Source organism: Carassius carassius, chromosome 28, assembly GCF_963082965.1.
Source record: "Carassius carassius chromosome 28, fCarCar2.1, whole genome shotgun sequence".
Taxonomy (NCBI): domain Eukaryota; kingdom Metazoa; phylum Chordata; class Actinopteri; order Cypriniformes; family Cyprinidae; genus Carassius; species Carassius carassius.
The window spans coordinates 19,791,677-19,854,440 of record NC_081782.1 but is presented as its reverse complement, the minus strand read 5'-3'; the positions used below and the strand labels follow the sequence as shown (position 1 = coordinate 19,854,440).

At 36.7% G+C, this 62,764-nt stretch overlaps 2 protein-coding genes and 2 long non-coding RNA genes across 6 annotated transcripts; 2 read left to right on the top strand and 2 right to left on the bottom strand.

The window, feature by feature from the left end:
- Positions 1 to 8,127: 8,127 nt before the first annotated feature.
- On the bottom strand, positions 8,128 to 30,524 carry scn2b (sodium channel, voltage-gated, type II, beta). Of its 2 annotated transcripts, XR_009424412.1 has the most exons (6): positions 30,275 to 30,524; positions 12,134 to 12,300; positions 11,802 to 12,009; positions 9,967 to 10,162; positions 9,795 to 9,862; positions 8,128 to 8,838 (listed from the first exon to the last, which is right to left on the bottom strand). XR_009424412.1 is itself a non-coding variant. In XM_059514759.1 (5 exons), the coding sequence occupies exons 1-5, from the start codon at positions 30,354 to 30,356 to the stop codon at positions 8,808 to 8,810; spliced, it is 684 nt and encodes a 227-aa protein (XP_059370742.1). In that variant the 5' UTR covers positions 30,357 to 30,524; the 3' UTR covers positions 8,128 to 8,807. The 2 variants fall into 2 exon arrangements, 1 of the variants encoding a protein (XP_059370742.1); XM_059514759.1 differs by lacking the exon at positions 9,795 to 9,862.
- LOC132108460 (uncharacterized) lies at positions 25,305 to 28,941 on the top strand. Of its 2 annotated transcripts, XR_009424449.1 has the most exons (4): positions 25,305 to 25,387; positions 25,695 to 25,781; positions 26,573 to 26,732; positions 28,882 to 28,941. It is a non-coding gene; the product is annotated as an uncharacterized LOC132108460 (long non-coding RNA). The 2 variants fall into 2 exon arrangements; XR_009424448.1 differs by lacking the exon at positions 28,882 to 28,941 and having other exon boundaries at positions 26,573 to 26,808.
- A 2,947-nt stretch (positions 30,525 to 33,471) lies between the features above and the next one.
- Positions 33,472 to 40,347, bottom strand: LOC132108459 (uncharacterized). The gene is made up of 6 exons (XM_059515167.1): positions 40,042 to 40,347; positions 39,821 to 39,960; positions 39,473 to 39,683; positions 38,304 to 38,469; positions 37,731 to 37,805; positions 33,472 to 33,568 (listed from the first exon to the last, which is right to left on the bottom strand). The coding sequence occupies exons 1-5, from the start codon at positions 40,127 to 40,129 to the stop codon at positions 37,772 to 37,774; spliced, it is 639 nt and encodes a 212-aa protein (XP_059371150.1). The 5' UTR covers positions 40,130 to 40,347; the 3' UTR covers positions 33,472 to 33,568; positions 37,731 to 37,771.
- LOC132108458 (uncharacterized) lies at positions 33,872 to 37,309 on the top strand. Its single transcript, XR_009424447.1, has 3 exons — positions 33,872 to 34,635; positions 36,274 to 36,850; positions 37,121 to 37,309. It is a non-coding gene; the product is annotated as an uncharacterized LOC132108458 (long non-coding RNA).
- Positions 40,348 to 62,764: the final 22,417 nt, after the last annotated feature.

Sequence of the window (62,764 nt, the reverse complement as noted above, 5' to 3'; positions counted from 1 at the left end):
ATAGATGTAACACAGCAATCCTTCATGGTACATTTTTATATAACAAGAAGCAATACTTGATTTATTAAATACTTATTGGAGTACAATTTGATGTGGAAGTGTAACATAACCTATGTCAGTCAAAATAAATAAATACATAAAATAAGCCAGTCAGAAGGGGATGAGTGAGTTAAAGTGTGAGTAAACAGAAGCCAGTGTGGGTGTCGGCTTTGCCCAGCAGAGGGTGAGGCTTCCTGGGCTCAAAATCACTGTGGCTCCAGGCTTTGGGCCTCTGCTGCATGGATGCAGTGTTACAGCATGCACACTAAATTATCATACATGGTGAAGTAAAATAAGTGCTGAAATACTTTGTTTCCATGCTATGTAGACAAATACTGTATATCTTGTATGAGGTTGTCAGAAGAATCACTTGTAAATGAGCCAACATCTCTATGATATTGTCTTGCTTCAATTTAAATATACAGAATGTTTCAATTAAACATATAATGCTACTTTTTGACATCATTCAAGATTACAATAAACAAACAAATATATATATATATATATATATATATATATATATATATATATATATATATATATATATATATATATATACATATATATATATAAAATAAACTTGTTTTGGTTCTTTTTTTCCCCCCAATTACTTGAAATCAAAGTTTCTTATTTCCTCTGTATACATACAAATATAATATGATGTTATACATACTTGATTATCTGTTAATCTTTTCATTATAAAATGCACATTCATTAATCCTGTATCTTTTATTGGCTTGTTACTCAATTTAAAACCATTTTAGCCTCTTTCAGGACAGGTTATATGATTATGTGGGAAATTTGATTATGAGGTTAATAAATTCAGTCAATTAATTTCACAGTTTATAGGTTCAATAAGATACTCATGTAAAATAAATTCAAATATATTCCCAAATATATTCCCAATAACACACCACAACATACTGTACATATCAAACACAATTGATAATATTAACAATCTGATTTCTGTATATATATTTTTTTCTTTTGTCTATAAATAGATCATGTTTAACTAATCATTGCACCTGAAAAAATATGTTTATGTGTGAAAGCAATGTTTTGGCATTTTCCATAAATAGGCTACAAAATAGCTGATACTTATTTGATCTTTTGTCTATTCATAATTGGGAAACATCTCTAGGTTACGTATGTAACCCTAGTTCCTCGAGGGAACGAGACTCTGCGTCAAAAATCGCTTTGGGGAATGCGCTTAGCGTAAGCGACTCTGAATATCGTGTGTAATCAGTCCAATGGAAGAGCGTGACGTCACAGGCGGGGTGACGTAAGCGACCAAGAAGCTATAAAAGCACGTGCCGCGCAGCTGGCGTCAGCTTCGAGTACCAGCAAGCGCCGGTAGGGGTGCCGGTGGTATGGCTCCGAGATGCAGCGTCTCGTTCCCTCTAGGAACTAGGGTTACATATGTAACCTTCAGACGTTCCTCTTCAGGAACTCGAGCTGCGTCAAACAACGCTTTGGGGAACGAGTACCAATGCCAGGTGCAAACTCAAGATAAGTGGGGGCCACAGAGAGGGCCTGAAGATCTCCTACTCTCCGCAGAGAGGTGATAGCCAACAGAAAAGCGGTTATAAGCGTAAGATGTCTATCTGAAATATCTTGAATGGGTTCAAACGGGGGTTTGCACATTGCTTCTAACACCACAACCAAGTCCCACGGGGGAATACGGGACCGTACTGGAGGTCTCAGCCTCAGCGCACCGCAGAGGAAACGTGTAACTAGTGGGTGTCTTCCCAAAAACTGTCCATCAAGAAAGGCGTGGTAGGCTGCAATGGCCCCCACGTAAACATTCAGCGTGGAGTGGGTCAACCCTGCAGAGAGCCTGGCCTGTAGAAACTCCAGAACTGTACCAACTGGGCAGTTTGCTGGGTCTAGTTGGCCGGTCTCTTCACCATGAGGTGAAGAGTTTCCACCTCAGGGCGTACAGTTTCCTCGTTGAGGGAGCTCTGGATTGGAGGAGGGTTTCAACAACCTCGGTTGAGAGACCAGCTGCTAATAGTTGTGCCCCCTCAGGGGACACACCCACAGCTTCCACAACTCCGGGCGAGGTTGAATTATCGTGCCCTGCGCCTGTGAGAGTAGGTCTGTCCTGATCGGTATCTCCCATGGAGAGCTGTCGAGGAGCGAGACCAGGTCTGCGAACCATACTCGGCCCGGCCAGAACGGGACTACTAATAACAGATGGACCCCGTCCCGGCGTACTCTCGACAGAACTCCCGGGAGCAGAGCAATAGGGGGAAAGGCATACAGACGAAGCCTCGGCCAGGTCTGTACCATATCGTCCAGTCCCAGAGGAGCTGGATGAACTAGAGAGAACCAAAGGGGACATTGTGATGTCTTATGAGTCGCAAAAAGGTATATTTGAGCCCTGCCAAACACTCTCCATATCTGCTTCACCACCTCTGGGTGAAGCCTCCATTCCCCGGGCCTCGGCCCCTGCCTCGACAGTATGTCTGCTCCCATATTTAGTTTCCCAGGAATATATACTGCTCTTAATGAGAGGAGTTTGCTCTGGGACCACACAAGGATCTGGTGCGCCAGCTTGTACAAGGAGCGCGAACGCAGACATCCCTGGTGGTTGATGTAAGAGACCACCGATATGTTGTCGGTGCGCACCAACACATGGTGACCCCTTAGGTCTGGGAGGAAGTGCTTCAATGCACGATAAACTGCTAGCATTTCTAGACAATTGATATGCCATGTTAGATGACGACCGCTCCACAGACCACGGGCAGGGTGGCCACTCATGACTGCACCCCAACCGGTGAGAGATGCGTCCATCACTAGTATTACACGGCGACAAGGAGCTCCCAGCACCGGGCCCTGATTCAAGAACCAAGGTTTCTTCCACATGTCTAAGGCACAGAGTCAGCGCCGCGTGACCTTGATAGTGCGAAGTGGATTGCCCCTTGGGGAAAATCCCTTGGTCTTGAGCCACCACTGTTGGGGTCTCATGTACAGCAGGCCAAGAGGCATCATGTTGGACGCAGCTGCCATCTGACCCAACGATCTCTGAAATTGTTTGACAGTAAGTGACTGGCCTTCTCTGACTCTCTCGACTGAGATGAGGATCGACTCGATACAAGCAGGGGACAATCGTGAGGACCATACTATGCCTAGATAGGTGGTTCTCTGAACCGGAGAAAGTACACTCTTCTTGGCTTTCAGTCTCAAACCCAGCTCCCCCATATGTGCGAGAATGACGTCTCGATGCCGAGCCGCAACCTGCTCTGACTGAGCTAAAATCAAGCAATCGTCAAAATAGTTGAGAATGCGGATGCCCTGCATGCGCAGGGGGACCAGAGCCGCGTCTACACATTTTGTGAACGTGCGGGGTGAGAGTGCAAGGCCGAAGGGAAGTACTCGATATTGGTAAGCTTCGCCCCCGAAAGCGAACCTCAGAAAACTTCCTGTGTTGTGGAAGGATGGATATGTGGAAGTATGCATCTTTGAGATCTATTGTGACAAACCAGTCCTCGGACCTAATCTGAGCTACAACATGCTTGATTGTGAGCATTTTGAACTTCAATCTCATAACTGAACAATTTAAGACCCTCAAGTCTATAATCGGATGCAACCCCCCATCCTTCTTTGGAACTACGAAATACCGGCAGTAAAAATAGGACTCCCTGTCTTGAGGAGGGACCACCTCGATGGCCTCCTTCTCTAATAGGGTTTTCACTTCCTGTTCCATAACCAGACCCTGCCTGGGGCCGACTATCATCGGAATGACCCCGTTGAATATTGGCGGCACAGAGCAGAACTGAATACGGTAGCCTTTTTCTACTTTGTGCAGGACCAATTGAGATACATTTGGCAGTAGTTTCCACGCTGCTAAATAATCTACTAAGGGAATCAGTCTCTCGAGACTGACTTCTAGTGTTAGAGGCCCCCGCAGGGGCGGCGAGCGTGTCAGCCCCGCTACGTGCACGGGCGGAAGATGCTGAGACCGATGCTCGCTGGGGACCGCTGCGCCCTGGAACTCAACTCAACTCAACTCGACTTTATTTATAAAGCACTTTCAACACCACAAGTGGAACCAAAGTGCTCTACAGAAAGTATAAAAGAGAAACATAAAAACAAATACAGACATATGACATACACACTTACAAAGCATTGTCAAAAGCTAAAGAAAACAAATAAGTTTTAAGCGCACTCTGAAAAACACCCAATGATGGACAAGTTTTAACTGACAGAGGAAGGTCATTCCAAAGCCTAGGAGCTGCAACAGAAAACATCCAATCGCCTTTACATTTTAAACGAGTTCGTGGAACTACAAGAAGCAACTGATCATTCGAGTGCAGAGATCTGCTGGATTGACAGCGGCTGATTAAATCAGTAACATACTCGGGGGCTAGACCATGCAGAGATTTAAAAACGTACAACAACGCTTTGTATTGAATTCCGTAACGTTTGGGTAACCAATGTAGTTTAATTAAAACCGGAGTAATGTGTTCTCTTTTCTTAGTACCCGTTAAAAGTCTGGCAGCTGAGTTCTGAACGAGCTGCAAATGAGAGAGAGAAGCCTGACTCACACCGAGATACAATACATTACAATAATCCAAACGTGAAGACACAAAAGCATGAACAACTTTCTCCATATCATTAAAAGTAAGAATAGATTTCAATTTAGATATTGATCTAAGATGGAAGAAACTATTCTTAACAACATCATTAATTTGCTGCTCAAATTTAAGCTCAGAGTCAAAAATGACTCCAAGGTTCCTCACGCTAGACAGTTTTTTCCCAGGAAACAACCCCAAGCAGTCATCATCCACACACCCCTTATTTCCAAATAAAATGAGCTCAGTCTTATCCTCATTTAATTGGAGAAAGTTATTTGCAAGCCAGCACTTAACTTCTGCCAAACATGCATGAAGAGACTCAATGGCACTTTTATGCCCATGTTTCAGTGGTACATACATTTGAGAATCATCTGCATAAAAATGATACTGAATCCCACATTTTTCAAAAATAGAACCTAGAGGGAGCATATAAAGGGAAAATAAAATTGGTCCCAGTATTGAGCCCTGTGGAACCCCACACACAAGGGGGGCAATGGAAGAAAAAGAATCCCCTAAGCTGACTGAAAGAGTCCTATCCCTCAAATAGGAAGAGAACTATTTCAGGGCTAAGCCCTGAATACCAACCTGATCCCTAAGACGATCAATGATGATGTTATGATAAACTGTATCAAATGCCGCTGTAAGATCTATCAACAACAAGACAATGCTGTTTCCAGAATCAACACCTCGTAGGATATCATTAGACACCCTCAAAAGAGCCGATTCTGTACTATGACCAACTCTAAAACCTGACTGGAATCCATCGCAGATGTTATTCCTAATTAAAAAGCCATTAAGCTGTGCGTGCACAATTTTTTCTATTATCTTTGAAATAAAAGGCAATTTTGAAATTGGACGAAAACTACTAATGTCAAATGGGTCTAAGCTGGGTTTTTTGAAAAGGGGCTGAATAACTGTGTGCTTAAAACTAACCGGAACAACACCAGATGATAAGCTAATATTTATAATAGACAGAATACTTGGGCCAATTGAATCAAGTAACTGCTTAAACAAAGAAGGGAGCACATCACCAGGAGACCTGGTGGACTTCATTTAGCAGTTATATCCTCAAGCTCCTGCAAAGAAACAGGCATGAAACTGGTCAGTTGGTTCTGAGGGGCAACATAAACAATAAAATCATTGCCAACAGATGAAAATAGAGATTTAATTCCATCAACCTTACCAATAAAAAAGTTCAAAAACTCTTCACACATGTCAGCAGAAGGAGTGAATGCAGGAGTAGCAGTAGGATGAAGAACAGCATTTACAGTAGAGAAAAGTACTCTAGAATTATTACAGTTTCTAGAGATGATGAAAGAGAAATAATTTGATCTAGCCAATTTAACAGCTCTTTGACACTCATTCAAATGGTTCTTCAAAATCTCATAAGAGACTTGTAATTTATCTTTAACCCATTTGCGCTCAGCCCTCCTACATGATGGAACACTGGCAGGGTTGGTAGATCCGCCCCCAGAGGGCGCTGAGGCGAGACGGGCACCGTGTACCGTGTGTATCGCTCTACCTCAGCAGAGGCTGCCTTCTGAAACCCTGGGCTTCTGGCGTCAGGGCTTCTTGGCCGAGGACTTCTTGGCTTCTATGTCTGCCCTAAGATCTTGTTTAGGCTTAGAAGACCTTGGCCGGGAGCGTCGCTGGGACTCTTGTTCCCGACGCGGAGGAGCACGAGAGGCGACGCTCTGTTTCTGGGCCTCGCGATACGAGGAGCTAGGGTGCGGCTGGGGCATCTCCCGCCCAGATGTCCCGAGAGAGCGACGAGGGAGGAACTTATGGCATGCTGCCGCTTGTTTGCGGGCCTCCTGAAACCTGACGACGACAGAATTGACTGCATCGCCGAACTGGCCAGTTGGCTGGATCGAGGCGTCCATGAGGCAGACCCTGTCCCGCTCTTTCATATCAGACAGGGTCAACCATAAGTGGCTCTACGCGCCCACCATAGCTGCCATGGACCGCCCAATTGTCGGGCGGTCTCCTTGGTGGCGCGGAGGGAGAGATCAGCGGTCCTTCTTAGCTCTGAAATATCATGGGACTTGATCTCCTCTCCCTCATCTAGCGCTTTAAGCAGGTCAGCTTGGTACACCTGTAACACCGCCATTTTGTGCAGACACGCACCAGCCTGACCTGCAGCCGCATACCCTTTGCCCACCAAAGCCGATGTTGTTCTGAGTGGCTTTGAGGGCAATGCCGGGGCCTTCAGAGACGATGCCGCGCCGGGGGACAGATAGCTCGCGAGGCGTCTGTTCCACCCGGGGCATTGCTCTATAGCCGTGCTCTCCCATCCCCACCACGTTGCCGTAGTAGACGACCTGGCGATCTCATCATGCAGGTCGGGAAAGAATGGAAGGCCCCGGCTGGGAGGTGGCTGACTTGCGCGCAGGAAGCGTTCATCGAGCTTGCTTCGCTGCGGTTCGGACGTTTTTTCGGTGGGCCACTCAATACTTAATTTGGCCACCGCGCGAGTAACCACCTCCAAGAGTTCCTCATATTGCGGCGAATGGGGTGGCGAATCCCTGTCGACAGACTACACATCGACCTCCTCGGAGGAAGAGAGGCGGAGCATCGATCCCTCTCCCTGGGTGTAAGGAACTGCAGAGCGTGCTTCCGACTCCAGAGTTTGGGCGCCGGATCTGGCGGAAGTGGAAGGAGATAGGGACTGGCCCTCTCCATTCCCTCCACCAAATCCACTTGCGAAACCCGCGAGTGCAGCCGCCGTTCTGCCTCGGCAGAAGCGGGACCAGCACTGCGGAGAATGCTGGCGAAGGCCCCCTCCTCGAAGAGGGCCCTCCGGGAACGAAGCAGCCGCACCGACATTCGCTCACAGTGCGGACAGTCGGCCCCCTCGAGAGCTGACTCAGCGTGCTTCGCTCCCAGGCAAACCACGCATAAGCTGTGTGTATCCCCACCCGTTATATATCACGGGCAGGGAGGAACACACAACCTATAACGTGATTTGGAATCGCCTTCACTATGTTTTGTTTTCGCCTTGCTCTTCGGCATGACTTGGAGCTCTAACTGGACAGACAACAGTAAATTAGACTCACAAGACAAACAAGTGACATTAACACACAGAGCGCTTGCTGAAAGACGCGAAGCTGGCGCCAGCTGCACGGCATGTGCTTTTATACCTTCCTGGTCGCTTACGTGTGACATCATGCTCTTCCATTGGATTGATTACACACGATATTCAGAGTCGCTCACGCTAAGCGCGTTCCCCAAAGCGTTGTTTGACGCAGCTCGAGTTCCTGAAGAGGAAATAGAGTTTATTTACCTCCAAACTAGTTTTATTTGTTTGTTTATTTATTTACTTATTTTGTAATGGGGGAAATACGTTTTAATAAGGTTAACAAATAAATTAAGAATTCACTTATTTTTAATTTTCATCTATTGCAATAATGATGCTCTTCTGTGATATCTGACCAATTCCTCTTGTCACGAAACAGCAAAACATACCCTATTTGTGGAATGTGCCAGATGCTTGTGCAAATTGATGATATTTATTTATTTTTTTTTGTGCAAATTGTCTGTATCATGCATAAGAAAATTGTCATGCAACGATTGTACATGTTTTGGAGGTGTGCTATGTGCTGTACACTAGCGAATTCTAGATTTTGTTACTGATGTATAGTCATGGTCCTGCCTAATAGTCTGCTGTAAAAACAGCATACACTTCTAGACCAAATAGGAGCAAACAGGGCACAATGAGAAGGCACACACAAACACACACGTTATGTTTCTACATCCACTTTAGAGGTTGTTGAAGGCAGTGATTTCTCAAGAAACTCTTAAAATGTATAAACACCATAAGGGTAAAAACACTTTGGCAGTTGTAAGGACCTTGTTTAATTTAAAATTCATCTCTTAAGAAAATTCTCAGCAGAAATACTGGATGGTTGATATCAATAGTGTTGGTGGCAGTAGTTGAAGAATAAAAAAAATCCATTACTTGACTTTGAAAAAAGGGTGGTCTAAACGAAGAGTTTTGCAGGAAGTTATCACCTTAACCTGTTGTATTGAGTGGAAGAGGCAGCTTGAAACCCTTTGTGATTTCTCACTGGTAACTGGACACCATGGCACCGTGGTGGAGATCTTCCTTTATGACATGTTTGACTGCTACACGAGAAAATCCGAGGAATGTTGAACGAGACCGTTATAGGATGAAGAGTCAAACAAGTGTTATATATCTTCAGGCAGGAGGCTTAAATTTCTGAAAGGTAAAAAGAAAGGCAATGAAAAAAAAAAGTGAGCATGTTCAATCAGCATGTGGAACACTAACATTTTTGCATGATTTCCATTTGTGGTTATGTTGTAGGAAAATACCATTACATATGGCTAATATTATTCAATTTGATGTTTGTTTTTTTCAATTATATATATATATTGAAATTATTATTTTCATACATAAAATTATTTTCATTCATTAATTTCTGAGTCAGTTGTCTAATTGTTTGTGTGGTTCCAAACACTGATTCAATGATTCACTTGCCTCATTACATATAAATATGCTTAAAATGCCTGTCAATATACATACTTAAAGTTTTGATTTTATATATATAGGAAGACATTCCTTGCTTAGGTACAGTATATTAACAGTATATGTATGTACAGTATATATAGAGTTGTACATAACAGATTAAGTATATTTTAGAAGATATGTTTTCAGTTTTTCTACTCCAAATTCCACATTTAATTAAATGTGTTACTTGCCTTTTTTATAACTGAAATTCACAAGCATCTGGAATGCAAATTCTTTTTTTTTATCTACAATAAGTATATAAAGGTTATTTATAGGTACCACTTTGGTATTTGTGAAAAAAAAAAAAAAAAGGTAAGAAAGTAAGAAAAAAATAATATAATTAATGGTTATATATGTTAAAAGAACTCGTTGCAAGTGCAGGTCATGTGCAATTTTGTAGAGAAAAATCAAAACAAACAAACAAAAAAATTCCAAAGATAAAACATACCACCGGCACAAAGACATTACAGAACCCAACCAGATGAAGCAAGACTACAAACAGATTGATAGTAACCAGGTAATTAGGGTCCAGAACTCAGAGAACATAAAGAACAGGCTAATGAAACGAAGATGGAGAACTTGAAAGGGCTACTGTCAACCACAGTCACATGACCCAGCAAAACACACTTGCTAGCAATTATTTTTACCAGAATGTGTAGGATGGAACTCCACCATCCGTTAGGCCTCCAGAGCTAAGATGGCGGGTTAGGGCTGTCTGTTTCAGGATTCAAAGTAAGCAGTTTGTTTATAGAGAAGAGCTCTTTATTACAAGAAAAAAAAAGAAAAAAAAAAAGAATAGAAAACAAAAGAAATTCTTACTTTGTAGCTTCTTCTCTGCCTCCTTCTCCATCTGCTTTGCCCTCTTCCTCCATCTTCTGCTCATCTGAGATCAGCTCCTGGTTCTTATGTCTGCGAATACACTTCACCACTACCATGGACAGAATAAGCAAAGCTAGAATTCCCCCCACAGATGCCCCGATGGCAACAGCAATGGTCGAATCTCTTGGTGGCGGCACTGGGCAGAGGAAGACAAAAATTGAGGAAAACAAAATAAATCAGAGTAGCATATTATTAAATAGCAAAAAAATTAAATAATATGTATATATATATATATATATATATACACCATATATATATATGGTGAGTGTGATTTACAACATGTTCCTAGATCAACATCCTTGTTGATCTTGGAACAACATTCTAATCAACCAATCAGAATTGAGATATAACTTTTCAGGAAATATCTGTTTTAGGCCTAAAACTAGGATTAGGTGCTTCTACACCCTTGTTAATCACATATAATCTCCCTCTGATTTTAGGAATAAATTATGGGTAGGGTTACATTTAGGGGTAGGGACTGGGTTAAGTCTGAATTTTTGGACAATAATCTTGATCCAGGATCATCAAAAGATGTTGATCCAGAACATGTCTTACTTGTTTATATATATATATACATATACATATATTAGTGGTGGGCCGTTATTGGCGTTAACGACTTTTATCGGGCGATAAAAAAAATATCGCTGTTAATCTATTCTCAAAGTTGGGTTGAGAGCTGGGTCTATACTAGGCAAGCTATTTTCCGAGTTCACGCTTACATATAATTAGCTGAGGTATGGTATGCATATTTGACATGCTGTCCGGAGGAAGGGCTCCGAGCTCGGGAACTTTCTGTTAACATGCTTGGATGCAGCACTCTATGAACAGCCAGCTTGTTTGGCAATGAATGTTTGTGGCTCCTTGTGAAGGGTGTCAATGATTGTCTTCAGGACAACTGTGAGATGTCTTCCCCATGACTGTTTAGCCTAGTGAACCAAACTATAAGACCATTTTGAAGGCTCAGGAGACCTTCGCATGTGTTTTGAATTGATTAGTTTATTGGCATGTCACCATATTCTAATTTCTTGGTGGGTTTTTGTTAAATGTGAGCCAAATCATAACAATTAAAATAACCAAAGACTTAAACTACTTCCGTCTGTATACATTGAAATTATTTAATACCCGAGTTTACAATTTGAGTACAATTACATGAAATAAATGAACCTTTTCAAGATATTCTAATTTATTGCAAAGCAACTGTATGATGTGAAAAGGGAGAAGAACGAGTTCAAACTCGGATCACTTGCGTCAAAAATAATGCATAACTTGCTTTATCACCTTTACCTTTGTCGCTTGCCAGCCGTCTTTTGTAATATTGTCTAGCGCAAACAAATGTTAGTGGGCGGAGTTAATGTAAAAAGCATCTATTTGAATTTAATGTAAATAGACACTCTATTTAAGATATTTTACTTGTCTTGAAAAAGGCGTCTGCAAACAACTGGCTAAAGGGACTACATATGTTTAGCTTTTTACTTCTGGTGATTGTATTTATGCTTCAAAATCTATAAAATTTGTATTCATATGTAAAGATTATCATTACGAAAAGAAAAACATGTTAGAATCATAAACATTTGTAGTTTGCAGAGCTTATTCTTTATAATAATCCAAAGCCCACTAGAAAATGGGCTTTTTGTTGAGCGAACAACTCACATCTTCAGTGTAGCCCTCTATTCCAATTCTGGACTTAACAACACCTGCAATAAGGAAACACCATTCATCAAGGCCTCTCCTAAAATAACCCGGGTAGAGCTTCTTGGCCCATACTGAAGCCTTACATTCAGTCCGGACGTAGACCTGAATGGTGCCGTGGCCAAGGATGCGGTCTGGAGGGTTGCGCACATAGCAGTTGTAGATGCCCTCGTCTGTCAACTGCACATCTGAGATAGTGATGCTCAGGTCGTTCTTATCCAGGTTTCCAGAAAATGTGACTCGATCTCCAAATCGGCTCGATTTTGGTGTTATCTTGTTCTTATAGGTCATGAACTTGGAAAATGAGACATTTTGGATGAAGGGAGATTGAGAAAGGTAAAGGAAAAAGGGAATTGTATAATTTTAAAGAACTGGTAACACAATGGTATTAACATGTTTAGTCTTTGTTTTATCTCACCATATCTTCTGTGCTGTTGCTTGTCTCCTGATAGGTCCAGTTCATGGCAAACTTGCTGGGATCCAGCTTGTAGCATGAAGTGAATGCACAGGGGATTCTGACAACAGTCCCATTGAGAGCGATTATCTGTGGTGGCACCAGCACATCCATGGAATTCACTGGACAGGCTATAAGAGATGCAAATATACACATGTCTATGACATCTGTTTGGTGAGATACTTCTGTAAAGTGCATGTTTTATATGCAGTGTGCATGAAATTTTTTTCAGGTAAATTAAAATGTAATTTTCAAAGGATAAACATTTTTTTCTTTTTACTTTCAAAGTGGAATGGCTAGTTTTGACTGTAAATTTGGATTGGATGAGACTTGTTCAAGTTGGTAATATTTTATTTATGAAAGAAGTCTTGTATGCTCAACAAAAACAGCATTTAGTTACAGCTGCATACAGTTAAATATTGGGAATATTGGGAAATATTATTACAAGTTAAAACAATTATTTACTTTTTGGATATTTTGTTTTTTAAATATAATTTATTGCAGTAATTGCAAATCTGATTTTTTTTACATCAAAAATTATTTTAATAAGCAAATTTAGTATTATTATTATTATTATTATTGTTACTATTATCAGTTTTGAAAATAGTTAGGAGGCTTTTTTTATTTGTAAACTCTGATACATTATTAGTAGTAGTAGTATTATTTGTGAAATAGAAAAATCATAGAAAATCGCAGAACAGTATTTAAGTCACTTTTGATCAATTTAATGCATCCTTGCTGAATAAAGTATTAATTTCCTACACACACACACACACACACACACACACACACACACACACACACACACACATATATATATATATATATATATATATATATATATATATATATATATATACATACAGTACAGACCAAAAGTTTGTACACACCTTCTCATTCAAAGAGTTTTCTTTATTTTCATGACTATGAAAATTGTAGTTTCACACTGAAGGCATCAAAACTATGAATTAACACATGTGGAATTATATATGGAATTATATACATAACAAAAAATTGTGAAACAACTGAAAATATGTCATATTCTAGGTTCTTCAAAGTAGCCACCTTTTGCTTTGATTACTGCTTTGCACACTCTTGGCATTCTCTTGATGAGCTTCAAGAGGTAGTCACCTGAAATGGTCTTCCAACAGTCTTGAAGGAGTTCCCCGAGAGATGCTTAGCACTTGTTGGCCCTTTTGCCTTCAGTCTGCGGTCCGGCTCACCCCTAAACCATCTCGATTGGGTTCAGGTCCGGTGACTGTGGAGGCCAGGTCATCTGGCGCAGCACCCCATCACTCTCCTTCTTGGTCAAATAGCCCTTGATGCCTTCAGTGTGAATCTACAATTTTCATAGTCATGAAAATAAAGAAAACTCTTTGAATGAGAAGGTGTGTCCAAACTTTTGGTCTGTACTGTATATATTACAGCCCAAGAATCTGAGACCACATTGAGAATCTCTGAAAAGGCATTCTGAAATGTATGCTTTCACTTAAACATAAACATTTGCTATCAAAGTCTCAGACTTTTAAATCCCAATAAATGTTAAATATTTCAATATATATTACAGTTTAATGTCATTCTAATCTAAGCAATATTTTAACAATGTTGTCAAGTTCAATGTAAATAAATTACTTCTTAATCTGTATCTTTATTAAGCATACACTTTAAGTTGCATTTCTATTACTAATTGGCAAAACATATTTTATCCTATAGTCTAAAGGTTTATTTCCTCCACCTCTGCACCTTTTCATCCCTCTGCAGTCCGGAGTTTTGTGTTTCTGGACAAGTTCCCACTGCTGCAGCAGTTATGCTTTATCGGCCCGGCTCTCTGCAGCAGTAGCAGCAACTTCGTCACACCCTCCCATCCCATCCCATTCCATCCCCACCCCCCTCAAAGTGCTGCAGTTTAGTCCGTCCCCCTCCCTTTAGAAAAATCAGGTGTCCTCATGGATAGAGAGCAAGAACTACAGCAGCTGTGTTCAGAGAAAACACACATATACACACAATCCTTACACATATGTGAAATGCTTCAGTAACTATTGTGATTTATAGTGCGCTAAACCCAGAGTGCTAACAAGGCAACATTGAGCTATATAGATATACATCAATATATTATATACATAACAGTTGTTGTGTGTGTGTGTGTGTGTGTGTGTGTGCTACAAATGATGCAGTACTGCATCATATCACTGTATCCTACATAGGCTCTCAGTGTGGGCTGAAATACACACACACACATGTTCACACACACACACACACACACACACACACACACACACACACACATGCAGAGTCAGCACTTGGCCAGGCGTGTTACTCAATAGAGGCACTACGTCAATGTCTTCTCCACCCACCCTTTTACCTTCATGTATATTTAGTCTGTTTCTCTCTGCGGTCTTTAAAGACGCTTTAAAACTCCTTCACATACACCATGCTCATTTAATCAGTGCATCCATGCATTTCTTTCAATAGAATCAGGAAATATAACCCATATTGTTGTAGTTTGAAAGCTAGACAGTGAATCTTGACTCTTGTTTGTGAATGTTTGGGTTTATATAAGGGGTCTGACTAACACTGACATCTCTAGCCCACTCTTGGGGTAATGATTTGATGATTATATACCAATATTCACCATTTCAGAGATCTGTAGGCATAACATACTGCAGTGAAGCTCTCTCTCACACAACAGTCCTTGACAACCCCCCCCCCCATCCCTACACCCTCCCTGCGCTGTCTGTGTCTTCTTTTTCTGCTCTCAAGGTTATGCGAAAAGGAGAAATGTGGACAAGGTACATTGTGGCGGTGGGTATGCATGCAAAAACTAATAATACTGACAAACACACAAAGACTGACATACAGTACATACAATTCTGGGTAGATTACTTATAAATGGTAATCTATTCCTGATTCAAAAAAACATAATAAAAAATTCAGTAATCTATGAGATTACACACATTTAATCTGATTACTTTTAGATTTATTTTGATCTAACGTGTTTATCGCATCGATTTCATTTCAATTCAAGTTTATATGTATATTGCTTAAAATAATGCATATAGTTTCAAATCAGCTTTAAAGAAAATATCTCTTTCAATTGTCAATATTTGTTTCAAAGTCATCTGACCAAACCGGAAAACAAGTCTCTTCGCATCTGCTTGTAGGTGAAAATGTTAACATCAGTGTAAACTGATAGCGATATCTATGGACATCGTTGCTGTTTTATTCCATTTTAATATCTTAACATGTGAGAAGAAAAAAAAAACATTTGCACATGTGACGCTGGGCCACAAAACCAGTCATAAGGGTCTTTTTTTTATTGAGATGTATAATTTAATTCTATGAATGAATAAGCTTTCCATTGATGTATGGTTTGTTATGATTGGACAATATTTGGCTGAGATACAAGTATTTGCAAATCTGGAATCTGAGGGTGCAAAAAAATATCTAAATATTGAGAAAACTACCTTTAAATTTGTCCAAATGAAGTTCATAGCAATGCATATTGCTAATCAAAAATTACATTTTGATATATTTATGGTAGGAAATTTACAAAAGGTTTTAATATCCTAATGATTTTGGCATAAAAGAAAAATCAGTCATTTTTTTTACCCATATAATGCATTCTTGATTTGCATCAAATATGGGTCAAAATGACTGATTGAACATGTTAAGCAACAATTAAAATGTGTGCTTATAATGATTAAAGAGCCTGATCTACCCAATGGTATGAACACAAGCGAATATGGCGTAAAAAAAACACGATCGCAAGCACGCTGTTTTAGCTTATTTTTCAATCTCTAATCTTTCATTGCAGGTCATGTTTTTTTCACGGGATTCATACCCAAGTATTCCACATTTGAAATCCAATTCCGTGCCGGCTGAGCTAATGAGCTGTAATCATAAATGTGTATGAAAACGATTAAAAAATCTTGTTGTTTTAACGCTTATAGTGTTCATTGCTGTTGGAAACTGCAGTAATGTGTACTTATTGGTACGTATTTCTTGTTTTGCGTATGAAAGTAATTTCACATGATGTTCCACAGAAGAAAGAACATCCTATCCACTTTATTTTAACGTAAGAGTGTGTGCGAATGTTTGTAACTTGAACGTGTGAGGCTTCTGCTTTGAGTTATTCAACATTCAAAAAATTAGGCTACATGGTGAGTCATGCTGCTAGATATTGCAAACTAGTATTTATTATCATATTATGTTAATTTATCATCATAACCATGACATTGCTGGTTTGTAGTGAAGCTAGTTTTACCATTTACTGCACTTTGTTAATCAGGTTTTTTTAGCGGCTAATGATTTGGAAGTGTCACACATTCAGAGGAAATAGCTAACTGCTGCTTTGCAAGATAAGGTTCAGAGTAACGTGATGGTGAATAAAAGCTGACAGAATTTTCATTTGAGGGTGAATACATTTTTATCCTTTAATAGATTTACTCCAGTAGTGGTTTATATTTTTTATCCTTTTTCTTTTTTGGGCATGTGTTTTTAAAATGTTTTTGCAAGAAGTCTCTTATGCTTACTATGGATGAATTATTGGATTAAAAAAACAATATTAATAATAAATACTGTAATAAACTGTAGTGTAGTGTACCTTTACACTGAAGAAGAAGAGGAGGCGGTTTTAAAAGTGACACTGAGTTCAATAGCTTTTGGGGCTTGTGGAATAATTCAGTATTTTCCAGGATGCTGACTGAAATGTATTATTAAGTTCAATCTCCTGGAGACTAGGATGCCTCACAAATATTTTTAAAATCCATAGTATTTATCTACATAACTGAATGTGTTATTGATATACAAATAATTTTTACCCAGGGAAGTTACTAAGTTCTCCTTGGGATAAAACCTTGTATTAAAATTCATAATATATTTGAACACATTTCTGAATGCTACTGCAATAGCAAAAAAAATATAATAATAATAATAATAATAATAAAAAAAATTATATATCTTTTTAATATATCAATTAATTAATGTGAAGACATTAACTGTGCATTTTTATGGAGATTCGAAATCTATGTTTAGAATATGTCTAATAGCTCTTAGATTCCTACATATGGCCATATCATCTAAGTGTATTAAATAATTTAAGATTAGAAGTATGAGGATTTTTGAAGGTAGACAGTTAAGTGAAACTGGGTTTTAATTGCAGGTCATGTTCCTCTTCTGTCACTGAAACACTGGGTTGTACGCCCTCTAGAGGCTTTTTGAAAAAAAAAAAAGAATATTCATTGTTTGCACTTGAACTTGAATCAAACTTCCAAATTCAGCTGTGTGAAACTCTTCTGATGTGTACATCTCCTTCTCCTTTATTATTAAGCCTAAAATGAACAGTAGTTTGCTAAGAAAATATTAATGAATTATAATTTGTAAACTATACCACATGGATTATGCACAAGAAAGTAGGTCATCCGCCTTCGGTTGAAATACATAATCCTCATGCAACCTTTAACAGAAATGGTCTTATGAGGCCACAGCTGTAGCAATAAACATATCTGCAAAATAACCAGAACATTCATATTGGTTATGACGTTTCATTAATTATTTTAACTAAACTTCGCCGCATTGGAATTATTAGGTTTTATCTGCATTCTGAGCAGTTTTGAGATATTGAGTTTAAAAATGTTAGCATTCCAGAGACTTATGTGGATAGAACCTCAAAATGTACACAGATTGCAAAAGAACCATCACATGTGAATAACTCAAGTTTGACAAAAATGTCAGATATAGCCTTATACTTCCAAGCCAACGACTTGTTGAACGTTTGTTCGTTCAGACATTTATATGCATACATATATACATATCAAGTAAGAAGTACATGCAACTTCTGTTCAGTATTCATTCACTTCATCAGGCCAATTTTCCTCAACCAAAATTATTGTATATTATAAAGTATTAATAATATTATAAATATATCATTTATAATATTGTTATTATTAGTAGTAATAGTGGAATTAGCAGCAGTATTTAATATTATTATTACTATTATTATTATTATTATTTTATTGTATTTTTTTATATCTTTTATCAATATCTTTATTGAACTGTCAATGGGAGGTGGGAGCATGGAGTTCATTAACTTACATTTTATTTACAATATTTCCAAATATTTTTTTGTTTCACCAACGAACATAGCTCGAAACGAGGCAGAATATATTTGTCTGAGAACAGCAGCAGTGTTTTGTTTTGAAAGAGTCAGCGTTTTGAAGGAATCGTTTGAGAGAAAGATTCTGACTCGCTCATAAAAACATTCATTTGTTGCCACTTACTGGTGTAACGATGTAACTTCAAGAAAGCGTCACTGAAAAAAAAATAAATAAATAAATAAACGGAGTGATACAATTTAAACCCTATATTGACTATATATCGACAATACTACACGGACCTACATGTACAATGTTAAACAGATCATTAAACCCGCAACGCTGCTCAATGTTTATCAAAGCTGCTCGTCTGAAACACCCAGAAATGCTGAATTCTTTATGACAATGGATATGAAAATAAGACATACCCACGTAGGAGGGGACGTTCTCGCGACCTTGTGCAACGTTCCCTAAAAGTTATCTAAAGGTAACGAAAGTTCCGAACCTTTACAGAACATTAGGGACGTTCTTGGAACGTCCTATTTTGGTTATGAAAGTGCTGCAGTTCAAGGTTCCTTAAATGACTTTAGGGGGACGTTCTATTTGAGGGCATTTTATGGTCACATAGCAAACGTTACAGAGAGGACATTTGAGACGTTAACAGAACGTTCTCGCATGGTCCTCTGTTGGTCATATAATAACGTTCCCAAAGTGACTTTAGGGGAACGTTCCATACTGGTTGTTATATGGTCATGAAACAACGTTACAAAGAGGACATTCGGGACGTGAACAGAACGTTCCCATACGGTTCTCTGTTGGTCATATAATAACGTTCCCGTTATTACTTTAGGGGGACGTTCGATATTGGTTATTATATGGTCACACAACAACGTTACAAAGAGGACATTCGGGATGTTAACAGAACGTTCTCGCATGGTCCTCTGTTGGTCATATAATAACGTTCCCAATGTGGTTGTTATATGGTCACACAACAACGTTAAAAATATGACAAATTAATGAACGCAAAGATGTATTAAATCTACATCTAATTAATGAAAATATTAAATAATAATACAATAAGTATTAAACTTATTTGTTAAATAATAACACTAACATGCTAGCCAATTTATTAGGTCCTCTCTGCTAATTTTGTGGGTAGGATTTGATATTTGTTACTTCAAAATAAAAACTATGGCTTTTACTCTACAGATCTAAAATCCTTGATGTGTCCATAAATCCCTTATTAACAAATAGACATACAAAACAATACAATGTCATAGATCAAGGCAACGTGAAAATAAGCGATGCATAAGTGATGCAGTTCAATTTTTCACCACATTTACATTGGAAAATTGTGGAGTTTTGTGGAGCTCTGACACTGTTTCATAGCACCCGCTTCGAAGTCGTGCGTTAATTTTGAATTTATTAAGCGCACTTTACAACTTACGACACATTTACCATTTATTATTTTCTATATAAATGTCGATATAGCCTACTGTACATTTCTATACAAATATTAAAAATGAATATTTTGGTGAGGCACTGCCACACCCGCGGCTGACTGTATTCAGAAGGGAGAGCTGCAGCCCAATTCAACTGTGAGCCACTGCTGCTGGTGCATCGTCCTTTCTTTATGTGCGGAGTGGGGAGCGCGCGCACTGCAGGGCATGGAAGCGGCCATGCAGTCGCTTGCATTTTTTTCCTGTCAACAGTGTAAACTACTTAAAATACTCAATTTTTGGTCATAAGAATAATACATTATTTAAAGCTTTTATTTGTGTAAACTCACAATATCAAGAAAACTTTAGCAAAATAAACCACCACAAAAAGGACTGTTTTAAATCTGCTATGAATATGAAGTTTGCAGATTGTTGTAGGCTATTGTACTGTATCTTCTATAAAGATGAATATTACATTTCGTTAATTTAAAAAGCACGTTAATGTTGTATAAATAAATAAACTTTTGTTCTGTTAGATGTGTTTTGGCTAGTTTTTGTCAGGCGCGGATATATGGGTGGGCCTGGGTGGGCAGATTGACTGGTGGCCCACCCAATCAGATTAATAAAAACAATTAATTTTTTTAATTTTAATAATAACAAATTAATAAATAATTTAATTTTAATAGTTTCATGAGGACATTTAAGTAAAGTAGCTACGAAAAATAGCTACAAAATAAAAATATTATGTCGGCATATCACGTGTCAGTCCAGTGATGCTATCATGCAACACAGCTGGTTCTCTTGTGAATTTGTTTTCTGCACGGGCCGGCCACACGCTCTCCGTGCGCGCACTGACTTAAAAGTGGCGTAACACCACTGTTACACTGTTACACTGTGAAACACACATACTCCGTGTGCAGTGCGTGACTGATCCACGACTGTAGGCTACCACAAACACATACTCACTATTTGTATTTCAAATCCAGAAGTTATCAGAAACTTTTATTAAAAAAGTAAAAAAAAAGGGTTGTCAGCATTGCGATTCTCTTTGTACATATACACTCTTTAATAGACGTTTTAACACAATTTAAACAACGTATTCAGCGCTACTTATATAGATTTATATATTAAGTTGCTCAAACAAGTGGTAAAATATTTAACCATGTAGTACTTCGCAAAATCGCAAACATTTCAAATCTTAAAATTGACAAAAACAGCCGACTAACATGCCTTTTCTTTTGCATTTAAGTTTTAATACAATAAATATTGCATGTCACAAAGAAATTGTTTTTTCACATCCACCATGAATGAGACGAGAGTTGTTCATTATGTCACCTTGTTGAAGTAAATTTTATTTTTCCTTGCTTTACCCCAGTCCTAAAGTAAAAAAAAAGATGACTGTGTAAAAGAGTATAAATAAATTAAATGCATTTATGGTGAGATTACTACATTTTATTTAATTAAACGCATTTATGGTGAGATTATTATATTTTCATGTCAATCTGTGTTCATTTTGACCACGAACCATGCACCGTCAGCCTGTCACTTTAATTCAGCGCGTGCAGCACATCAGAAATAGACTCGGTGCGGAAACGATCTCTGCACTGCACCGCACATGGAACGGATCGCCGGACCGCATCCGCGCGCAGTGTGAAAGCTCTATAATACAGAGCCCGGGAATCATGTGTATAAGATTAAAAAACCCGAGGCCCCTCTGTATATTCACCAGGCCCACCTATTAATGACGTTCTGTATCCGCCACTGGTTTTTGTATGTTGTATAATTATAATAGGCCTATATGTATCTAGGTAATGAAAAAAAATAAAATAATAATAAATAAATAAATATATAAATATATATATATACATACAAAAGGAAAGCAGCTGCTTGAACCTCATTCTGGGAGAAGACTTATTTATTTATTTTTTACCATGAAGAAAAAAATCAATCGGATGAGTCAGGTTCTGCACATCTGAGAAGAAGAAACAGGTAAGACGTTTTTAATCTTATACATTACAATAATGAACGATTTTTCATGAGAAATGTTCGCCTATCTATAATACGAATAAAACACGACAATTTTACAACCGGGAAATATGACCTATTGGGTTTATTTGCACTTAAACATTTTTAAATAAATTGTAAAAATAATACTAAATTACAATTATTATAATATGAATTATTTATTAGTAAATAATACTAAATTATATGTATATATATTAATTTATACTCATTTAATTTATATATTTGAATTCTAATGTATTATTTCTTGATAACAGGCGCTGCTAAGTATAACACACCGTTGCCATGAAAAACAAAGTGTTGCTATGGACGCAGGTATCTAGACGGAAATGGCTATTTTCTTTATTATTTTCTTTATTATTTTCTTTATTATTATTTTTCACATTATCCATTACATAATATAACGTAATTATTAGTATTATAACGCAATATATCATTATATAAATATACATTTTTTTTTTATTAAAAAAAAAAACGTTTAACACCTATATAGGTCACAAATTCTAAATCTGGCAGCGGGTATATAAGCTGGGGTCTGTGACCATCGCGCTCACACCTCTCACTCACTCAGTGGACATCCCAACTGGACATCCCAACTGTCAGTTTCTCTGAGGTAATTCTTCTAATTAACCATTCTATTTAAATTAAAAACACAAAACAAAATGACATATAATGTACGTTACATGATATAAATAATAATAATATGGAATTATAAGGACAGTAACGTTAGCTTTTGAGCGAAATTTTCTCATGGTAAAACGGCCGTTTCCACAAGAAATTGAATAAATTGTCATAAAATTGACGGACTTTCTTTTCCAGTAATAAATGTACCACATTTACTCAGACAAACTGTTTTTCCGTCTTTTTCTTTAACTTTATACCACTGGTCCGCACTGTCATCGCCGTTATTTGTCGTTAAATACCGTTATGTTTACGTGACGTCATTTGCTCTAAAGAAGTAGCTTATCCTTTTCAGATAAGCTCATTAATTTTTTAGGGTCTGTCATGTTAACATTAGCTACTTTAAAATAAATTATGAATACAATTAATATCATTATTGTAAATTATACTTTATTTGAAAATTAACGCGCCTTCTCACAGGCTTGGCTGTGAGCTCGCGCGCGTCCCTCAACCTCCGCACGAGCGCGACGGTGCCGTCATCACAGTGGGCGCGAGACCCCATTTCGCGCAAATGTGTGCACGGCATTTTTTGTAACTGCACGAAACTCCGCTTCTAGAGGTGCACGACTTCGAGCTTATTCTGGCCAAACAGCCAGCACCCAGTTTGCGCTTGCATTTAAAAAAAAGAGCCTAGAAATAAGCAGAAAAAAAAGAAGAAATAAGCCTTTTTGGTAAAAATAAAGGTCCATGTTTAACAAAACATAACAAAACCAGAACAAACTATAAATACATAAATACAAAACACACAAACAAAATAAAATAAAAATAAAATAATAATAATAATAATAATAATTATAGTAATAATTATAGAAATTAAACTTTAATGCACAACCGGTTAGGCAATTCACAATTCAGGCATTGTATCTAATATCATCTGTATCCTTTGAAGTAACAAGTGTAAATAAAATTGTCCCACGTCTACGTATATGTGATTTCAATTCACTTTGTCTCTTGTCTGTGCTTTCCAGACCCTGCCCTACAGACAGATTACCATGATGTCATCTCAGAAGGTAGGCTTGTCTTGCAAAAAAGGTTTTCAAATTTACAGCATATTGCTGCCATGCCAGAAAAGGAATCGATTTCACAGCAATGTGATAAGTTCAATGTTATATCAAGATGTTTTTCACCTTATAATGTGGCGTGAAAGATCACTGTATTTGCCTAAAAATGTACGATCTTTAGGTTTTTTACTTAAATAACATGCGTGTACACATTTGCAGAGAAAAAAACACATAGCTGTGTCACACAACTGGATGCCTGCAGAAGCTAGGAAAAGAGAATACAAACGACTATGGCAGAGGGTACAACGGAAAATGAGAAATGTGCACATTAACGCAGCTGGTCCTAGTACTGTGCTAAACAATGAAGCACACAATCCCAGGGACACTATGCCAATCTGGAACCCAGGCCTAAAAAATGCAATGACTGGAGAATCTAATAGTGACAGCGATGAAATGTCGTTTGTCAATACTGACATCAGTGCAGTCACATCACTACAACATACAATGGCAGAAGACACAGAGAATATGGTTCTTGAATATTCCAGTAGTGACATGGATGGAGAGTTTTTTCAGAATACTGCCAACATTGATATGCCCACTGAAAATTTAGAAGAGGAGTTAAAGAGGTGGATCAATGAATATAATATCAAGCACAATGCTGCAGAAAAACTGCTCAAAATTCTCAGGATCATTAGACAAATGCAGTGCCTTGCGTTTGAGAGCTACATGCACCAGCTGAAGAAGATGGTTAGATCAGGAAACCATGTTCTAGTCCAAGCAGCAAAACGGCTCCAAGAACGTTCACAGATTCCTATACAAACATGTGAAGAGAAACCAATACAATTGAAACATCCTAATAATGTTTACATTGTTAGCCCAACATCCTGGTGTGAAGTTCTGGAGAGGACCAACTCCGGAAAGCTCTTATGTAGAGTATTCTCGCACTTAATGTCGTACCTTACGAACCATGTGACTCGATGATCTATGGAGCCTATGTATGTGGTCCATCAAAGATGGAGATACTGGACAAGGCAAACTTGCAAGGAAGGGCAATGATCCTTGAGGATGGGCATGGCCGCAAAGTTGTCTTTTCTCTCCTTCATGACCTTGATTAATGAAATATGGAAATATGTACATAGTTAGTATTATTTTTTTTTCTGTCATTGCTTTAATGTCTTAACTTAGATTTCATATACTGAATATTGACCGTCTTTTCTAAGGAGTGTCTGTTCTTCTGTTTGTAATGTAGGTTGGATTTTACATAGTTATTTTTGAACAAGAAAATGCAATTGCTGTGGCGCCTGCATTATGGGTAGAGGAGGTGAATGGGGTAAGGGTACATGCGCACACACACACACACACACACACACACACACACACACACACACGTAATACCGGAAATAACATATTCCCTGAAATGTTTTAGGTTCTGATTTGCTACTGGCCCCGTAGAAACGCTGCTGCCATGGCAAAGGCCTCCCAAAGGCCAGATAAGGAGCTCTGGAAGCGGCACAAAATAAGAATACTCTCCGAGACTGGTGAGAAAACTGAATAAATATATAGTCATATGAAAGTACACTGCCTTTACACAGTAAAATGATTACAAAAACTAAAAAGATAACTCAAATTTACTCTGTCCTTAGACAACTATAAGACAGCCAGAGAACGAGCCAAAAAAGCTGTAGAAAGTTCAAATGTGGACACAGAAGAAGAGGTGCTAAAAGAGCGGAAAAAAAAAGTACCATCAAAATACTGGACCGAGAGTGAAGGTAAACATATGCGATTGCTTTTTGTCATACATTAGTCCACTATTTATGTATAAAAATCATGCCATGATTACAGAGAAAACTACTCTATAAAACTAAACTATATATAAACTGTTTCATCCTGAATGAATAGAAGAATGTGAGATTCCTACCAAAAAAAGGAGAAAAATGTCAACATCCTCTCAGAAGCCATCAAGCCTCCCAAAGCCTCCAAGTTGTAAGTAACAGATTTAACTTTTGGTGTAATTTCTTGTGTTGTGTTGATTTGATGGTGGTGCGTCAGCGTCAATTAGTGAACAGGCAAAATAAGTGCATTGCCAGCTGACGGGAAGAAGCTATTTTGTGTGAAATACAGTACAAACAAATTTCTAATGGAAATCCTATTTTAAAAAAGTTTTGAATTTGGTTGGAGTGTCTTATATTGTGTGAGTTGCAGGTTGGTATTTTTTGTCATGGCATTTTGTGTAAAAGTACTCAACTCCCCTGAACTGAGTTTATCGCATGCTTTCAATGTCTGTTTTTAGACAAACCACCTACTGACATCACAGCTCACTCACCTGAGGAAGATGAGCCATCCCTTCCAAATCTTTCAGCTAATAATACTTTTCATGGTATGCATTTTTAATGTTGATATTCTATTCATTTGTTAAGATAAATGGTTCAATAAATTAAGATTATGGCTGCATTTTCTAATCTCAATCTCTGTTACCTTAAATTATACATTCATCTCTGTAAAGCTGCTTTTAAACAATCTGCATCGTTAAAAGCGCTATATAAATGAAGATGACTTGACTTACTATCCAAATTAGACCAGCTATTGCATCTGGCAATACAGTCATGCCAATGTCTATATTTTATTTCTTGAAGTACCACACATATGCCTGAATACTAAGCAAATAACTAAATGTCAAGATGAACCCCCCCCTTCCATCATCATCATCTCACCCATCTAAATTTTTCAGATTTCCAGCATCTCATCGAACAATCTGAGCAGCGGATGCTCCTCGCAATTGAGAGAATGTCAACAGATATTTCCAATTCTATTTAGCGTCTGATCCAGGCTATTCAACAGAATCGTCCTGGTCCGGCAACCATCACAACACCACCACAGGAGACCATTGAGAGGCCCTGCAAAACATTGCAGGAGCTGCAAGCTTTCCTATTAAAACTTGAGGGCCCAGAAGGGAAAAAAAGGATGGTATGTTGATATAGCACAGGGGTCAGTAACCTTTTTGTCACAAAAGTGACATTTTTAAGTTCAAAATGTAGATCTGTGTGCATGTAGGCTAAATTATCAGAATTAAATACACCTCTCGCATTTGCTTGTGTGTCAGCAGTTACCCTGCTCCATGTGGCATTGCAATACTAACATTTGCTTTATTTATCTTTATATGTTGCATAGATACAGTTTTTGAGCCTGATGGGAGGTAGCAACATTGGAGACGCTGTGAGGAGAATCCTTCGGAAAATAGCCACCAATGAGGCCTGGTCAAATTACAGCCTGAAAGGCCGAAAAGGAAAACTGACCTTCATTGGGACAGCCCTCCACCATATTGTTTTAAGTATGCTTTTCAAAACTTCTCTCTTCTTTTCACTTCATCATGCAACTTTTTAAAGAGCAAATGATAAACAGAAAAATGTCTGTACTTACCCTGTACCTTCGAATAATTTGTTTTCTCGTTTTTGACTTCTAAACGAAAAAAAAAACAAGTAAAAAAAAAAAAAAATCATTTTATTCAGCAAGGATGCATTAAATTGGCCAGAAAAGAGAGTTAAGATTTACATTTCAAATAAATGCTGCTTTTTTTTCTTTCATTCATCAAATAACCCTGAAAAACACAAAAATGTGAAGAAGCACAACTGTTTTCATCACTAATAATCATAAATGTTTCATATGGTTTTAGTTTTACTTATTCACTTATTCATATTGCTCATAAAGTGTACTTTTGGATGTCAAAACTTTATTACAATAAACTAAACAAATAAATGTAAATGTAAATATGAGAATTTAAAAAATAAGAAAATAACAGATGCATTGTGATATAGGTGACAAAATATTGTGAGAAAATATGAATATGAAGTTATTTAATGAGCTTCCTCACTTAACCAGTTATCTGTGCTTCCTCAGCAATGAAGTTCCACATTTCCGAACACGAAAATGCATGCAGCAAATAAGCCGTTCACAATATTTTCTTCAGTTAACTCCAAATTTCTCCCACATATTGGACTTGATTTTTGATGACGTATTGTCTACAACTTTACAAACTCCTCCACTAGCTATTCTTTTCTTAAACTCCTCAGAATCCATCTCGACGACTGCAAGCAGATAGCGCGCGCGGTTATGATGAATTTTTAAAAGTGGAAGTATAGTTAACGTTATAGATTCCTGGGAGGGCGTGGCACGTGGACACAAATAAACTGATATGGAATTTAAATTGTTTTATAAAAAATTATTTTATCAACTTGAAATACAGGCATATTTTTGTAGATGTGTTCCTAAAAATATGCATTACGTTTGCATGTGATTGTTTTAAACCCATGTTTCCCCCGTGTCCGACCCGACCTGCACCCGTATCCGACACAGGTGGATATTTTTCATCCGTTTGAGCAAAAACCTACAGGTACCCCTACAGGTACCCGAACCCGTGCAGGACTCTAGCTGTAAACTACACCATATAGGCCTATGCTTATATTTAATTTATATTATATTTAATTTCACGAAAACACAAAAACATTTGCAATATTACAAATACAAATTATTGTAAACTATCACAAGACCCATTTATGAATTAGTTAATTAGTTTTTCCGATTACAAAATCAAGTCGTTATTTTAGTAGCATGAAAAAAACAATAGGATTATAAATTAATATCTCACTTACATATACAGTTTTCCACGAGTGAATTCAGTGAAATCCAGATTGTGTCTGTCTCTGTCTGAGGCGGCACTGGCGTGAACGCGGCAAAAACTCCCGCAAACCAGCAGTTTTTTTTTCTTAATTCTTATCTAAACTCATATGATTGGTTATTGCATCATGAGCTCATCAGATTCGTGTCTGATTGTTTATAATGCTCAACGCTTAAATAAAAATTCATATTTTGCATGTCATAACTGCCTACTGTAATATGGCTTAACACTTTTAATTTATTTTCACATTTTATGTCAATAGTGATAATCGTCATATATTTATTTAGATTATTTTAAACCCCTTGTAGAATATGCATTTGTATCCATTTTGGAGGGAGCAGGGCAATTGCGTCAACAGCAATATTATTTCCACATCGCGCCGTTCCCCGGTGCTGTCCGAGGCGATGGTGCTGAATCGGTTGATCAATTCTTATTTTAGAATCAATTATTCTCTCGTGCAGGGCTGCTTCACTGCGTTATGTGAAAAAGCGTTGTTCTTTATAAAAGTACTACAGAAATAGTTGAAATCGCATCTATTAGGACTAATGGGATATTATAACAAATATAAAATAAAAATATAAAATAATCCAAACTATAAAAATACCTATAATAGCCTAGTCTACATATTTAAAAATGTATAACAATAACGTCATAATAATGGTCCATTTTAAATGTTTAAGTGTCTCTTTTTTCAATTTTTGTTCGGTGGAGCTGTGACTATTGTTCTTGTAAAAACTTTTCAGCATAGTTTTGAGCCCTGAGACTTTTCACATTTATTTTGTTACATTTTTTTTTTCTCTTCTAGGTGCTTGTGCCAAACAATTTCCGAAACACACAGAAAAGGAAATTGATACATGTATAGGGGAAACCCAAGTTGGTCGCAACACCTGTAAGTTGTTTTATTCACTGAGAGCTCTCTCTCTCTCTATTCTCTAGAATAACATAACTGTTTTGATTTATTTACTTAGTACCGGTACTTATAAACAAAGTGGAGTTAAAAGTAATTAAAAAGTTGTTGAAGTGATTGGTAAATATAATGTTTAATTTTTTCAGGCAGCGGAAGAAGAACTTCGGGCACCTCCTGAGGATGGAGACAGTGACTGATACACATACACACACACACACACACACACACACACACACACACACACACACACACACACACACACACACACACACACACAGTATATATTTAATATAAATTATTGTTTTTGTTATTTGTTGTTCACCATTTACGCAACATAAAATGAATATAAATATGTGTTCTTTTTGTTATTACTGTTTCCTAATATTTGTGTGTGTGTATAATATATATATATATAATTTATGTAATATATAATTTATTTATAATCTGTTTTTGTTCACACAAAATAAATGACTGATTTTATCTTTGAATGTGTTAAACGTGCATGCTTATTCCTGTTTAAAGTTCTGAAAGAACAAGTGTTTTTTGCAGTAAAATTCTAGTTTGGTTCCCTACAGGTCCTTGAGACCAGTGGGGACGTTCTGAAAACGTTCACATAACGTCCTGAATGTTCTGTGAAGGTCCTCAAAATAACGTCCCCCAACCCTTTAAAGAACTCCACATCATGACCGTCTACGAACGTTCCCGGAACGTTACTAGGCGACGTCCTTGACACCAGTGGGGACGTTCTGAGAACGTTCTGGGAACATCACATTTGCAAATATAACATGGTCCCCTAAACGTTCCGATAACGTCCTGAATGTTCTGTGAAGGTCCGCAAAATAACGTCCCCCGACCCTTTAAAGAACTCCACATCATGACCGTCTCCGAACGTTCCCGGAACGTTACTAGGCGACGTCCTTGACACCAGTGGGGACGTTCTGAGAACGTCCTTGGAACGTAGCATTTCTAGCTGGGTAATATATCCTGTTTATTTTCCATAGTCAAGCTGAACGCGCTCACAACGGCTTCACAATCAAAACAATGCTGATGGCGATGAGGAAAAATATCACAACAGTGTATTTGACAGATGATTTGTATGAACTATCAAATGATATGATGTAATGACATATTCCTAATTTTCATGAGGATCCTTTAACGGATAGACATGGCTAGATAAACACAACTGTTTGACTGGTACATTGAAATTAATTAAAACGTCGAATGGTCATTTTAATGGTGCGTTTTATTTATTATTATTATTTTCCCAAATATTAAAAGCTTTTTTACTTACCCAGAAATACCACCAATGCAACACAGGATAATTTCAAAGCGGACGCCCACTGCGTTTCTCCAAAATGCAATAAAATAGGCATTTTGGTCGATGACAATAAACGTGGATGAAAAATAAGAACAGAAAAGCTTTTGAGATATATTTCTTCGTTTCAATTATACTTAAAAAAACACGTAAAATGTTTTTATTTTGTGCTATGATATGGCTGGCAGTGTCTGCAGAAGGAAAACTGGTTGATAGTATGGTTGTGGTTTGGCATTTGTCCTACTTGAGGGTTCAATTGAATCATGTTACAATTAACTACAATAGCAACAAATAAAAAAAATGTATGAATTAGTTTTACATGATTTAAAAATAAAATCAGAATGCATCTTTATATTACATGTCTCTAAGTTTGAGAAAAAAAAAATCAGAAATCAGCCTAAGAAAATCCAAACGGCCGTTGACGCAAAACAAAATAATGAGGCTCTAGCTAACAGTTGGACCACCTCTCCTCATCTCCTCACTAATGGAGATAAAAGTGCACTAGAGATGAGCAGAAGGTGGAAATACACATAAGGGATGAGAATGGTGCCGAAAAATACGATGATAATTATTAAAGATATACATTGACATATATATAGATATATTGACATTGACATGTATGTGACTGATTAGCAGTGTTGGGGAGTAACTAGTTACATGTAACGGCGTTACGTAATTTAATTACAAAATTACTGTAACTGTAATTAGTTACAGTTACTAAGAAAAAATGAGTAATTAAATTACAGTTACTTATGAAATTTTTAACGATTACAAAGGGGATTACATTTGAATATTTACACACATCCACATACAGATTTAACTGATTTATTTCCCAAATTGCACTGACTATTCTGAGACATACCGCCCTAATCATTTCCGGGATGCGGAAATACAGTCTGGTTCGTAGAATAGGCCTACAGTCATAAAAACGAAATGCCTAATGCGGATGGAATATGACACATTTTGGATGACTAAATCAAAAGTAGGTCAGTACACTTGAATCAAAACATGACATCGACTAGTGTCTGTGAATATAAAGCCCCAAAAATGCAATATGACTTGCACATTCTGCGTGTCTGTGGAAATCAGGCGCGGACTGGACACCGGGAGAACCGGGACAATTCCCGGTGGCCTGGCAGCCGATTTTGCCCCACTATTTAATATCATTATTGTATAATTGCCTGCCGAATGTAGCTACTAAAGCGATCATTTGCGAATCCGCCATTTGATAATTAATTCTCTAATAAGTCATGAATTTTTAGTTATGACTCGCGCGCTCTCCGCGCCTCCGCCAAACGGTTTGGATCAGACTCAGAGTAATTAATGCGAGAGAAAGAGAGAGAGAGAGAGAGAGAGAGAGAGAGAGAGAGAGAAAGAGAAAATAGAGTGGATTGCTGGAGCAGAGAAGCTGAACTACTGTTCAGGGTTTCAGGTCAGTTTCATCTGTAAAGATGCTTTTATGTCTTTGTTTTTTTATTTATTTAATTAAGCAGCAGTAAGTTGCTCATCAGTCATCACTCAAAATACTATATAAAGGACATCATTATTATCTGTTGTAATATTACAGTAGTAATTTAGCTAAAAAAAATTCAGATTTTTTTTATAGGTTTAGGGGGAGCTACGACAGACAACAACACAACCCTTACGAAAATTAACATTTTAATATTTAACTATAAATCCAGGTTACTGGTTACTATTGTTTAAATGTGATAACCAAAAATGTAAAATTATTTTACCAATGTATTTATTTAAAAATAAATACAAATCCATTTGCAAAAAAAACAAGGTTATTTTACTTTTATATAGGCTAATAAAAGCATGGTAATTTTTTGTAAGGGAAAAACATGACTCGTGTACAGTATTAGGATTTTTCTATAAAGATATTGTAGTATTGTAGAGTATTGTATTGTAAAGTATAGTTTTGTTCAATCTTGAGTATTAAAGTCATGAGAGAGATGGATAACAGGGCAAAATAAAGAGACTGAAGAGAAAAATGGAAGTGAAGGTGCAGTTCAGGAGAGAACTTTTAATTATTTTGCATGTCCCCAAATTAAAGATTTAAACCTTTTTTATGTCAGGTCCATACAAAAAATAGTTTTGTCCATGAATTTGTTTGTATGAGTTTGAATTTTTCAGTCTGAATTTTTTTTCCCAGTCCGCCCCTCCTGTAAATTAATGGCAAAGACATGGTTTCATTTACTACACATAGGCCTACTGAAGCTCGCAGTGTTTTCAACTTCTGCTGCCTCAATATAGGAGTACACGAGCACATAAACATAATTTCTAGAAATGCTCTGTGTCACTTCAAGTGCATTTTACTTATTTTGAGAAAACTATCATCATATACAGAGACAGCAGTTTCAAAAAAACACCAATGTTTAGGAGTTTATTACACAGAATACGTCACATGCTTTTTAGATAACTGTATTTAAGTTGATGTATATGCTTTTATTTATTATTCTTTAATTTCACAAATTTAGAAAAGTAATCAAAAAGTACTCAAAAGTAATTAGTTACATTACTTTAATAAAGTAATTGAAAAAGTTACACTACTATTACATTTTAAACAGGGTAACTTGTAATCTGTAACCTATTACATTTCCAAAGTAACCTTCCCAACACTGCTGATTAGTGAAACGAGAGCACATTCGTTGAGAGTGTGCCTTGATTCCAGTAATGGTTAGCCACTAGTTTTATTACGATTTATACAAATCTTGGTCAGTGGTTGCTCAAATCTCAAAGGACAGTTGGCATGAATACTTAAGTGTACAATGCTCAAAACCACTTCTCCACTGCAGGGGAATTTAGTTTGCCTCTTCAGAGACAGTGAGACAGAAGAAGTGGCAATTTCATGCTGATGAGAAGTCATTGAGAAGATAGAGGGACAAGTCCAGGGGTTATTAAGCTCACAATAAAGTGCAACTGAACTATATTGACCACTGTTGACATCTGGTAGATGATGAAAGAGGTGCATGAGGAAAGACGGTTATTTATTTTAGAAACAGATTTATTATAAAAGATAATGTACAGTCATCTGTTTAGTACTGAAAAAGAGTAAACAAACCAGTCTGTTTGGGGATTATATAATGCTTACTCTCACTAATTTAATCAGTTATCCTGTGGCTCATCTTTTAAGCTTCATGATCTGATTGATAAATCTTGGTGGCAGCGGACATATACAGGTTCCTCATCCTTCGGCTGCCAATCAGAGGGAAGACATCTGTTGCGTCCAGCTGTTACAGGAGCGTCTGGTGCGAATGGGAAACCATGCTGCTTCCAGCGATTGAGAATACACACAAACAAAAGCCATTTTACATATTGTGAACATTTGATTTATTGTATTTTTTTCTGTGATAAATGGTTAATAATCAGTTTACACATGAAGGGATGTATGCATATAGAGTGCCCTCCACTATTATCAGCACCCTTGGTAAATATGAGCAAAGGCAGCTGTGAAAATAAATCTGCATTGTTTATCCTTTTGATTTTTCATTAAAATAAATGCACAAAATTCTAACGTATCATTAAGTAAAACAATTGAAGGTGGGGGGTGGGGGTCACATGATGAACTAATTGTTTTTCTCCTATGCATCATGGTCACAATTATTGCCATGCATTGAAATTATTTTGAGTAAAATATCAAAATAAATGTATTTCCATTGATAGTTATTTTTTTTTAGTACACCATGGTGACTAGGAGCCTGAAATTGTCCAGATATAGCTTCCTGTTCCACAGGATTATAAATATGAGGACCATAAAGGTCAAATACCCCTTAATCATCCATCACAAGGAGTAAAACCAAAGCTCTGATGTGCAGAATAAGATTTTTGAGCTTCACACGATAGAAAATGTCTGTAAGAAAAGAGCTAAAGCAATGAAAATACCCATTCTAATCAACTAAAGATGTTACAAATCTGCCTTGAAGAGGACGTGTGTCTATATCGTCCTAATGCACAGTGAGGATAGTTTGAGTGGCCAAAGACTCTCCAAGGATTACAGCTGGAGAATTGCAGAGATTAGTTGGGACTTGGGTCAGAAAGTCTTTAAAAAAGATAATCAAAGAGCCCCTACATCACCACATGTTGTTCATGAGGGTTTCAAGAAAAAAAACGCCTTGCTCACCCCCCCCAAAAAAAAACTAACAAAAAAAAAAAACTCTAGCAGTTTTCAAACACAACTGGAACTTCAAGTGGCACTGGCTTCTGTGGTCAGATGAAACAAACAAAAAAATAAATAAAAAGAGCTTTTGAGCAGCAAACCCACCAGATGGGTTAAATACAAACAGGGATAAAAAGTACCCTATGTACAGGGTTAAATATACTGCTGGATCTTTAATGTTACTGCCGGAGGTTCTGGACATGTACAACCCGAATTCCGGAAAAGTTGGGACGTTTTTTAAATTTGAATAAAATGAAAACTAAAAGACTTTCAAATCACATGAGACAATATTTTATTCACAATAGAACATAGATAACATAGCAAATGTTTAAACTGAGAAAGTTTACAATTTTATGCACAAAATGAGCTCATTTCAATTTTGATTTCTGCTACAGGTCTCAAAATAGTTGGGATGGGGCATGTTTACCATGGTGTAGCATCTCCTTTTCTTTTCAAAACAGTTTGAAGACGTCTGGGCATTGAGGCTATGAGTTGCTGGAGTTTTGCTGTTGGAATTTGGTCCCATTCTTGCCTTATATAGATTTCCAGCTGCTGAAGAGTTCGTGGTCATCTTTGACGTATTTTTCGTTTAATGATGCGCCAAATGTTCTCTATAGGTGAAAGATCTGGACTGCAGGCAGGCCAGGTTAGCACCCGGACTCTTCTACGATGAAGCCATGCTGTTGTTATAGCTGCAGTATGTGGTTTTGCATTGTCCTGCTGAAATAAACAAGGCCTTCCCTGAAATAGACGTTGTTTGGAGGGAAGCATATGTTGCTCTAAAACCTTTATATACCTTTCAGCATTCACAGAGCCTTCCAAAACATGCAAGCTGTCCATACCGTATGCACTTATGCACCCCCATACCATCAGAGATGCTGGCTTTTGAACTGAACGCTGATAACATGCTGGAAGGTCTCCCTCCTCTTTAGCCCGGAGGACACGGCGTCCGTGATTTCCAACAAGAATGTCAAATTTGGACTCGTCTGACCATAAAACACTATTCCACTTTGAAATAGTCCATTATAAATGAGCCTTGGCCCACAGGACACGACGGCGCTTCTGGACCATGTTCACATATGGCTTCCTTTTTGCATGATAGAGCTTTAGTTGGCATCTGCTGATGGCACGGCGGATTGTGTTTACCGACAGTGGTTTCTGAAAGTATTCCTGGGCCCATTTAGTAATGTCATTGACACAATCATGCCGATGAGTGATGCAGTGTCGTCTGAGAGCCCGAAGACCACGGGCATCCACTAAAGGTCTCCGGCCTTGTCCCTTACGCACAGAGATTTCTCCAGTTTCTCTGAATCTTTTGATGATGTTATGCACTGTAGATGATGAGATTTGCAAAGCCTTTGCAATTTGACGTTGAGGAACATTGTTTTTAAAGTTTTGCACAATTTTTTTACGCAGTCTTTCACAGATTGGAGAGCCTCTGCCCATCTTTACTTCTGAGAGACTCTGTTTCTCTAAGACAAAGCTTTTATAGCTAATCATGTTACAGACCTGATATCAATTAACTTAATTAATCACTAGATGTTCTCCCAGCTGAATCTTTTCAAAACTGCTTGCTTTTTTAGCCATTTGTTGCCCCCGTGCCAACTTTTTTGAGACCTGTAGCAGGCATTAAATTTTAAATGAGCTAATTAAGTGGATAAACGTGTAAAATTTCTCAGTTTAAACATTTGCTATGTTATCTATGTTCTATTGTGAATAAAATATTGGCTCATGTGATTTGAAATTCCTTTAGTTTTCATTTTATTAAAATTTAAAAAACGTCCCAACTTTTCCAGAATTCGGGTTGTATGTTCAGACACATGGCATAATAAATTCAATTAGATACCAAAAGATAAACCTAAACCTGACTGCCTCTGTTAAAAATCTTATAATGGTTGTCTGCTTTTTGGATGAGTTGAGGGAACTGAAGAGAAGAAGCACCAACATGGAGCTGTGAATCTAAAGGATCTGGAGAGATTATGTATGAAGGAATTGTCTCTGATCTCTTATCAGAAATTATTCAAACTCGTCAGGCATCATAGAAGAAAACTCAGAGCTATTATCTTGGGAAAAGGATGTTGCAATAATTGGGTGCCAATAAGTGTGACCAACATGAAAACATATTTCACAGTTTTACTTCATTGAAAGTTTAGAATTGTGTGAACTTTTTGAATGAAAGATCAAAAGGATAAACAATGCAGATTTATTTTCACAGCCGCCTTTAATCATTTTTACCAAGTGTGTCAATAATAGTGGAGGGCAATGTACATATTTCACTTACAATAATGAAGATGCATGTCATTAAGAATAGAATTAAGGTGTATTAATGTCCACATTACATTTTACAGTATGACGTCTGTTATTAATCAACTGAAAATTGCGGTAACACTTCAGTATAGGGTCCAATTCACACTAATAAGTAGTTGCTTATTAGCATGTCTATTATTAACATATTGGCTGTTTATTAGTGCTTATAAAGTACATAAAATGCATGACATCCATAATCCTACCCAATACCCTAAACTTAACAACTACCTTATAAACTATTAATAAGCAGCAAATGCAAAAGGAGTTAATTGAGGAAAAAGTCATAGTTAATGGTTAGTTAATAGTGAGAATTGTACCCTAAAATAAAGTATGACCAAAATTGCATATACACTCAGTCTATTAAAAATATATTTAATGCAATGGTGCATTAATATTTGTATAAGGGTTTAAAAAAAGAGTTTTACAAATTTATGTAATTTCATAATTATGTAGTCCATTGAAATGAAATGCCACCTCTTTTGAAATATGTTTGCTTTTGCACATCTGCAATGGAGAATCTGCAATTTAGTAACTTCCATGCTATGTAATACCTGAATATTCATAATTTAACTTTACATACTTTACATGCTATTCAGCACATCAAAGCTTAATTTAGAGTACACTTAAATATTTAATTTGAAAATAATATTTAAAGTCCATTTTTAAAATAACATAAAATGTACTGAAGTGTGTTAAGAAACATGAAAATGTATTTCATAGAGTACACTTAAGTGGACTTTTAGTTAATTAAAATGCTATTATTTGCAAAACAGGTTTTTAAAAATACAGTTTTAAGAATTAAAGTGCACAACAAGCATCAATGCAATTATGCAAATTCTTTTTTTTCACAAGGGAAGTTCAAACTCATGCAAAACCTACTCTCACTTAACACTAACAGAACATTTCATAACTCAAAATATTCCCTTTATTAAGTTTATTTCATATTTTGCTTTCATGCCATCTTACCATGGTAATATAGATGTTATCTGGACTGCTGGGAGGACTGTTCACGTCTGCAAGGTCAGGCATGCTGAATCCCACCTGAGAAACGACGCAAGTCATCTTCGAGACCCAGGCAACAACCCATTTATACGTTTAAGAATAAAACCTCAACCACTGTTTTCTTAATTTAAACAAAATGAATGTAAATCAAAGAAAATGTAGATTTTAGATTCATGCATTTAGCAGACACTTTTATCCAAAGCAACTTACAGTGCATTCAGGTTATACAATTTTTTTTTTACCAGTATGTATGTTCCTTGGGAATTGAACCCACAACCTTGTGCACTGCTAATGCAATGCACTACCAATGAGCAACAGAAACACAATATTTGATTCTACAGAAAGCAAAGAGAAGAAATGAGAGCAGATACGAAGAAGGAAGTTGCATAGATGTGCTACCTTGCATGTCATTCCCTTTTCGTCAGTGCTGGTTTTAACCTCTTCCATATTTCCCCTATTATAAAATAAAGCAGAACATGAAGCCAGAAAAATGCACTACAAGCTGCTATTTCTCTCTGTGAACTGACAATGACTTACTTTGAGTTGTTTTCTCTCTGGGATGATCTGTAAGCTTTCCTCCCCAAAAACACTGTACCAGTTAGTAACACAACCCCAGCCACTGATGCCACAGATGCCAGAGGCAGCAACCAGGGAGGATGTTTCTGCAGATGATTAACATCTAGACTGTTTCTCCTGGTCAGTGCTGAAGAAAACAAAGAAGAGATCTGAGCTTGGAGCTCTTATACAATCTAATCCACAAAGAAACCTTCAAAACATTCATAGTTTATCAACTCTGACAGGTGTTTACTGTATGCTGGATATGCTATAGAAGTTGAAGTTTAAATTATTATTGTTATTTATTGTTATTATTTTTTTCATTTAGTCTTTAGCTACTGAACACAAAATTTAAATACAAAGAACACTCAATAACTGAATTTTCATTACTCAATGTCATTACTCAACTCTTCAGTGTCAAATAGAAATATATTTTAGATGTTTGCTCAGTTTAATTAAAGCAAACACAAGTATTTATACTTAATTAAATCTGCATGCTGCATATTGTACATTAAGCATGTGAAAAATTACTATACAGGTTATTATGTTTTATTAAAATAAATTAAACACATCATTTACAAAGTCTATATATGGTCATTAGCTGTGTCCCCAAGTCATACGATCACAGAACATGCACACACACACACACACACACACACACACACACACACACACACACACACACACACACGCACACACACGCACACACACACACACACACACACACACACACACACACACACACACACACACACACACACACACACAGAGTTGCTTAACTCTTTTAAATGTCCAGCATAACTAAACAGTAAACACTTAAGTCTTTCCATTTCTTTCAGAAATGAAGAAAACTCACACAACTCTGCATGAGGCTCCAGTTTGACCAGCAACAGTTTGATCCACAATAATTTCATTGAAATTGAAGATAAATTTTACTCATCAGAAAAAACTATGACAATTAAAATATTTTATAACTTTGTAAATGTCTTTACTGTCACTTGGGACTCATTTAAGGTGCCAATTTAATGGCTGAATAATATTATCCCTTTGTCCAGTAACTTTTTGTTGCATGAACAACTGATCCACACTGAGTAATGAGTGACAAATAAACATTAAATAAACTGTGGGAAAAAAAGAGAAGGGTTTTCTACCTGACTGCACAATGAGCTGTGTCTGGTTCTTGTGAAAAATGCCATTGAGACGCAATCTACATAAATAAGTTCCATTGTTCTCATGGGTCACAGATGGGAGATGTATATCAAAACTCCCTAATTTGACATCTCCCTGAAAAAACACACCAGGAAGTGGTACAGTTTGGTTTCTGATGTAGTAGATGATTATTTTTGGCTCAGAGGAGATATCCTGTGTTTAAAAAATACAAAAAGTATCAGAAGTTTAATAATAATAATATTATAATATAACAATAATATACAAGCTTGCATAAAAAGTGTAAAATATATCTGTGTGTGTCTATAGGCTATCTAAAAAAATACGCCTACCTTGAATTCCCACTCTACACTAAGAGACATGACGTCCAGAGGTCCAGGACATTGCCAGAAATTACACGACAAATGGACATCTGTCCCAGCATTAGCTTTCTGGTCTGGACTGGTTATCACACAACCACGGGTTCCATATACTGTCAACCAAATGAGTGCATATTACATTCAAAAAGTAAATAAAATGCTATGCTTAACTGAAATCATGAATTTGTGCTTACCTGTGTAGGTAAATACTATGGACAGGTACCACATAACTGAGCATGAAGACACAGCAAAGTTTGTTTTCTCGGTAATAACAGAATACATAAATATACTTTAAGGGAAAGGCAGACATTCCAAGATACAGAAGATCTTATATGGACTTCGGATCTCTCATGACTCAAAATTTCTTTGCTGCCATCAGGGAAGCGCTATATCGTTTCGTTCCACATTATGTGGTGGTTAATTATCAGTGTCTGAAACTGTTACCACATCCTTTGTGGTCCGAACACATGATCTAACTACAACTGATGTTTCTCCTTTGTGAACAGCAAAAATGTACATAGTTTGTGTGCTTAAATAGAGCTTATCAGCACTGCAAAGTAGGCCTTTAGTTTCCTTTGATCAGTTCTTATCCATCTTATCCATAAAAATAGTGACTAGTACATTATTCAAAATATCCATCTTGTGTTCCACAGAAGAGAGAAAGTCATTCAGGTTTGGAACGGCAAGCCAATGAATAAATGACGGATATCCCTTTAAGGAACAGAGGAGGTCAATCAAATGAACACAGCACGCTTTCCACAAACAGTAAAACGAATCTCTTTCACACTCTAGTGTATCATTTGATGTAAGCTATATTTTAAGGCGTTTTCCTCAAGAGAACAGTGATAGACATCGTTTTAAATGAAAGTTTCCGGTAGGTACATCACCTGAGACAATAAACAAAGATATTTGTCACATTGATCGATTCATTCCTTCTGATTCAGAACCTTTAGCTCTCACAAAACACTTTGCCATTTCTGTTGATTTGATGAAGGACTCGATTGTCAGATGATGATGTCATTATATGGGTCAGAAATTTAATCAGCATTGTAAAAAAGAATTAACCATGAATAAAACATGAGCATTATGCTGCAATACAAAGTGTGTTGTCAAACTGAAATAGTGCTTATGCACCAGCAATCTGAATCACTTATGATTGAATCACTGAATTATTCATCAGATCCGTGAGTCTGTTTATGAGTAAGATAATATATAATCAATTATTTGTTACTCAACACATGCAATGGCCAGATGTTTGAACTGAACAAAGTGATTTTAATATGTATTATCTAATCAAAACGATTAAATGACACAAGATACAACATTGACAGTATTCATCGGATGTACTGCAGCTTGCAAATGTAAGCCAGCTGCAGCATACAGTGGCTCTCGTAAATGAAAATTACAAAGACTTAAAGATTCAGAATAACCTTTGTTTATATGCAGCGTGACTCTTCTGGTTGGTTCCTGAATTAATTACATGATGAGAAAGTAAGACCATGATAACATTTTAATTTTCCTGCATGATTTTTAAGACAGAGAATATTTTAAGCTATAGCGTACCATAAAAAAAGTTCAAATGTTTTACATTAACATTGCACATTCTCTTCTCTCTGAACAGATAATCATTGGGTTATTGTATCTTTCTATAATCTTGCCTTTAACTGTGCTGGCCTAGTAAGGAATAGTAAAAAAAAAAAAAAAATCTCACCCTAAGTGTTTTTTTTTTCTTTCTTTTTTTTTCACTAAAACAGCTTTGGAGAAATTTACCAATACATCACTTGCTCATCAATGGATCCTCTGCCAGTCTGCCTGGTGCCGGTCAGAATAGTCAAACTAATAATTTCAGTCCAAACAGCTGATAAAAACATCACAAGAATCCACAAATAATCCATTGCAGTCTGTCTTGTGAAGTAAAAAGCTGCATATTTGTAAAAAACAAACAAAAAACAACAACAACAAAAATATATATCAGGAAATTTTAAATATTAACTATTGTATCCATAATATATATATTTTTTTTTTGCAGTGAAAAAGTCAACTTGTCTGAATCAGGAGAAAAGATACGCACAGATCAGGCACTATTTACAAAAACAGTTCTAAAACTACGTCAGTGGGCTTTGATGTGAGAGGACAACAGAGGGTGGCGTTATTATGGATTACGGACTTGTGTTTTGGTCAGAAGCAATAGTTTACAGTTAAAATGCCTTGATGGAATTGTTTGATGTTAATTGATGAACTGGAGTTGTGTGGATTACTTGTGGAATATTGTTTTGTTTCTATCAGCTATTTGGACTCAAATTCTGACGGCACCCATTCACGGAGCAAGTGATGTACATTTTGATAATACATTTGTCCAAATCTGGTTTGATGAACAAACAAACTCATCTATTTCTTGGCTTGTCAGGTGAGTAAATTTTAAGGACATTTTCATTTTTAGGTGAATTATTCCATTGATGATATTCCATTAACAAAGAATATTGCTGACGTGCAAATACCGGGTAGTCATATCTGTTAATATATTCATCTGTCTGACACCGGAATGAGACTTTTTTTTTGCAGTGTAGTTTAAATAAATTGTCTTTTTGCACACTGGAGGAACTTTTAAAAAGGTCAAAGGAAATTAATGAATTCATTATGTGAGCCCCTTTAAAAATAGACATAGATACACTTTTCATACAGTGGCTGAAAGAGCAAAGATCCAGTGAATAAATTAGACTGTCTTCAGTTTATAATAACAGTCTATGTGTACCTTTCATTGACAGCTTGTTATTTTTGAGCCAATGGTTGGTCCCATCTCAGAGAACAGCATAAGTCTGTTCAATCTTGTACCTTTAATGCTGCTCATAGATTCACAGTGTGAAGTTGGTAAATTGTGGCGAGTGAATTAGTAAAAATAACCCAATGATTTTGTTAAATCACATGCCAGAATTACTTAAAACTGCTGATGTTAAAGACTTAATTAAGAAAGCAGATCCTTGTGAGTGGTTTAATTATCGGTCTATTTCACATGTCTTCTATCTCCAAGATACAGGGGAAGGCTGTTGCTCAGCAACTGAGCTCACTCTTGCACAGGAGCAACACTTGTGAGATGTTACACTCAGGTTATAAATAATCAAACCCTATCTCACGGCGGATTCGTACTAATTCGTACGAATTAACCAAGTGGCATACGAATTCGTACGATTTGTTCATTCTATTTAATAAAAGCCCATCAAGACGTACTATTTCGCACGATTTAATTTATTGGTTAAATCGTACTATATCGTACGATTTGTTTTTCTCGTTCAATTAGCGTGTCCCAGTCTCACGGCAGTTCGTGATTTGGTCACGTAATTTAATTGATTCGTGGCAGGGACACGTTTATTTCGTTATTTTCGTGATTGCAGCACGTTTTTTTTTTAACTAATGCATTTCAATTGGATGCATCTTTCGTGCAACAGCACGATACTTTCTGATTAATTAATTTATTAATTGTGTTTCCACAGGACAACAGAAGAAACTCACAAAAACTTTTTTTTTAAATCGGAGCTTAACTTACTCTAACAAAACTGAGCAACATACTGTATTGCTGGTGACAAAAACACATATTCAAACTTTTTTTGCTGTAAAATGCGCAATGGTTCTTTTTTTAACTTTTTTATTGGTTACATATATATATATATATATATATATATATATATATATATGTATATTAAAATTACAGAATTCTATATCAAGTCCTTGACAAATTACTTTAACGCATTTTCACATTTAGTAACAATATAGTTTAAATAAAAAGAACCAATAAAATAAATAAATAAATAAATAAATAAACTATCAGAGATAGGCCTACAGATCTTTTATTTTAATTTTTAATTTTTATTTTTAGTTTAGCCTCTAAAGTTAAAAGTTTTTATTAAGGTTATTGTAAAGGCTGCTTAAAAATGCGATAGCCATACTGTCATTGATGAGCCGCTGATCGCTGTCAGATTCTGTGATATGAATGTCCGCGTTGGATTGTGGCTAATGGCCTTAGAATGAGCCCCGCTCGGCACGTGTTCTGGCTTACTGTAATATTTCACCTGTAATAAGACCGAAATAATATAATTAAAATAAAGAAATGAATGAATACAATGATAACATCTAAATAAATGTTGATAGATGTAGCGTTATAGTTTTAAAAATATCAATAAACAGCAAAGCAAAGCAACCCAGCTTCGAAATAATAACAGAAAAAGACCTAAATAATAATAAAACATAATTAATATACAGCGCAGCCACTCCTACCACGCGCATCACGCTCTGTGCATCCATCCATTACTCCCAAAGCGTCAACAGAGGCATTACTCCCAAAGTGTCACTGACATGAGATGTTTATCGCTATGAAATCACGTTCAAGAGGTCTCATTCAGCACACATGTTATCTGCAAACAATCCTGTAAGACAGAAAGGAAGGAAATATTATTTCATTACATGCAACATTACTGTGTTTTTTTTTTAGACCATGAAAGCATCCTCTGCAAAGATGCTCTATAATTAAATGTTAAATGCATCCATTATTAAAATCAAGTCATTAATAGCAGGCTATATTTATATGAGTTTAAAAATGAATACATGCTAACAGGACTGTTATCAGTAGTGTAATTGATCTGGTTCTGACAAATTAATCAAAGATTTAATATATATCACGTGACACATTAAACTAGCATTTCTACTCGTGGAGATCACGTATAGGGGGAACATGAACTGATGGGGCTTATTTGAAGTAATTTAATGAGAAGCCAATGGACAATATACACTTTCTGACAGTGTGGGGCAACTGATTTTCCAATATTGTGACAGTGTCAGATGAGATAGTCCAGGGGGTTGTACAATATCATACAAGTGTTAAATTGAATTACTGAATTATTAAGACTTTGATGTGCGACTGTATTTAGGGATCATTTTAAAGACTTTTCCCCTTTCCAAATACCCACACTTGAGGTCTTAGTCACTTGAGAGCTTGTGTACGTGACAGTGCATGCACAAGACTGTCCCCTGTCTTAATAATGCCAAAGCACAGCGTCCTTAACACACACTAAACCTCTCCAATACTGCTCCGGAGTGCTATATAAAGCTTAGTGTATCCCATCATGCATCATGTTTTGGAATTAATCGTGAGACTTTTTGCAGAGATCTCACAAGAGGTCACGCAAACCTTTCCAATGTATGTGAAATATTAATAATAATAATTAGATATTGAGAATAATTTAGTAGTAAAACAAAGTGTTGCACGTTTTCTTGGTGCACAGAAAAGTATATTAATTTTGTACATCATTTGCAACTGCTTTTTATCACTTAATTAGAAGCACCACAAATTAAATTGTCATCTTTATTAGGGACTATTGAAAAGACATTTAGAAGTTTATTTTAAAATGCAAAGTTAAAACGAACTTTGTCATGTTAAGATCGACACACACTTGTGATTTTCATGCTCACTTGGGCCAAATAAAGGAAATGTGCAAAGATGGCAAGTGTGGGTATTTGGACAGTACAACAGTTTAAGAAACAACAAATGCTGTGGAAATGATAACAGCTGGAATGTTTGATAAAAGGGACAAACTATCACAGACCAACTTGCCTCTGCAGCTTTCTGTCTTCTCCATATCTGAAGGAATACCTCTCCACAAACACGACTGGGGTGACTGCTTCCTTTACGTCTTTTTAGCTAAAAAAATAAATAAAAGGGGAGAGAAAATAAAATAGAATTATATACAGAATGTTATCTGTGAGCAAAATATTTAAGATATAAACTAATATGAATGGACTGCAAGATGGGAAAAAGTTTTTTTTTGGATTTACATTAAAAAGGTATTACAAGCATGGTACAGTAAATGTGATTACTGTGAAATATGTCATATAAAAGCACATTAAAACACTACCATTACAGTGGTACAACCATAGTTATTTTGGTGATTATTGTGCTATTACTATACCATAGTAAAACCACAGTTACTGTGGTAAAAAAACATGGTAAATGTCCTGTTTACTGGGTTTTACCTATTATTGTATGTGTCATGGTTACCATGATTTTACTACAAATACAACTTACATCTTTGAACCTGAAATGGATATAAAACGGATCCCTGTTCTGTGGCACGTCACGTGACAGATAGTTTAATCACCCCAGTTAGCAGCTCTGTTCATTAAGTTAACTAAATTAAATTATGCAAATTTACATACAGGGTTTTTTTTTATTTTATTTTATTTTTCACACACTCACATACAGGTTTAATTGATTGCTTTAATAAATTGCATTAATTGATCTAAAATATGAGACACCAATGTTTCAGGAGTTTAGAACACATAATAGGACACATGCTCATTTGATAACCATTTTATTTCCTATTTGGGTTTATGTATATGCTTTATTTTTTAAGATTAACTGTTTTCTCCAAGCCATTGTAAGATGCCAGTGTTTCTTGCCATAACTACACAAAGATTTGATTGAAAAAAACTGTATCATAGCTACTAAAGTATTTCTTGTTCTAGTTTTAAATCTATATTTAACTTTAGAAATATCTCAAATTAAGTCTGATTTTATGGTAGCTGTGTTTTAAAATGATCATAATCTTAATTCAAGTGATGATGGATTTTGAAAGTCTGACAGTAATCAGTGTTGACTACAACTGTAATGTTAACCCTTTGTTTTAAAATTATTAACAGTTGAAAACCTTTAGATTTTAGAAAGGTAATCAAATATAATCGGTAACATTACTTTCATAAAATAATTAAAATAGTTACCTCTCTTAGATAATTTTGTAACCTTTTACATTTCCAGAGTCACCTTCCCAACACTGCACAGGAGTAATATTGTCCCATTTCTGAGAAATGTTCTATAAGCAGTGGCATTCTGGACAATCAGTAATCATGATATCGTGGACAATGGAAACAATGAAAACAAAATTGGTCCCAAAATGGATCCTTGAGGGATTCCACTTTCACCCAGGGTAACTTCAAAGCTCCTATTAGTTAGAAAGGACTTAAACGATTTTAAAATAGTGCCACGAATCCATACCAACCATTCAAGCTGTTTTATCATGCTCACAGACTGGAATAATTCAAATAAAGAATTCCTTTTCAACAAAGGACTGAATAAGAACAGCTTTCTCCAGCACTTTTAAGAGAACAGATAATTTCAAAAATAGGCCTAGACTGAATGATCGATTGGATCCAAATTAATGAGTTAATTGTGGGTGTACTACACCCACATTTCAGGGATTTAAGGGTATACTACAGCATGCTTAAAAAAAAAACAAAAAAAAAAACAGGAACAGTCCATGATAGACGGCAGCTAATTATTATCAATAATATACTAGGCCCATCTACATCAAAAGCTTGATTGGTCAGTCTTGATGGGACAATATCAAGTAGTGAATCTGATGGCCTCAATCGGTCAACTTTTTTAGCCAAGGTGGAGAGATAAAGATGACCCTGTGAAATCATCATTATAAAACCTGCTTTTAACTCAGGTTAAAGGTATACTGACTCCACAAGGCCTCTGAATGTTTCTGGCACCAAAACATTTGCAGATCCTGCAAGGCCCTCCATCCTGGACATTTTCCTTGCATGATACTCCAGTAAAGCTACCAGTATCGTGAAGGACCCCACCAATCCCTCCCACAGTCTCTCCCAGCTCTTGCCCCCGCTGTAACCTCATCCACAACCCTAACTCCTGAAACCAGGACCCTCTCTCCCCTCATCCCACCACACCACATGCATCACATGAAAACTGTTGAAAACCTCAAGAACATTGTGAAATTCCGAGTGTGCTACACGCAGGTTAGTGGGCTGGACAAACCACCTGTAGAAACACACTTTTTTCTCTATATGCACCACACACTTTCAAATAAACACTCCATGTTACAAGGACTTAATAAGATAACACAAATATGTACTTGTGAATGCACCACAGATCATACTGCACTACTGCACTTGCTTCTTAACTTTAAATAACTCTTTTGCACAATATCATGAACAGCTGTTATGTAAACTACTTGTATAGTCAACTATTTATAGTATATGTATAGTTAGATTACCGCTTCAGATAGTTAACTATGTAGGTCTAAAAACTGTTCTTACGTCTAGTGAGGTATGTTTATATTATGTTTATTTATTTAGCACTGTGGTCCTGCGAGACACGACATTTCGTTCCACTTTATGTCCACATATCTAGCTGAATGGCAATAAAGCTCGACTTGGTTTGTTAGGTGAAGCTTCCATGGATCACATTTGTTGGTCCAGCATATCCCACATCTAAATCCAGTAATATAGTCTGCTAACTGCTAGAATATATTCTTTGTTTACAGAGCCTTGTTTTTCTATACAGTGACCTTACTGTCAATAGCAATTGTCTAGTCTATTCTCTGGTGTACATACACTTGAGAGCAACATCTTTGTATGTCATGTAAAGTCCATCTAAACTGACCCCCTCATCGATTGCTCTCCATTGATTCAGCTTGTGCCCCTGTTTAACCTAAACACCATTCATCAAGCTGGCCTCTTTCTAGCCCCTCTGTGATGCACACTATGCCCTTCTGCTCACAAAGCTTCTCCATCAAAAGTTACATTCAATATGAATATCTCATATAGTTGACTATATTTTTAAATCAATATCAACTATTGGCAGTTTATTGTCAGACCTTTGCTGCTTTGACAATTGCTTTTGTGGGGGAAAATGTTTTAAGAAGATATACTTTGAAATTATTTTTGTAGTCATAGTTGATGTCAGTATAGCTTTAGAGAAAAAAGAGAAAATCAATTTCTCATCCTCATGTTGTTCCAAATCGGTATGATTTCTTTTTTTTTTTTTTCTAAACTTAAATACAAAAGAAGATATCTGAAGAATGTTGGTGACCAAACAGATGCTTTGATGTCTACTATTTTATTTTCTATAACGTGGAAGTCATTGAATACTGTCAACTGTTTGGACACCAACATTCTTCAGATATTTTTTTTGTTTGTTTTGTTTTCAATTTGAGACAACAGATCTGTAACAACTTGAGGGTGAGCACATGAAGACAGGATTATTATTATTATTTTTTGTGAACCATCCCTTAACCCAGAATAATCCTTTATGGATGTGTTGTAATATCATCAAGAACCACCGGATGGCAGTGTGGTTCCACTCAACAAACAAGCTTTTCTGCAGCCCCAAAACAAACAGATGTTAGCATGTGTGTTGGCAATTTGTTAATAATTTATGAGGAATTAATTAGCATTCTTCTAATTACCTCATGAATATTCCACCAGGCCGTTCACAGCATTGAAGAGTTCTAAATGGGATTAGCAATACTACACATCCCGCTGCACAAGATCAGGAGAACTCTTTTCTGCACTGGCCTGGATGTTCAAGTCCAGTCAGCGCTTTGGAGCTAAGCTGCATTAGTATGTGCAACGCGGGCCAGGTAAACTGGTCCTGGGCCAGCTGAAATGAGCAGCGTGTCTCTTGTGTGCTAGTGAACAACAGCAGAATCAATGACAACAGGAAATTGCTGATGGGAGACTTTGGCCAGACTTCACCCTGGAGGCCCAGATCAAATGAGAAGCCTGTGATTATCTCACCAGGAGATTAGTGTGAGAGACTGTAAACCATGGCCAATAAATAAACACTAGAGATGAAGTGTTTTTCTTCGTCTTCCTCTTCTTCTTCTTTTTATCATAGAAAATTATTACTTTATCGATAGGAAATAAGGATTTGTGATAGAAGCATAAAACTGTTCGGGTGGCTAATCGATAAAAATTGTTATGTGAATAAATTAGATGATATACTGATTAATTAATTGCAAATAAGTGTAAACAAATATTTAATCATACCATCAAAGTATAAATAATACTAAATTAAAGTGGTTTCATTTGAGTATATGATCTTTTATGGTATTTAATAATATTTAAAATTCACGTTTATCTTTATATTTTCAATATTCAATTTAGTTTTTGTTTAGATTTTAGTAATTTTATATGCTTTTGTCATTTTTATTAGTTTATTTTAATATTTTTTTTTTTTTTTCATTTAATCAATTCATTAATTCATTGTTTTATTGCAATCTTAGTAATTCCTGTATTTCAGCCTATTTTATTTAATTCAGTTTCTAATATTGATTATGACATTTCAAATTTTCATTTAAGGTTTTTATCTAATATTTCCGTTTTATTTTGTATATGTACAAATTAGTATATATATACAGTTGTGTTCAAAATTATTCAACCCCCTTGACTTCCAAGACAATTTGCTGTGGAGGATAACATTTTATGAAATCAATTTAACAAAGGCATCAGTAAAGTATTAGAGAAAGTTTGTTAATACACTTTTGAGTGATTCTGAGAATGGAACATTGATGAATCATGATAAAATTCTAATTGACTCTAAACATTCATGTTCAAAATTATTCAACCCCCTTTGTGCAGAATCTTGTATTCTTTAAAATCACCAATAAACGCTATCTGTAAGTGTTTAGAAGCTTCTGTCACCTCTCTACTACCGTTTTGGCCCATTCCACACCTGAAAAAGCTTTCAGATCACTGATAATCTTTGGTTTTCACATTGCCACTTCTTTCTTCAAATTCAACCAGATATTTGAAATGAGAATTAAGCCTGGAGACTGAACAGGTCACTCAAGTACATTCTGTGACTGATCCCTGAACCAAGCAGTAGTAGATTTGGATGTGCACATTGGTATGACTGGCCTGCAAGAAAGTCCATTGATCATCAGCTTCAGTTTTTGCACCAAAGGCATCACAATTCTTGTCAAAATTGCCTGACACTTTAAAGAATCCATGATGTCCTTCATACAGTCATGATTTACACTTCCTTCTACAGTAAAGAAACCCCATAACAGGACTGATCCACCTCCAAGTTTGACATAGTGCTGATCCATGGGTCCAAAAAGTTCCAGTTGGGTCACATCACTCCATAAAACATTCCTCCAGAGCTCCACAGGTCCACACAAATGAATTTTATCAAGTTCAAGTTGGCTTTTTGTTCTTCTTGATCAAGAGTGGTATTTGTCAAGATGTCTCAACATGAAGGCCATACTTGTCTAGTGTTCTTCTTACACACTGCATTGAAATGGTTTTCCTCCTTTCATCGGCTCATCTTGCAAGTCTTTGGCTGTACATTGCAGGTTTTTTTCTCAGTTGCTCTGATTAAACATTTTATGATATTGTGCTTTTTCTTCCACACCCTCAAAGATTTTCTGGTAAAACACACTTTAAGCTAAGGAATAAGGCTGAGAGCTGTGTCTCTAGGAACTTTCAATGTCTTGGAAATCATCATATAGCCTTAGCCTTTCTAAAGTAATACAATATTTCTTCTCTTTTGCTTTTGTGAGATCTCTGTTGACATTTTGCTACTCAAGTTCAATACATGCATGGGCCAAACTGTATGTGTAACAGCTCAAGCTAATTCTGTTTTTAATAGAGTTTCTAAAGGGTTAATTGTGTTTTGAGACTGTTTTATTCCCCACCATGCAAATAAGTTATTTAAAAACAGCAATGTTGAATAGGGGTTGAATAATTATGACATAGCAGTATTATTAAAAAATCTTATAACTCAAATATATTACATTATATAGACGGTTTCATTGGGCGCACGCGCCTGGACCTAAGTTAACTTCCGGTCTGTGTTGTGTATATCGATCTGGCTGCAGTGCCTTCTACAAACGCAGTTAAAGTCAAGGTGATGAGTAGACTGAAGTTGGGCTCAGGTGGTTGTGCTGCGGGATGTGTTTCCCATACATTTATTTATTTTTGGAGACTCGCCACAATTTTAAAACTGATCGATTTTCAAAAAGGCTTCGTTGAATAAACCATGAGTAACGTTACGTACTGCACGTTTAATAATAATAATTCCTTACATTTATATGTTTAAATATCAAAACGAGGCACAGGTGTTTTTATATCGCTGTATTTCTGAAGGAAGACTTGCATGTTATATGCCTGATAAAGCAGCGTGTGAGCGCACCAGCTCTGCTTTGTTTACAGCTGTTACTGGGGAAACCTCTATTTCTCGCGCTTAATGTCTATGCTTTAAAACATCTCCTGCTGGCAAAGAATGAATTTGCATTTTCATTAAGTCCGCCTGATCCACGCGGCAAACATATTTTGTTTGTTATCAAAAAATATCTACTCTAGAGGGACTTGGCTGTTGTTATTGATTCTATTTGGAAGTCTACCGGAAGTTAAGTTAGGTCCGCAAAAGCGCGCATGCGCACTAACATTTGTTTATGTTGTTACCGTTGAAACCGTCTATATTGACAATATCACTTTTAATATGCCAGTGAACTGTTATAGATGCAAGTTTTATTATATCCTGAATCTTCAGAAAAGATTGTATTTGTACTGCAGTCTCTAGGGGGTTGAATAATTTTGAACACAACTATATATATATATATATATATATATATATATATATAATTTTTATTTGACTTTGTAGCATTTATTATCTCAAAATAACCCATTTAATGAAGGGGAATACATTAAAAAGGAAATTAAAACAAGAAAATAACAAACAAATTAAACTGAATACAAATCTAATTTATCTAGCCCCCACTTGATCGGCTTGTGTTGGTATTTTGGTTAATCTCCAAAATGGGAAACAATTCACAGTTGCTCACGCTTATTGTTCTTTGTTTTCGCATCTCAAATTTATCTCCGACAATCTGGCATCATCTCTCTGCTCACATGCTCCTTTACTCTAGCTACTGCATCCAGCTTTCACACATATAGAGCGGATGAGATTAAGGGATTGCTGACACCAAACAAACAGATTACTCGGTCAAATGTTTGTATAACATGGACACTCTCTTCACAGTATAAGCATCATCCTTAATGAAAAGAACATCTGCGTTTTGTACAGGTTTTTTTTTTGACCTACAGTATCTGTGACCTGTTCAGCAAACTATACATAGTCTTGATCGATAAAGGCTAATGAAGGATAGGTAATGAGGGCATGCACAATTTAACCTCATGCACATGATATTCAACACATGTCAAAGTCAGTGCCTAAAGAGTTTCTATACCAGGAAAAAAATAAATCAAATAAATCAAATAAAAATAATCGAAAAAGTGTCAGAAGCGTACTGTATGTTGTTAAAGACTATGCAGATATCTATTTCTTAACTTTAAATTAATCAAACAAGATGAAAGTTTGCTTATTTAAATTATTCAAGATTCATTTAAGACCTGATGAAATGGTTTGATGAATGCAGATTTCTCTTTTATGTTGCCATAGTTCATATTGAAACGGAAATTGAATAGCAATCCCATATCCCTTCATCAGCAAAGCCTTTCTATTGACTGAGAAAGAAATGTTATCTATGCTGTGCCTGATTAGAAATGATAGAACTTGCTTTATGGTATATTTATTCTTTAATACACCATAAAGAAAATATGCTAATTAGTGCTTTTGAAATGACTTATCACATAAATTAAATTAAAATGACCAAATACCTTTATTTGTTTTCATTTAGCTAAGTTAAAAGCTTATCCACTGGCAAACCATAACTCTAACTGTTTAAAGAAAAGCTTGTTTGATTAGCTAGGACTATAATAACATACTATTTTGACGAGGCAGTGTTGAGGCAGAGTTGAGATTGACAATAATTTGTCACTTGCTTTTTGCAAGCCTGACCAAACAACCGTCTAATTGGTGACTAGCATTAAGATGTTTTGAGGAGGCTATTGAGATGATCATGCTTTATTTTTGTAATTGTCTGTAGCAACTGTCTAAAGCCCTTCACTGGAAGATTATGGCATACAAGGCCGATGCTTTTGATGTCTCTGAAACAAGATTTTAATGCTGTGTTGATCACAAGTTTGGCAACAGTAAAGTGATTTTGGTAATATAATTTGTATTTTATTTTATTTTTTTGATTCAGGTTTGTTATGTCATACTGTAGATGATGTTTGTGTTTGCGGAATTGCTTTCAAAAGACAAATCTCCAAATTTGTTCTGATCAAGAAACAAACTTGTCTACATCTTGAATGGCCTGAGGGTAATACATCTTCTGCAAATTTAGATTTATGGTATTATTTAGGGAGCCCCGCACATGGCACGCAGGAAAACATAGTAGGCTAAATTGTGTTTTCAATTTACTATTTTGTTCTCTCGTTTTAAAAATTGTGTGCATGATTTACTAATTATATCCTATTTATATCCTATATCCTATTATATACTAATTATATATACTATAATTATATATATAGTATTGGGGGTAAAAAGTAGCGAACGAATGTAGCAAATTAACTTTCTCACTCAGAATTCAGACAGCACTGGCTGACACATGACATACTGTAGTGAACTATATAAGGGACAGAGAGTGGTTTTGGACACAGCTGCTGTGGAAAAGTTCATTTATTTCAGTAATTCAAAATCAAATTGTGAAACTTGTGTATTAAATAAATTTATTGCATAGAGACTGAAGTAGTTTAAGTCTTTGGTTCTTTTAATTGTGACGATTTTGGCTCACATTTAACAAAAAAACACCAATTCTCAACAAATTAAAATACTTCGTAAGACCAATAAAAAAATAAAATAAAAGAATTTTTGGCCTTCTGGAAAGTAAGTTCATTTACTGTACATGTACTTGGTAGGGGCTCCTTTTGCTTTAATTACTGCCTCAATTTGGCGTGGCATGGAGGTGATCAGTTTGTGGCACTGCTGAGGTGCTATGGAAGCCCAGGTCTCTTTGACAGTGGCCTTCAGCTCATCTGCATTTTTTTGGTCTCTTGTTTTTCATTTTCCTCTTGACAATAGCCCATAGATTCTCTATGGGGGTTCAGGTCTGATGAGTTTGCTGGCCAGTCAAGCACACCAACACCATGGTCATTTAACCGACTTTTGGTGCTTTTGGCAGTGTGGGCAATCCTGCTGGAAATGAAACCAGCATCTTCAAAAAGCTGTTCAGCATTAGGAAGCAATGGCAAATGGGTGCAGTGACTTTGGTTTTCAAAAAAAAAAAAAATGGACCAACACCAGCAGATGACATTGCACCCCAAATCATCACAGACTGTGGAAACTTAACACTGGACTTCAAGCAACTTGGGCTATGAGCCTCTCCACCCTTCCTCCAGACTCTAGGACCTTGGTTTCCAAATGCAAATACAAAACTTGCTCTCATCTGAAAATAGGACTTTGGATCACTGGGCAATAGTCCAGTTTTCTTCTCCTTAGCCCAGTTGAGACGCCTCTGACGTTATCTGTGGTTCAGGAGTGCCTTAACAAGAGGAATTCGACAACTGTAGCCTAATCCCTTGACACGTCTGTATGCCTTGACCCCAACCTCAGTCCATTCCTTATGAAATTTTTCAATTTCTTGAATCGATTTTGCTTGACAATCCTCATTCTCTCCGTTGGTTGTGCATCTTTTTCTTTCACACTTTTTTCTTAAGCTCAACTTTCTGTTAACATACTTAGATACAGCACTCAGCACTGTAAACAGCCAGCTTACTTGGCAATGAATGTTTTTGAGGGGGTGTCAATGATTGTCTTCTGGACAACTGTCAGATCAGCAGTCTTCCCCATGATTGCGTAGCAAACTGAGAGACCATTTTGAAGGCTCAGGAAACCTTTGCAGGTGTTTTGAGTTGATTAGATGATTGGCATGTCACCATATTCTAATTTGTCGAGATTGTGGGTTTTTGTTAAATGTGAGCCAAAATCATCACAATTAAAAGAACCAAAGACTTAAACTACTTCAGTCTGTTTGAATTTAATTTGTTTAATACACAGTTTTCACAATTTGAGTTGAATTGCTGAAATAAATAATTTCTAAACTTCAAATCCTGGACTACACATACAAAACCCCTATTCATACATTTTCAATGAAATATATATATATATATATATATATATATATATATATATATATATATATATATATATATATATATATATATATATATATATATATTGTCCAAGTGCATCAATACAGTCAATCACAAGTCGAAAATAAAGCAAAATTCTTGATCTGACTCAGTTCCAACAATAGAGGATGTTTTGAGAAGTGCCTTTCGTCCCTTATGCTGGATTTTTTTTTTTTTTTTAAATAAACCCTCCAGAGTTAATTATATATTTAACTCCACAGTGGATCCATATACTCTTTGTTTTGTCAGCAAGTTAGGGTATGGGATCAGTAGGAGAAAACCGCCAGTCAACACTGGGCGTAGATCATGCACCTCTGTTGAGATGTGTAAATGTAGGGCTGCTCAATTATGCAAAGGCACAAAAGGAGATCTGTGGACACATGATGTATCAGCCATCCTATCTGAACTCTCTCTCACAGTAAATCATCTGTCAGTAAGCCACTTGAGAAGAAGAGCCAAAAGAATAGAAGATAACACCTAACCAGCTAAGTTTGTAGTGCTAAATGACCAAGTTAAAATCATTTTATAGATTTGCCTAACTCCTAAAAAAGGGGGATGACAAAAGAACAAATCCTATATTGCATATTTTATATACAGCCTAAAGTCTATAGTTTTCATTGCATGATTTGACTGTGGTGAGATCCTGTAACTACAGTGACAGAATACTTTTATCTTACATTAAGTAAATAGATGTATTTGTGACAAAGATTAAAAAAAAAATAATTGGAAAGCCGTCAGTGTAAAACTAATTTACACTGTCATAGTGATTGGCAATCATCATTGTCATTACTACCATCATCCTCATCTGCATCAGTCATTGTCATTGTAATTATCATATTTCATCATTACTGTATATATCATTACTGCCATCACCAACATCATCAATATTATCATCAATATTATCACTACAACCACCATTATCTTCATTATCATCATCACTACCACCGATCCCACTATTTTATCATTATTATCATCCTCCTCATCATTGCCATCATGATCACCACCACCATTATTATTACCATCATTACCATATTTCCAACATTATAATCACCAGCTCAACCACCAATATTCATTTTCATAATTTTCATCATTAGCATAATTATCATAATCACCACCACCACCAGGTTATTACCATAAGTTTAATCATTACCACCACTGTCATCAATAACATATTGTTCATCATTACTACCATAATGACCATTACTTTCATTGTAATCATTTCCATAACTACCATCATTTCCATTATCACTACCATCCTCGTCCTCCTCCTCCTCCACATTATAATTATAATAATAATCACTACAAGTGTTGGTAGTCATTTCCAACATTACCATCATTTTTCATCATTACCACTGTCATCATCATCACCAAAACCACCACTGTTGTAATTTGCATTCTTATCATTATTTCCATAATCCTCACCATTAGCATCATCATCAACACTCACCACAACCATTACCATCGTCATTATCAATAACCACCAGAACCATTGCCATCATAATCACATCATATCTGTTACAATTTCTATCAATACCGTAATTTCCATCATTACCACCACCATCATTGCTATCATAATCATCATCACTACCACCACTACCACCACTTTTATCATTAACATCATTACCAGAATTACCAGCAACATCATCAATACCATTGTCATAATAATCATCAATGTCACAATGATTAGCATGATCAACAATTTCATGTTTTAGGTAATAGTTCAAATTGGAAAATTACAAATAGGAAAACATAAGACAATTGTTAATGCATAGTCAGAGAATACAGCTAAAAAAATAACAGCAGAGTGAAGCAATGGAGAGTCAAAAGGCTTTTTGATTTCTCTGGAAGGCTTGGCCACTATGATAGTCTGCAGAAGACACATATAAGATTATTTTTGTCACCCCTCCAAATGGCATACCCCCCATAGACATTGCAAAACTCCATTCTGGTGCTTGTAACTCTCATTTGAGGAAATACGAGTCATATGAAGTCTCTCCTTTGAATTATAGCAATCATTAATTTGAGGATTAGCTCTCCTTTCTCCTCTCTGTCCGCCTCTGTTTGCAGGGCTGAATCAGGCCAACAGCACCCGGGGCCCATCACTTTGAAAGCTGCTTCCTTCGGCATGCTGGCCTTGTGTCAGAAATTGGCTTTTTGAAAGACATCTGACATCCACTAGAGAGTACAGTGCTGTAAAGGGAGAGGCAGGGAGAGAGCAAATAGATCTGGAGCATAACAGGTTCATATCCAGCCCAGCATTTTAGGGCATGAATGACCTTTAGAAAGAACATGATCTACTGTACAAAATTTCAGCCTGTGATGCTTATTACCAGTCTGTTTTGGCTAATGAACAAGAGCCCTTTTTAAGGTCCTGGATAAGACACATATAGAGTTACCATGCATTTTTCCACTTTTTCACCTTTCACTCAAAAATTCTTGAATCAGCTTCCCAACATAATGTCAGTTAAAAAAAAACATTTGGAATTTTGCTTGGTTTATTCAAATATATGTTATGTCAGGATTTGATGGATATCCATTTCTTCATGTCCTAACTCAATGCAATGTGATAAGATTCCAGAAACTTCTGGCACAACATGACTAGACCCTCACAACCAATAAAATCCAGTCATATAATAAGTTCTTGCTCCCAGCTGTGACTCTGAAACTAGAAATATAAATTATTCAGAAAATAGAATCCTGTTGCTTGTTGCACAATGTCATCATGACTGGTCAAGACAAAAACAAAATATAATGGGTCTGGTCTTTCATAGTCTATGCCATATTTGGCCTGTCTAAGATTGTTATTGGCTTTAAAGATGCATTCCTTGAAGACACCTGTTCTGATAAATAAAACTGTCAAAATGGCCAAAAAAAAAAGAAAAGGTCATCATGAATGCCGAATTTGACCTCTAAGAGTCAGAGACTCCAACGCCCCAAATTTAGTATTATGGTCCTCTTGTGGATAGAGCTACTGTATATCAGAAGTCTCTGACTCAAACTCTGATCATGGATTTGCCCAGATAATTCAAAAGACAGCCCATCTTAAATTGAGTGACACAAAACAGCAAGTGCTTCTAGCCTCAACTCCTCAAATAGCCTCTCATATGGCACCCTCATTTTGTAGGGCAAGATTGCTTAAAAATGCTGTTGCTTCTTTGACTATACTTCCTTCAAAATCTGAAAGGAATCCAATAATGCACTTGGTCATGGCAGCCTATTTAGGTTAAGTGGAATTTAGGTAATTTATTTAAGACTATGTTACTTATGCATGTATATTTTCGACTAGCAGTTTCACAGATTGTCAGTTGTCACTCAAAATGCTAGGTTAAATATGGACAAACCCAGCAGTTGGGTTGTTTTCAGCCAACAGTTGGGTTAAACGTTTAACCCAACTTTCTGGGCAGTAACCCAACCACTGGGTCAAAACAATCATTTGCTGGGCTTGCCCATATTTTACCCAGTGCTTGGTTGTATTTAACCCAGCATTTGTGTGTTGAGTGTATACTATAAATGCATACAAACTCAGTTTTAAAGAAAAATCTCCAATCAATAACCAAATGATAGCTTTTTATCTTATTTTGCAAAGCAGAAGTATGCTAGTTTCTTCGACTGTGCGATACTACATATTCATTAGCCACTACAAAGAGTAACACAGTGCAGTAAACAGTACAATTATTTGAGGTACAAACCAGTTTTATAATTATCAATACAATAATAAATACCAGTTTGCAGCATCAGCATAACAAGCTGTTTTGTATAGCTTAAAATAACAGTAAGCTGATTACACTAAAAGACTCGCACATTCAATGTACAAATAGTTCTTACACATTCTTACATTAAAAAAAGTTGGACATCAAGCAACATTTATGCTATTCCAAGCAGAAGATGGCAGCTCTGTATGTGACAGGCCCTTCTTTTAATGCCATAGGCAGAGTGATAATGAGGTGGTGTGGTGCAGAATGGCTTGAGCTGTGTCCAGTTCATTAGAAGCCGACCATTCCGTGACATGACTTGCCAAACGCAGACTGAACCCGCTTGTCCAGTAATGAGCCTCTGGTAAGGTCAAGAAGCGTAATGAATTAATATTGATACAGCTCATAGAGGTTGGTGAATTGTGAGAGAGCACTTAAGAAGACTGACCATCTGGAGAAGTCATTATTTTTGGCTGGCGATTTGAATAAACTGATGGAATAATCAACTAAATTTGGGGTTGAGCTTGAGAGCTGAATACTGAGTAGTGTAGAAGAAATGGTTATTGACTTGTTGGTAACAGGTGCTTTTCATGTTTTCCATAACCTTAGTTGCCAATTTTAGACACTGTGACACAAAGCATTGATCTATTTGAGCATCGCAACCAGCAGGATGGATTGTGTTTAGAGAGGGGCTTTTAAAAATTCTTCTGAACACTCTGTTTAATGATTCTAATGATGCAAAATTTAATTTAAATTGTCACAGGTGGAGGGAATAACATTGATCATATCCTTCAAATGGCACATGTCAAGGGGTGGGATACATTAAGCAGCAAGTGAGTGAGGTCTTGAATTTTATGTGTTGGAGTGAACTTTAGACCTTTTGGATGGTAATTGTTTCTCATGGACACCTAAGCTATTTTCAACATTTACAGTGGTTAGTCAGTGATGTTCCTGCTGTTTGAACCTAGAATGTCTGTGTGTTTTTCCCACCACCCATATAAAATAACTGGCTGAATTACATACCGTTTTTTTTTTTTTGTCAAACATCAAAGTTGTTGTAATTTAACTGACATCCAAACCCCTTTCTCTGAGTTTACAAGAAAGGATGAATTAAAAATACACTGTTCGAATCTTTTTTGACCACTGCCGACCACCGTACAGAAATAGTTTATTTTTGCTATAATTTGCATGCATTTGAGACATAATAACTTTACATCATTTCAGTAATAAAAGTGTATAAGAACATGATTTCCTGACTGCTCCACCATGGCAAGTGGGAGCTCTTAACAACAAAAAGATAGAGACTAAAGAAAGCTTGTAAACATTTAAAATGGGCCGTTATGATGACAACAACAAGCATATTGGTAGCATCACAGAATTCACTGCTCCAGTGTGAATAATTTAGCATCTGAATGCATGAGTTCACAGATGTCCACATCAGAAACAGTTAACTTCCACATAGGGCTTTTGATAAATTAAAAATTTGACAAGGGCCAAATACTGGTGGCTAGACCACTGGTTCAGAGCATTTCCAAAACTTTTCTTGTGGAGTGTTTCAGGTGTGCAGTGGTTAGTACCTACTAAAAATGGTACAAAGAAGGACAACCGGTAAACTGGTGTAATGGTTGCCCAAGGTTGATGCATACGGGGAGTGAAGGCTAGTATGTCTATTAAATCACATAGAAGAGCTACTGAAGCTCAGACTGCTTAAAAACTTAATGCTGTGGCCATGAGGCCATGGTAGAAAGGTGTTGAAACACAGAGCATCCCAGTTTGCTAGAAGCATCAGAAGTGGACAATGGAACATTGGAATAGGGTTGCCTGGTATAATGAATCACATTTTCTTTCAAATCAGGTAAAAAGTTGGATGGGTGTGTATTGATAACTTGGAGAAGACATGGCAGCAAGGATGCATTATGGAACTAAGGCAGGTTGCCAGAAAGCAGTGTTATGCTCTGGAAAATGTTCTGCTGTGAAATCTTGGGTCATGCATTCATGTTGCTGTTACTTTGACACGTACCACCTACCTAAAGATTGTTGAAGACTACATAAACCCATTCACTGCAATGGTGTTCCTTGATGGCAGCGGCCTCTTTCAGCAGGATGATGCACCTGCTTCATTGCAGGAATTGTTCAGGAAAGGTTTGCATGTCAAAGATTTCAAGCTGTAGCCTTGGCCACCAAATTGGTTGTCTTAAAGCTATTATTCACCCAAAAATTAAAGTTCTGTCATCATTTACTCGTCCTCATGTCGTTCCAAACCTGTATGAGTTGCATTCTCATTTTGAACGACATGAGGGTTAGAATTTTTTTATTTTTGCATGAACTATCCCTTTAAAGGATCTGCTGCTTTTGTCTTGGAGCCAGATACTGTACCACAGGACAATGGACGTCAAAGGGAACCAAAACTGTTTGATTACCAGCATTCTTCAAAATATCTTATTAGTATTAAACCCTGGTGTTATTCTAAAAAAACTATATCAGATTTCTCCTTCTGAAACAAACAACCAATAACAACAAAAGTCCTGCTTATGTGTGTCCATATAGAGGCAGTGAATGGTGATCATCTTCAAACTCTAAAAAAGGAATTAAAAGTATCATCAGTGTCATAATTTATGAATTATGTACTAGTGCTATCCCTGACTAAAGATTTTACAGTCGAATAATAATTGTTCTTTTAAAGGTCCCTTTCTTCGCGATCCCATGTTTCAAACTTTAGTTAGTGTGTAATGTTGTTGTTAGAGTGTAAATAATACCTGTAAAATTATAAAGCTCAAAGTTCAATGCCAAGCGAGATATTTTATTTAACAGAATTCACCTACATCGAAACGACCAGTTTGGACTACATCCCTCTAATTCCTGCAGTAATGACGTCACTAAAACCATTTTTTGACTAACCTCCGCCCACAGGAATACACAAAAAAGGGGGCGTGGTCTTATTGTGCTCCAACGGAGAAGCGGAAGAGTCAACATGTCATCGAAACGCTGAGCCCTGCACCCCACACTCGCACCACACTCCGGCCTGCTCACAAGCCGCCCGAGTTGGGTCCCTGTGTTCCACCTCGCTGCCCCACTGCGGGTAAGGCTGTGGTTCCGCTGGTCCTGCTTGTACGGTTTTTAAGTGCCTGGTCAGCGCTACCCAGCCCATCTGGGTGGCTTCTGTGAACCATCAGCCTCGGCTATGCGATTCAGGTCGCCAGGCATCCCCCCAAGCTCTGCGGTGTCCGCTTCACTACAGTGAAAGCATCTGATGCCCCTGTCTTGCAGGAAGAGATCGCAGCCCTACTGGCGAAGGACGCGATAGAGCCGGTCCCTCCAGCCGATATGAGGACGGGGTTTT

Bases quoted from the DNA above. Each gene is read 5' to 3' on its own strand.
- scn2b (XM_059514759.1), bottom strand. From the start codon at position 30,356: ATGCCTATTTTATTGCATTTTGGAGAAACGCAGTGGGCGTCCGCTTTG. The intron at 12,010-12,133 runs GTGAGATAAAAC...TCATTTTCCAAG, and splicing joins GCAACAGCACAGAAGATATG to TTCATGACCTATAAGAACAA. The intron at 8,839-9,966 runs GTAAGAATTTCT...TTTACCTTTCAG, and splicing joins GGCAGAGAAGAAGCTACAAA to AAATTTAAGCCTCCTGCCTG.
- LOC132108459 (XM_059515167.1), bottom strand. From the start codon at position 40,129: ATGTATTCTGTTATTACCGAGAAAACAAACTTTGCTGTGTCTTCATGC. The intron at 39,684-39,820 runs GTAGGCGTATTT...TTTTAAACACAG, and splicing joins GTGTAGAGTGGGAATTCAAG to GATATCTCCTCTGAGCCAAA. The intron at 38,470-39,472 runs GTAGAAAACCCT...TGTTTTCTTCAG, and splicing joins ACAGCTCATTGTGCAGTCAG to CACTGACCAGGAGAAACAGT.